Source organism: Nomascus leucogenys, chromosome 11 (genome assembly GCF_006542625.1).
Source record: "Nomascus leucogenys isolate Asia chromosome 11, Asia_NLE_v1, whole genome shotgun sequence".
In the NCBI taxonomy this organism is placed as follows: domain Eukaryota; kingdom Metazoa; phylum Chordata; class Mammalia; order Primates; family Hylobatidae; genus Nomascus; species Nomascus leucogenys.
Genome location: NC_044391.1, coordinates 54433537 through 54495546, shown reverse-complemented (window position 1 = coordinate 54495546; position 62010 = coordinate 54433537). Strand labels below are relative to the sequence as shown.

The 62010-nt window shown below is 44.6% G+C and overlaps 1 protein-coding gene across 2 annotated transcripts; it reads left to right on the top strand.

Moving 5' to 3' along the window:
* The first annotated feature begins 3801 nt into the window (after positions 1 to 3801).
* LOC100606923 (17-beta-hydroxysteroid dehydrogenase type 6) lies at positions 3802 to 30139 on the top strand. 2 transcript variants are annotated; one of them, XM_030823093.1, is made up of 5 exons: positions 3802 to 3901; positions 13875 to 14206; positions 22817 to 23075; positions 27196 to 27359; positions 29470 to 30139. In XM_030823093.1, exons 2-5 carry the CDS (start codon positions 13894 to 13896, stop codon positions 29685 to 29687), a joined length of 954 nt encoding a protein of 317 aa, XP_030678953.1. In that variant the 5' UTR covers positions 3802 to 3901; positions 13875 to 13893; the 3' UTR covers positions 29688 to 30139. The 2 variants fall into 2 exon arrangements, with proteins under 2 accessions (XP_030678953.1, XP_030678954.1); XM_030823094.1 differs by having other exon boundaries at positions 13880 to 14206; positions 29470 to 30134.
* The last annotated feature ends 31871 nt before the right edge of the window (positions 30140 to 62010 follow it).

Genomic DNA, 62010 nt, shown 5'->3' with positions numbered 1-62010 from the left:
TGACACAGGAGCATAATAAACAAAAGGAGAATGGGGCCAAAGTCACATCTCAGTTTAAATATGATAAGCTCTGTCTCTTGTTATCATAAACTATTGAAAAGTAACAGAGAGTGCCGTCATATTTGTTTAAATGCCAGAGTTTTGGATTGATCTCACAGGAATGTTCCCTCTAACAGAGCATGTGATGATCACAAAGCCAATAAAACGTGTTCTGGGACATTGCAATTGCTCTTTAATCCTATACCAAATTGCGTTTGGTATAGGAAACTGAGTTTTTAAAATCTAAACTGTAAATTAACCTACTAGACTTTAGACAAGCAATCTGCCAATATAAATATTGTGTAGGTTCTCTTGTTAGCCATAAGGCTATACATGTTTTGGCTCTAGCTTTCTCCTTGTAGACTGCTTGAAATAAAGGATTGGCAGATTCACGTTAAAGCACAACATCAAGCCTTGTTCCTTCGTAGGAATTTGGATTTGTGTGAAGACAATGGGAAGCCATGGAAGGGTTTTTTTTTTTTTTTTTCAGAGTGTCACTCTGTCACCCAGGCTGGAGTGCAGTGACGCCATCTCAGCTCAAGCGATGACCCCTGGGTTCAAGCAATTCTCATGCATCAGCCTCCCTAGTAGCTGGAATTACAGGCATGTGCCACCATTCCCAGCTAATTTTTTTGTATTGTTAGTAGAGGTGGGGTTTTGCCATGTTGGCCAGGCTGGTCTCGAACTCCCGACCTCAAATGATTCACCTGCCTTGGCCTCCCAAAGTGCTGGGATTACAGACGTGAGCCACCATTCCTGGCTCATGGAAGGGTTTTAAGCAGAGTAGAAACATAATCAGAGTTGTGTTTATTTATTTATTTATGAGACAGGGTCTCTGTCATCCAAGCTGGAGTGCAGTGGCATGATCATGGCTCACTGCAGCCTCAACCTTCCCAGGCTCAGGTGATCCTCCCACCTCGGCCTCCTGAGTAGCTAGGATTATGGGCATGTGCCACCACACCCAGCTAATTTTTGTATTTTGTGTAGAGACAGGGTTTTGCCATGTTGGCCAAGCTGGTCTCGAACTCCTGGGCTCAAGTGATCTTCCCACCTCGGCCTTCCAAAGTGCTGGGATTACGGGTGTGAGCCACCGCCTCTGGCCTCAGAGTTGTGTTTTATAAATAAACTCTGGAGCCCTGTAGAGGGCAAATAGGAGGGGAGAGAGCAACCAGAGGTGGAGCAATCCTAGCAGACTGTTGCCAGAATCCAGGTGAGAAATACTGATGGCCTGAGCTAAGGCAGTAAAGTGGAGATGGAAGGGATGGGATGGACATAATGACTTAAGTAGGTAGAATTAATATTGATTGGACATGCGGGATGAGGAAGGGGTCTAGGATGATTCCCAGGTTTCAGACTTGGGCAACTGGATGGAAGGGAGTTGCCTGGCATCTATTAAGCACTTATTAAATTTGTTGAATACATGTGCAGATAGGAAATAACATGAAAATAAGGAGGAGGACCAGATTGCAGTGAATCATCATTATTTTAGTTTTGAATGTGTTGAGTTTGAGGTACTGCTGTGATTCTCCCTAAGTACAATTTTACTATGGGGTCGTACTGTGACTCCTCACATTTAATATAAGATGAAAAATGAGCAAAAGATTTGAATAGGCATTTCACCAGAGAAGACAAACAAATAGCCAATAAGCACATGAAAGGATGCTCAACATCATTAGTCATTAGGGAGATGCAAATCAAAACCACAGTGAGATGTCAATCCATACCAACTAGGATGGCTAAAATTAAAAAGATAATATGGCCAGGTGCGGTGGCTCATGCCTATAATCCCAGCACTTTGGGAGGCCAAGGTGAGTGGATCACTTGAGGTCAGGAGTTTGAGACCAGCCTGGTCAACATGGTGAAACCTCGTCTCTACTAAAAATACAAAAATTAGCCGGGCGTGGTGGCATGCACCTGTAATCCCAGCTACTTAGGAGGCTGAGGCAGGAGAATCACTTGAACCCAGGAGGCAGAGGTTGCAGTGAGCTGAGATCGCACCACTGCCCTCCAGCCTGGGCGACAGAGTGAGGCTCCCTCTCAAAAAAAAAAAAAAAGATAATAAGTGTTGGTGAGCATGTGGAGAATTTGGAACCCTCATATGAAGCTGGTGAGATTGTAAAATGGTGCAGCCTCTTTGGAAAACAGTTTGGGACTTCCTCAAAATGTTAAAAATAGAGTTATCATTTAACCCAGCAATTTCACTCTTAGGGTACATATATCCAAGAGAATTGAAGGCCTATGTCCACACAAAAAATCTGTATGTAAATATTCGTTTCAGCATTATTCATAATAACACAAAAAAGCAGAAACAACCCAAATGTTTATCAATTGATGAATGCATGAACAAAATGTGGAATAGCCACACAATGATTCAGACATTAAAATGAAGTACTGATAAATAGATGAACCTTGAAAACATTATGCTAAACAGAAGAAGCCAGTCACAAAGGCCACATATTGTGTGATTCCATTTATATGAAATGTCCAGAATAGGCAAATCCACAAACATGGAAAGTAGATTACTGGTTGCCAGGAGTGGGGTGTGAGAGGAAAGAATGGGAGGTGACTGCTAAGGAGTATGGGGTTCTTTTGGGGTAATAAAAGTGTTCTGAAACTAGATAGTGATGATTGTTGCACAACCCTGTGAATATACTAAAACCCATTGAATTGTACACTTTAAAAGAATGAATTGTATGATATGTGAATTATGCCTTAATAAAGCTGTTATTAAAAAAAAATATATATATATATACACACACACAACCCTAGGTCCAGGGCTCAAGCTACGAAACAGCTGCAGTTCTTTCAGAAAGGTGACTGAGCCAGCCCCAGTTTGCAGCAGCTGATCTCAGGTTGGCAGTCTTAAGAAGTGGGCTTTGCTAAAACCAACCTGCCCTCTGACCCCATTCCAGCAGGAGATTTGCATTCTAATATTCCAATTTAAATTAGAGGATGGGGCCAGGAACGGTGGTACACGCCTGTAATCTTAGCACTTTAGGAAGCTGAGGCAGGCAGATCGTTTGAGCCCAGGAGTTTGAGACCAACGTGGGCAAGCTGGTGAAACCCCATCTCTACAAAAAACAAACAAACCAACCAACCCCCAAAATTAGTTGGGCATGGTGGCGTGCACCTTTAGTCCCAGCTACTCTGGAGGCTGAGTTGGGAGGATCACTTGAGCCTGGGAGTTCGAGGCTGCAGTGGGCCCAGATTGTGCTACTGCACTCCAGCCTGGGTGACAGAGGGAAACCCTGTCTCAGTAAATAAATAGAGGGCTGGGTGCGTTGGCTCATGTGTAATCCCAGCACTTTGGGAAGCCAAGGCGGGTGGATCACTTGAGGCCAGGAGCTCGAGACCAGCCTGGCCAACTTGGTAAAACCTCATCTCTACTAAAAATACAAAAACTTTTACAGGTGCCTCTAATCCCAGCTACTCCAGAGGCTGAGGCAGGAGAATTGCTTGAACCCGGGAGGTGGAGGTTGCAGTGAGCCGAGATCGTGCCACTGCACTCCAGCCTGGGTGACAGAACGAGACTCTGTCTCAAAAAAAAAAAAAAAGTTAGAGGATGGGGGCTGAGGAGCATAGAAGACTCTCTGGTCAGAGCAGCTCTTTTCTTTCTTTCTGTTTTTCATTTTGGCAATAACAGATGTGATTCTGCAGCTGATCAAGGACGACACTGGTGAGAACCCTATGAGGGAGTGGAGCAGCCTGGACTCTTACCACAAGAGGGAGGTGTTATAAGAGCAATGCAGAGGTTGGAGTGGGCAGCAGTTGGGGCAGGAGGAAGCCAACTGCTGCCTGGTCTGCAAAGAAGTCCTTTCAAGTCTCTAGGACTGGACTCTTCCTGAGCAATTCCGGTACATATGTAAGTGGGTAAGGGTGTGTGTGTGTGTGTGTGTGTGTGTGTGTGTGTGTGTAGGGGATATGGGATATGGTCTGTTTGGAGACGGGTTTTGATTATGATTTTTTATCGTCTTAAAAGGTCCTTCAACTTTGATTCGTGAAAGAAATTTTGTCATGATTGCTTGCTCTGCTTTTTTGATCTTTACTCCCATGAAGTTTGGGAGAGTACTGGTTACAAGTTGGGAGTGATTTCATACTTACAAATAGGGACTCTGGGTATGCTCTGAAAACGGGATTCTCAGCAGTGGGGGAAACAAGCTCTTTCATGGTTAATACTGACAGCTGTTGGGTAAGTTTGTGAAACTTTGGGTAAGCAGAAAGGGGCCTTTTGTGATTGGGCAAAGATCCCAGAACTCTGAGAGGTTGAGGAGTGAGGATCCCTTGAACTCAGGAGTTTGGGACCAGCGTGGGCAACATGGTGAAACCCTGTCTCTACAAAAAACACAAAAAATTAGCTAGGTGTGGTGGTGCACACCTGTGGTCCCAGCCACTTGGGAGGCTGAGGTGGGAGGATCACCTGAGCCCAGGAGGTCGAGGCTACAGTGAGCTGTGATTGCACCACTGCACTCCATCCAGCCTACATGACAGAGTGAGACCCTGTCTCAAAAAAAAAAAAAAAAAAGAAAGAAAAAAAGAAAAGAAAAAACAACTATTGACTTGAAGAATACTTAGCCTGTATGCCCAAGTGGGAAGAAAAGAATGTCATTGTGGATCAGTTCAGGGAGCCATGTGCTGTTTACAGACTTGCTCTTAGGATCAGTGACTAAACCAATTGGAGTTTATAGACAAACCCAGGTCTGAAGATTTTAACCAAAGAAGGGAATAAAGGCTACTTCTTACTTTGGCATGTATTATATTGCAGAGAGAGAGGTCCTCGCTTGAGACAAAAGAAAGTTAAGGTGCACGAGCATGGCCCAAAATAGTGATAAAGAGCTGATAGAAATGATTAAGGATGTTGCAATATGTGGAGTTATGCATACTGTAGAAAAGTGGTGGTGTAATGCACCAGATAATGCACATTCCCATGGCACAGTTTCCTTCTATGAAAGCTCGGGGAAGAGACAGGGCTCAGGGAGAAAGGTCTCATACGGCAATAATAAGACAACAACTACCCAAAATAATACTAATATCTAACAATTATGTATTGCTTTACATGCATTAACTTATTTAACCCTCTCAATAAATCACTGAGTTTTCTTTTTCCCATTTTGAACACGAGCACATGGGAACAGAAGCCAGTTTACTTACCCAAGGCTGCAGAACAAGTAAATCTCAAAGCCTGATTTTGAACCCAGGCCATCTGCCCTCAGAGTCTGTGCTCATGATTCTATTTTTTATTTTTTTCTTTTGAGACAGAGTCTCACTCTGTCTTCCAGGCTGGAGTGCAGTGGCATGATCTCAGCTCATTGCAGCCTCTGCCTCCCAGGTTCAAGCTATTTTCCTGCCTCAGCCTCCTGAGTAGCTGGGATTACAGGTGCCCACCATCACACCTGGCTAATTTTTGTATTTTTAGTAAAGATGAGGTTTCGCTATGTTGGCCAGGCTGGTCTTGAACTCCTGACCTCAAGTGATCTGCCTGCCTCAGCCTCCCAAAGTTCTGGGATTAAAAGCATGAGCCACCGTGCCTAGCCTCATGATTCTATTTAAGAAAATTTTTTTTAGGCTGGGTGTGGTGGCTCATGCCTGTAATCCCAGCACTTTGGGAGGCTGAGGCAGGCGGATCACGAGGTCAGGAGTTTGAGAACAGCCTGGACAATATGGTGAAAACTTGTCTCACTAAAAAATACAAAAATTAGCCGGGCATGGTGTTGCATGCCTGTTGTCCCAGCTACGCAGGAGGCTGAGGCCAGAGGATCACTGGAACCCGGGAGGCAGAGGTTGCAGTGAGCTGAGATCGCGCCACTGCACTCCAGCCTGGCGACAGAGCAAGAATCCATCTTAAAACAAACAACAACAACAAAAACACACACAAAAAACAACAATCCTTTTTTTCTTATTATCTATTTATTAGTTTTTCCAAACAGGGTCTTGCTCTGTTGCCCAGGATAGAGTGCAGTAGTGCAATCATGGCTCACTGCAATCTCGACCTCCCAGGCTCAAGTGATTCCCACCCCCGCCCCCCCACACCGTGTCAGCCTCCAGGGTAGCTGGGACTACAGGCACTCCCCACCATGCCTGCCTAATTTTTGTATTTTTTGTAGAGATGGGATTTTGCCATGTTGCTCAGGCTGGTCTCGAACTCCTCGAGGAATTCGCCTACCTCGGCCTTCTAAAGTATTGGGATTACAAGTGTGAGCCACTGTGCCCAGCCTCATGATTCTATACTATCCACAAAATCAGGGTTGGGGCAGGGAAGCTCATGCAGAGAGGTTCTTGGAAAGAAAGAAAAGGAAAGGTGTCAGGCCTCTGAGCCCAAGCTAAGCCATCGTATCCCCTGTGACCTGCATGTATACATCCAGATGGCCTGAAGCAACTGAAGATCCACAAAAGAAGTGAAAATAGCCTTAACTGATGACATTCCACCACTGTGATTTGTTCCTGCCCCACATTAACTGAGCGATTAACCTTGTGAAATTCCTTCTCCTGGCTCAGAAGCTCCCCCACGGAGCACCTTGTGACCCCCGCCCCTGCCTGCAAGAGAAAAACCCCCTTTAACTGTAATTTTCCACTACCCACCCAAATCCTATAAAACGACCCCACTCCATCTCCCTTTGCTGACTCTCTTTTCGGACTCAGCCTTCCTGCACCCAGGTGAAATAAACAGCCTTGTTGCTCACACAAAGCCTGTTTGGTGATCTCTTCACTGGCACGTGTGTGACAAAAGGTAGTTGGAATCATCCAGAGTAGTCTTGTTGGCATCTCTATTTATTAGTGCTCTGTACTTTCCATGTTCCAGGTCTTTGCTCTCACTATTCCCTTTGCCTGAAATGCCCTGGTTCCCAATCTCTGCATGTCAAATACCATCTGTCCTCCAAGGCTCAGCAAATCATACTTCCTTCATTTTAAAGCTCTTTGGTTTCGATGGAACATTGGCAGTGTGAGAAAAAGGAGGGGGAGAAAAGGTCAAGATCCAATCATGGAAGGCCTTGTACAACTAAGGTTTTAGATTTAGATTTTCAGTAGGTTGAATGCTATTCGGGGAGTGACATCGGCAGAGCTGCGCTTTAGGGAAATTAACCAGACAGCCCTATGTGGATGACAGGGGAAGTGAGAGTGACACTGTGGGGTTAGTGAGAAAGCTTCTGTGATAGGCCAATCAAGAGGCATTGAGGAGTCCTTGCATTTAGGGTATAGAAGGGAGAGGAGGAGCTGGGGGGTGAAGGGGAAGGGACGCTGTCTGTGACTGCTGTAGGAGAACGGGAGTAGAGCATCTCAGAAGTGAACGGAGAAGAATGTTCTTCATGACCATGAAAAGTCAGCTAATTTTTGTATTTTTAATAGAGATAGGGCTTAGTCATGTTGCCCAGGCTGGTCTTGAAAGGGAAAGGCAGTGTAGTGCAGTGGTTAGATGCAAGGCTTCTGCAGGTGAACACTCTGGATTTGATCCTGTCTCTACTATTCACTGTTTCACCTTGGAAAAGTCACTTAATTCTTGCCTTAATCTGTGCTTCAGTTTCCTCATGTGAAAAGTGGGCATAATAATTGCATATACCGCTGGGCGTGGTGGCTCACGCCTGTAATCCCAACACTTTGGGAGGCCGAGGCGGGAGGACCACGAGGTCAGGAGATCGAGACCATCCTGGCTAACACGGTGAAACTCTGTCTCCACTAAAAAATACAAAAAAAAAAAATTAGCTGGGCATGGTGGCAGGCGCCTGTAGTCCCAGCTACTCGGGAGGCTGAGGCAGGAGAATGGCGTGAACCTGGGAGGCGGAGCTTGCAGTGAGCCGAGATCGTGCCACTGCACTCCAGCCTGGGGGACAGAGCGAGCCTCCATCTCAAAAAAACAAAAACAAAAACAAAAACAAAATAATTGCATGTATCCTCTATTGTGTATATATATTATATATACACATATATATACACATATATATTATATATACAATATATACACACACATATATATACAATATATACATGCATACATATATGTGTGAAACCATATATATATGTATGTGTGTATGTGTGTATATTGTGTGTGTGTATATATATATGGTTTCACACAGTGCCTGGCAAGGAAATTTCTCTATAACTGTTCACTATTATTATCATGTGTCAAGCTGAAGAGTTCTGACTTTATCCTGTGGGTGACAGGGAGTCACAGACAGAATCCAGTGAGAGCATGGCACCATCTGAAAGCAATCTCCTTCTTCACTGAAGGCCAGGTTAGGATCTAAGAATCAGATAAAATCAGAAGAAAAAAGAAAGTGCTAAATATTGCAGTGAGGTCTGAGGAGAAGAGAGAGGAAGCCTTGGGAATTGTCTGCTAATAGGTCCTTGGTGAGCTGTGAGAGAGTTTCCAGAGAGTGATGAGAATGGAAGGTGAAGTGCAAGGAGCTCGTGGGTGGCAAGAAAATAGAGGGCCTGTGCTTGCCCTTAGAATATTTTGGCCATATGGGGAAGAGAGAGGATAGTTATTAAAGGGGTGGCAGGTTAGGATGGTCTTAGGGAGGACGAAAAGCAGAAGAAAGAGGATAGAAGACAATACAGAGAAATTTAGAGCAGAGGTACCCTCACTGGGCCCCGGAACCCCCTGAGATGACAGGCAAATGTTGTGGGTAGGAATTAGAGTGTCCAGGTTGAGCAGATCTGGATTTTGGCAGGGAAACAACGTGTATGCTCATCTGTGGAAGGAGAGCTAGGTAAACATGAGGTTGGGAAATTTTGAAGGTTAGTAAAGATTTGGAACAGGTGTTGTTGGGAAATAATAAGGGAGGAGTCAAATGGAGGCAAACAGAAGGTTTGCCTTACATGGGCGGGGTGGGGGGCGCAGCTGAGATAGGATAACATTGATTTGTTGTATAAAAGTTTGTTTTCTGGTCTTTCTCTAGCACCACTTGGCAGCTGGCAGCTAGAGAACATGGATGGTAACGGCTTCGGGGTGCTAGTGAAGCACCCCTAAAATGGCCAACTATGAGACCTATGCTGAATAAGGAGGCAAACGAAACTGTGAGAGGATTGCAGTAATAGGGAGAGGCTGAGGAAAAGGAAGGCAGAGCAGGAACAAAGAGGTAGAGGGGAGTGGGGGGAGGGGAAGAGCCCCAAAGATAGGATGGGGCTGTGCAGAGAGGGCAGTTTCAGCTTTTCAAGGTTTTTTTTTTTTTTTTTTTTTTTTTGAGGCAGAGTCTCACTCTGTCACTTAGGCTGGAGTGCAGTGGCGTGATGTTGGCTCACTGCAACCTCTGCCTCCCAGGTTTAAGCGATTCTTGTGCCTCCGCCTCCCAAGTAGCTAGGACTACAGGCACTGCCACCACACTCAGCTAATTTTTGTATTTTTAGTAGAGATGGGGCTTAGTCATGTTGCCCAGGCTGGTCTCGAACTCCTGACCTCAGGTGATCCACCTGCCTCAGCTGCCCAAAGTGCTGGGATTACAGGCGTAAGCCACCGTGCCTGGCCTAGCTTTTCAAGATCTTTGTGGGAGAGTAGCTTCAAGCAATGATGAAGCCCAAGATGAGGATCAGACCTGAAATAAACAGTGGAAGTTCTTAACCTATGCATGTGTGATTATGAAGGTGTTTTCTAGGCTCAACCTCAAAACTCATTAAATAAAATTAACCAGATAGCATAGTGTAGATGAGAAAGGAAGAGACTGACAATATGAGGTAAGAAAGCTGAATTCTCATTTACCATTGCAGGAAGTTAATTGAGAATGTCAAAAATTGGTAAATCAAGAAATAGCAGCTTAAGTACTGTGTATAAATAATTTGAGTCAAAGGCAAAAATGTAAAGTAATTGCACAGCTTTTGCAGATGAATGGTTTGTAAAATCAAGCAGGCCACGCCACTTTGGGTATTTGGACATTTGAAATATTCGAGGCACATTCAGGTTTGGCCTAGGGTTTGGGATTCCGCCAGGCGTATCTCTTCTGCAGGTCTTCTTGCTGCTAGGCATGCGACGGCTGAATAGTAATGCCTGGGGAAACTGTGAGGGCCAAGCTTTTCCCTAATGGGGGAAATACATTTTCATCTTTGACTGGCAACAGAAAATTACCTTTTAGTCAATAAACAATCAGGATGAAGCTCTGTCTGTAACTGTAGTGCAGCAGGGAATGCCAATTGGGCAGAACAGAGGCCGCTGGCTAGAGAACACAGAGCTCTCAGATTGGAGAGAGGCAAAGGGCTTCAGAGAAGGAAGGAGAGAGACAGAGGGAAGAGGGGAAAAGGAGAGAAAGAGAAGATGGTGGGGGAGGGAGGAGCAATAGATGCCTCTCTCCACTGTTTTCTCGCCTTCACTGTCTCCTTCCATTTTACTTGCCTACACCCTAAGTTGCCCTCTTGCTACTGCCTTCTCTCCTTCCCAGACCAGGCTTTTGAAAAAGAGTCTCCACTCGGCTCCACTTCCTGCCCTCAAATTCATGCAGCAGCCCACTGAAGATTGGCTTCTGTGCCCTTCATTCTCTGAGTCTTCCTGTTAAGAGCACTAGTGCCCTTCTATTACTCAGCAGACCTGGTTGCATTGCTGATCCTCATTAAGCCCCCCTTCCCTTGGCTTCCATCAGCTTGCTTTTTCCTACTTCTCTGGCTCATTCTCCCTGCTTTTTTTCTCTCAATTTTTTCTCAGGATATTTTAATTTAGTATAACTTAATTTATCTAACATTTATTAAGTATCTGCTATGTGCCATTCACTGGGCCAGGTGCAGACTAATATGTAACCTGGGCTCTCAAGGGCCTTATAGTCTAAAAATGGGGAAAAGCAGTGCAATGAAGTGCAGCAGGCATGATAAACCCAGGCCACAATGGGGACACTAAGGAGGGTATAGTCAATTCTGTTAGACCATGGGACAGGTTAAATGAGGGCAGGAAAGTCTCTTGCCTGGACCATTTTTTGTCCCCTCTGTCTAGTATTGCATGTAATCTCTCAGTGCTCACCTATGAAACAGTGTGGCAGCCATTGAGGTGCATTGCTCAGATCATGCAAGAGAATCTGCTGTGAGGAGCGAGGTTGACTTCCAGCCTCCAGTTGTTGCACCCTCCGATCTGCTGTGGTATTTATACTGAGGCACGCTCCTCTTGGGCCCTGGTCAGCCAATGACCAGCAGGATGGCAGTACTGGAGCTGGACCAGTTCAGCCCAGTGCAGGACTTCTCCAGTGGCAGTCTTTGCTCAGGCTCATGGGCCTGGCTGAGACTTTCTTGGGGCTCTACTACAGTCTAAAGCTCTTCCTATCTTCTCCTCCTTCTGTTCCCCTCTCCTTCCCGAAGTGTCAGATCTGCATTACCACCTATTCCTGTGCCTTCCCCCTCTGTCCTCTGAGGGTGTTTCCCCTATAATCTTTTGCATGTCTAATTTTGTCTTGGTATCTCAACTGACACAGAGGAATAATGATGGGACCTGTCTTGTAGGGTTCTTGTGAGAATTCAAAAAGTTAATATATGTGACATCTTAGAACAGAGCCTGATACACAGCAAGTGCTCAGCAAGGGTTGCTATTTTTTTTTTTTTTTTGAGATGGGCAGAATCTCGCTCTGTCGCCCAGGCTGGAGTGCAATGGCGTGATCTCGGCTTACTGCAACCTCCACCTCCCGGGTTCAAGCGATTCTCCTGCCTCAGCCTCCCGAGTAGCTGGGATTACAGGCACCCACCATCATGCCTGGCTAATTTTTGTATTTTTGTAGAGATGGGGTTTCGCCATGTTGACCAGGCTGGTCTCAAACTCCTGACCTCAGGTGATCTGCCCGCCTCGGCCTCCCAACATGCTGAGATTACAGGCATGTGCCAGTGTGCCTGGCCTAGCTATTATTTTTTAATTATCCTTTTGATATGGTTTGGCTTTGTGTCCCTACCCAAATCATATCTTGAATTGTAATTCCTAGGTGTTTAGGGAGGAACCTGGTGGGAGGTGATTGGATCACGGGGGTGGTTTCCCCCATGCTGAGTTCTCATGAGAGCTGATGGTTTTATAAGTGTTTGGTAGTTCCTCTCTTGCTTGCTTTTGTTTTCCTGCCATCATGTGTTTGCTTCCCCTTCTACCATGATTGTAATTTTCCTGAGACCTCCCCAGCCATGTGAAACTGTGAATCAGTTAAACCTCTTTTCTTTATAAATTACCCAGTCTCGGGTGGTATCTTTATAGCTGTGTGAAAACGGACTAATACACCTGTAGATCTCAACTTATATCTTATTCTCTCTAGGAAGCTTCTCAGACCTCTCTAGACTGCCTTAGAAGCCTCTCCCGCGTGTTCCAGCAGCCTCCTGTTTTTACTTCTGTTATAATGCATTGTTGTCAGTCTTCACAATGAGACTGTGAATTCAATGAAAAATGGACTATGTATTGTTCACTTTTGTGTATCAGTGCCTAACACTGTGTCTGACTCAAGTAGTTGTTGAATTAATGTTTGCTGAATGAAAATGATGATTAGGCTGAGACTTAAAAGACAAGTGTTATGGCTGGGTGCGGTGGCTCATGCCTGTAATCCCAGCATTTTGGGATGCCAAGGTGGGTGGATCACCTGAGGTCAGGAGTTCACGACTAGCCTGGCCAACATGGTAAAAAACTCTCTGCCTACTAAAAATACAAAATTAGCCTGGCTTGGTGGCACGCGCCTGTAATCCCAGCTACTTGGGAGGCTGAGGCAGGAGAATCACTTGAACCCAGGAGGCGGAGGTTGCAGTGAGCTGAGATGGCACCATTGCACTCCAGCCTGGGCAAAAAGAGTGAAACTCTGTCTCAAAAAAAAAAAAAAAAAAAAAAAAGAGTGTTATTTGCCAAGCAGATGAGGGCTACTTCTTTCCAGTAGAAAGAAGTGTGTGCAGAGGCATAAAAAGCCTGTGCTTTGCAGGGGACTGAAAGTTGTTTGTTATGGCTAAAGAGTAGGATGCAAGAGAGAAGCCTAAGTAGCCAGAGTGCTGGGGACATTCATGTCAAACTAAGGAGTTTGAATTGCATAGACTAGCCTCATGCAGGCGTTGTGGTATAGGCCTTATGATGCTAGTGGGCCCATACCTATCTTTGACGTCTACCTATGTTGTTATGCATTATGTTAGTTCAGCCAACATGTATAGATTACTAAAAAATGGCGGACTTTGCTCCAGAATTTCATATAGAAACATAGGCATCTGTGAACACTCATTTCAACAATGCTTCTGATTGGTCTAGGTTTACAAATTGCTTTGGCTGCAATAACTCACCCAAACTATTGGATCTCCTAATGGATCTCACTGCCTTCACCACACCTGTTTCATCTATCCTCCACTGCCACTGTGAGACAGATCTTCCTAAAACTTAATCTGGCCACCTGACTCTAGTAGCATACTCTGTCCACAGGATAACATCCAGATTCCGTAGTGTGGCTTACAAGGCCCTTCATGATTTGGCCCTTCACTACCTCACCCCCAGTCTCTTCTTCTGTATGTTCTGCTCTGCACTCGTGCAGAATTGTTTATAGGTCTCAAGAAGTTCTGTGCTGCTCACGACTCCCTTCATGTACACGTTGTTACTGCCTGGAATGTCGTCATCCTTATCCACTTTTTGAACTTACCTATCCTATTTGGTAGGAAGTAGTACCAAAATTATTCCTTCTGTGCTAGGCTATTGGTCATCTTCCTTTGTAGACTGTGTGTATACTTCTGTTATGGCACTTTTCACACCGCATTGGATTTGTTTGGTTACCTCACTGACTTCCCTCTCTAGACTGTGGCTCCTTGAGGGTAAGACCAAGTATTAATCAATAAAGAGTCCCTATCACCTAGTGCAATGCCTGGCACATGGCAAATACTGAATAGATATATTGGTTAAATAATAAGGAAGGAATAAAATGTTTTCTTTCTATTGAAAGAGAAGGAAGCACCCTCACTATGTGGCTCTACCTGGTGGCCTTCGTGGGCCTGTACTACCTTCTGCACTGGTACCGGGAGAGGCAGGTGGTGAGCCACCTCCAAGACAAGTATGTCTTTATCACGGGCTGTGACTCGGGCTTTGGGAACCTGCTGGCCAGACAGCTGGATGCACGAGGCTTGAGGGTGCTGGCTGCGTGTCTGACGGAGAAGGGGGCCGAGCAGCTGAGGGCCCAGACGTCTGACAGGCTGGAGACGGTGACCCTGGATGTTACCAAGATGGAGAGCATTGCTGCAGCTACTCAGTGGGTGAAGGAGCATGTCGGGGACAGAGGTATGAAATATTTTCTCCTTTCATTTACTTAGGCATGAAGATGCTAAGGTTATATATATAGTTGTTCCTTGGTGTCTCCTGGGGATTGGTTCAAGGACTGCTTGTGGATACTAAAATCCGAGGATGCTCAAATCCCTTATATAAAATAGTGCAGTATTTGGTTATAACTTATGCACATCCTTTAAGGTATGGATACTTTAAATCATGCCTGGGTTACATAAAATACTAAATACTTTGTAAATTATATGTAAATAGTAGTTATACTGTATTGTTTAGGGCAGCTGTCCCCAGCCTTTTTGGCACCATGGACCAGTTTTGTGGAAGACAGTTTTTCCATGGACAGGGGGTGGGGATGGTTTTGGGATGATTCAAGTGCATTGCATTTATTGTGCACTTCATTATATTATTACATTGTAATATATAATGAAATAATTATACAACTCACCATGATGTAGAATCAGTGGGAGCCCTGAGCTTGTTTTCCTGTATCTACATGGTCCCATCTGGGGGTGATAAGAGACAGTGACAGATCATCAGGCATTAGATTCTCAACAGGAGTGCACAGGCTATATCCCTGGCATGTGCAGTTCACAATAGGGTTAGTGCTCCTGTGAGAATCTACTGCTGCCACTGACCTGACAGGAGGTGGAGCTCAGGCAGTAATGCCCATGATGGGGAGTGGCTGTAAATACAGATGAAGCTTTCCTTGCTTGTCTGTTGCTCACCTCCTGCTGTGTGGCCTGGTTTCTAACAGGCCATGGGCTGGTACCAGTCTATGGCCCAGGCACTGGAGACCCCTGGTTTAGGGAATAATGACAAGGAAAAAAGTCTGTATATGGTCAGTACAGATGCAAATTAAAAATTGTGTTTTCTATCCATGGTTGATTGAATCCATGGATATGAAGGGCTGACTGTGTGTATCAAAAGCTGGGCTTAGAAGGCTGGCCTTGTCATTTGAAGGACTGTTGAGGGTTTTTGTGGCGTTTCATTTCCTTAACAATGTTTATTTTGTTGTTGAAAAACAAGCTCAATAGATTTGAAGCTATTATCTCATATCGCAAGTAGAGTATTTATAAACATAATTCTTTATATTTGAGGAGTTGGGGTACAGTGGCATGATCATAGCTCACTGCAGCCTTGATCTCCTGGGCTCAGAGATCTTCCTGCCTCACCCTTTCAATTAGCTGCGATTAGAGGCGGTTGCCACCATGCCTGGCTAATTTTTTTTATTTTTATTTTTAGTAGAAACACGGTCTTGGTATATTGCCCAGGCTAAGATGTTCTTAAGAATCTGATTATCTTGGCTGCTACTTAAAACATAGGCATTTCTTGAAGTCAACCTTTGGTCTTCTTTAAAAAATGTTTTAAAATTTCATTATATTTAAAAATCAACACACTATTTCTTAGAGAAATTTTAGGTTTATAGAAAATTGAACAGAAAGTACAGAGTTCCTATATACCCCCTCAACAATTTTCCCTTTTTTTTTTTTGAGACAGTTTTACTCTGTTGCCAAGACTGGAGTGCAGTGGCGAAATCTTGGCTCACTGCAACCTCCGCCTCCCAGGTTCAAGCAATTCTCAAGACTCAGCCTCCTGAGTAGCTGGGACTAAAGGCATGTACCATCACGCCTGGCTAGTTTTTGTATTTATTTTATTTTATTTTTTTTTGAGATGGAGTCTCACTCTTGCCCAGGCTGGAGTGCAGTGGCGTGATCTTGGCTCACTGCAAGCTCCGCCTCCCAGGTTCACGCCATTCTCCTGCCTCAGTCTCCTGAGTAGCTGGGACTACAGGCGCCCGCCACCACACCTGGCTAATTTTTTGTATTTTTAGTAGAGACAGGGAGTTTTTGTATTTTTAGTAGAGACGGGGTTTCAGCATGTTAGCCAGGCTGGTCTTGAACTCCCAACCTCAGGCGATCCTCTTGCCTCAGCCTCCCAAAGTGCTGGGATGACAGGCGTGAGCCACTGTGCCCACCCAGTTTTCCCTATTATTAACATCTTTCATTGGTGTGGTACATTTGTTACAATTGATGAGCCAATGTTGATATGTTATCGTTAACTAAAGTCCATAGTTTACATTAGGGTTCACTTTGTATTATACAGTTCTATGGGTTTGAACAAATGTGTAATGACAAGTAGCCACCATTATTGTATCACACAGAATAGTTTCAGTTCCTTAAAAGTTCCCCATGTTTTACATATTCATCACTCCCCACATTCCTGGCAACCACTGCTCTTTTTACTGTCTCCATAGTTTTTCCATTTCCAGATGTCATATAGTTGGAATCATATTTTTTTGAGATAGAATTTCACTCTTGTCACCCAGGTTGGAGTGCAATGGCGTGATCTCGGCTCACTGCAACCTCCACCTCCCGGCTTCAAGCGATTCTCTTTCCTCAGCCTCCCAAGTAGCTGGCACTACAGGCACGCGCCACCATACTGGGCTAATTTTTATTTTTAGTAGAGATGGGGTTTCACCATGTTGGCCAGGCTTGTCTCGAACTCCTGACCTCAGGTGATCTGCCCGCCTTGGCCTCCCAAAGTGTTAGGATTACAAGCATGAGCCATCGTGCCCGGCTGGAATAATATTATATGTAGTCTTTTAGACTGGCTTCTTTCACTTAGCAATATGCATTTAAGATTCCTTCATGTCTTGCCTTTTTTTTTTTTTTTTTTTTTTTTTGAGACAGCATCTTGCTCTATTGCCCAGGCCTGAGTGCAGTGGAATGATCATGGCCCACTGCAGCCTCACTCTCCTTGGTTCAAGTGATCCTCCCACCTCAGCCTCCCAAGTAGCTGGAGTACAGGTACACACCACCATGCCTGGCTAATTAAAAATTTTTTTTCTTTTAGAGATGTTGTCTCACCATGTCACCCAGGCTGGTCTTGAACTCCTGGGCTCAACTGATCCTCCTACCTTGGCTTCCCAGTGTTGGGATCACAGGCATGAGCCACCACACCTGTTCTCCATGTCTTTTCATGGCTTCATAGCTCATTTCTGTTTTGTTTGTTTGTTTTGTTTTGTTGAGATGGAGGTCTTACTCTGTTGCCCAGGTTGAAGTGCAGTGGTGCAATCATAGCTCACTGCAGCACTGAACTTCTAGGCTCAAGTGATCCTCTTGCCTCAGCCTCCCAAATTGCTGGAATTACAGATATGAGCCACTGCTCCAAGCCTGACAGCTCATTTCTTTTTCTCGCTGCATAATATTCCATTGTATGTATGTACCACAGTTTATCATTCACCTATTGAAGGACATCTTGGTTGTTTTCAGTTTTTGGCAATTATGAAGAAATTCTCTTTTTAAGTTCTATTTTGTCTAGATATTATTCAACTCCTCTTTGATTCCCTTCTTCTCCTTCTCCCTTGGTTTTATAATTCAGTAGATTCTGGTAATTGGATCTCCTAAATAACTCCTCACTCTAGGAGTTGCAAAGTAGCAATGAAATTGCTTCTTTTGGCTGGGCGTAGTAGTGGCTACACATCTGTAGTTCCAGCTACTTGAGAGGCCGAGGTGGGAACATTGCTTGAGAAGGAGTTTGAGGCTACAGTGGGCTATGATAGCACTTGTGAATACCCACTGCACTCCAGCCTGGACAATACAGTGAGACCCCATCTCTAAAAAGTAAAATCTTGTTTTGCTTGGGTTGCAGGATGTTATTTATTTATTTATTTTTGAGATGCAGTCTCACTCTGTCGCCCAGGCTGGAGTGCAGTGGTGCCATCTCGGCTCACTGCAAGCCCCGCCTCCTGGTTTCACGCCATTCTCCCACCTCAGCCTCCAGAGTAGCTGGGACTACAGGCGCCCAACACTACGCTGGCTAATTTTGTTTTTGTATTTTTAGTAGAGACAGGGTTTCACTGTGTTAGCCAGGATGGTCTCGATCTCCTGACCTCATGATCTGCCCGCCTCGGCCTCCCAAAGTGCTGGGATTACAGGCGTGAGGCACTGCACCTGGCCCAAAGTGTAAATTTTTAAAAAAACAATTTACTTTAAACTTGAAAATTTACTGATTTGGCTAAAAAAATTTTGAAAATCTAAAATGTATTTTAAAATATTACTTCCTTCCAGCACTTTGGGAGGCTGGGGTGGGAGGATTGCTTGAGCCCAGGAGTTCAAGACCAGCCTGGACAACACAGTGAGATACCATCTCAATTTAAAAAATAATAAAATATTGCTTCTTGTCTGAGGATGTTCTTAACTCCCCCAGGCAGTCAGAAGTTATGGGTAGTTATAGCCTCTTTGCTGTGCATACCCGTTTATTTCTATTGTATTGTTATTGTTTTCCCATCTGTTAGACTGTGAGCTCCTTGAAGATATGGGCCTCTCTTACTCATTTTTATATTTCCAACTTCTGGCACCTTGCCTAGTACATGTTAAGGGCTCAAGAATGCTGAATGAATCCTCTATACTCATAACTTTTTTCTATTACCCTTTTTATCTGTGCCCTTGGTTTCTTACTCCTCACATTTGAATTTCCAACTACTTGCCGCATTTCTCCATCTGGAAATTCTACTAGTGCCTGAAACTCACAAAATCTAAAGGAGTCTTTGTTTTACTCTCACCTCTTCACCAATTCTTTTTTTTTTTCTTTCTTGGAGATAGAGTCTTGCTCTGTCACCCAGGCTGGAGTGCAGTGGCGCAATCTCGGCTCACTGCAGCTTCTGCTTCCCGAGTTCCAGCGATTCTCCTGCCTCAGCCTCCTAGGTAGCTGGGATTACAGGCACACACCACCATTCCCGTCTAATTTTTGTATTTTTAGTAGGGACGGGGTTTCACCATGTTGGCCAGGCTGGTGACCTCAGGTGATCCGCCCGCCTCGGCCTCCCAAAGTGCTGGGATTACAGGCGTGAGCCACTGCGCCCGGCCTCTCTTCACCAATTCCACTTTTCTTTCTAGTCCTTCTCTCAGTTTATAATGTTACCATTCCTTCAGTTACAAAGACTTTTTACCTTGGAGTTTTTTTTTTTTTTTTTTTTTTTTTTTTTGAGACGGAGTCTCGCTCGGTCGCCCAGGCTGGAGTGCAGTGGCGCGATCTCGGCTCACGGCAAGCTCCGCCTCCTGGGTTCACGCCATTCTCCTGCCTCAGCCTCCCAAGTAGCTGGGACTACAGGCGCCCGCCATCAGGCCCGGCTAATTTTTTTGTATTTTTAGTAGACACGGGGTTTCACCGTGTTTGCCAGGATGGTCTCGATCTCCTGACCTCATGATCCGCCCGTCTTGGCCTGCCAAAGTGCTGGGATTACAAGCATGAGCCACCGTGCCCGGCCACCTTGGAGTCTTTTTTAGTCCTTATACTTTCAACCTTTCTGTGTCTCTGTATTTTATGTGAGCCTCTTATAAGTAGCATATAGCTGATATAAAAACTAATCCAATCTGACAATTTTTATTTTTTTAGTAGAACATTTCTTTCATCTATACTACTTTATTATTATTATTATTATTATTTTTTTAGAGGCAAAGTCTCACTTTGTCATCCAGGTTGGAGTGTAGTGCCACGATCAGCTCACTTGTAATGTCCAATTCCTGGACTCAAGCCATCCTCCCACCTCAGCCTCCTGAGTAGCTAGGATTGCAGGTGTGCACCACCACACTTAGCTAACTTAAAATAAAAAAGTTTTGTAGAGTGGGTCTCACTACATTGCCCAGGCTGGTCTCAAACTCCTGGTCTCAAGTGATCTTAATGCCTCAGCTTCCCAAAGTGTTGGGATTACAGGCATGAGCCACTGAGCCTGGCCTTAATTATTATGTTTGGATTTATTTCTTTCATCTTATTTTGTGCTTTTTATTTGTCCCATTTTTTCCTGTTTCCTTTATGCTCTTTTGAATTGATTGAATTTTTATTCCACTTTTTCCCCTACTAAATTGAAAGTACTATAATATTCTCTATTTCTATTTCCGTAGTAGTTCCTGTAGAAATTTTAAGTGCATACGTGGTTTATCAAATGTAAAATTAACATCTTTACCTTTCTCCTCAGTAATCCAAGGCCCTCAGAACACTCACATTTCAGTCATCCTTCCTGACATACATGCTCTTGCTGCTGTGTATTGCAGTTCTGATTTTTGGCTCTCCAATATGTAATGTTTGTTTAGATTTATCCTCTTTTTACCTTTTTTTTTTTTTGCTCATTATTCCTTCTTGAATTTTCCATCTAAAATTGCTTTCTTCGTTACCGAATATATGCCTAAGAATTATAGAAGATGCTGGGGCAAAATCTTTTTTTTAAAAAAATATTTATTAAAATGTCTAATTACCCTCATTCTTGAAAGATAATTTTGCAGATAGGCTAGTCTATGTTTATAATTACTTTCTCTTGGCACACTGAAGACACCATTCCAGTCTTCTGTCTCCTGTTGTTCATGTCTTGGTAAGTCAGTTGTTAGCCTAATTGTTTTTCCTTTGAAAATAATCTGTCTTTTCTTTCTGGCTATTTAAGGATATTCTCTTTCTTTGATTTTCTTTTTTCTTTTTTTTTTTTTTTTTTTTGAGACAGAGTCTGGCTCTGTCCCCCAGGCTGGAGTGCGGTGGCACCATCTCGGCTCACTGCAAGCTCCGCCTCCCAGGTTCACGCCATTCTCCTGCCTCAGCCTCCCGAGTAGCTGGGACTACAGGCGCCCGCCACCACGCCCTGCTAATTTTTTTGTATTTTTAGTAGAGACAGGGTTTCACTATGTTGGCCAGGATGGTCTTGAACTCCTGACCTCGTGATCCGCCCACCTCGGCCTCCCAAGGTGCTAGGATTACAGGCTTGAGCCACCGAGCCCGGCCGATTTTATTTTTTCTTTGATCTTTATTTTGGTGTGTTTAGGTATGGATTTCTCTGTTTATACTGCTTGGGATTTATTTTTTGGGGGGTGTAAGAAGTAAAGTAGAGGTTCCTCCTCAAAGACTTCCTCCCCATCTAATTAGGAATAAATAGTGACTTCTCTTAAAAACAAAATTTATTCAAAGACCTGTACTAACATTCTTAAATATCTGCTAGCTGTAATAAAGAAATCCATGTACTTTATGTTCTTAGCTCCCACAATTTAACCTAAATATTTGCCCTGGCATGTTTATACTGGTCCAAACAAGCATTAGGTCATAGCCTGTTCCTCTTCCTTATTTGAAGGTGTTTTTATCTTTTTCAACATTCCACAAGTTACTTCCTCCTTCCTTTGTTCTCCTCTGCCTTTGCCTCTTTTAAAAAGTTCTAAGCGAGGCCGGTGCGGTGGGTCACACCTGTAATCCCAGCACTTGGGGAGGCTGAGGCGGGCGGATCACGAGGTCAGGAAATGAAGACCATCCTGGCGAACACGGTGAAACCCCCGTCTCTACTAAAAATACAAAAAAAATTAGCCGGGCGTGTTGGCGGCGTCTGTAGTCCCAGCTACTCAGGAGGCTAAGGCAGGAGAATGGGGTGAACCCGGGGGGCGGAGCTTGCAGTGAGTGGAGATCCTGCCACTGCACTCCAGCCTGGGCGAGACTCCGTCTCAAAAAAAAAAAAAAAAAAAAAAAGTTCTAAGTTGCTAGCCAATCGAGACAAATATAAAATGTGAGGTCCCGTTGCAGTCAATAAAAACCAGACACAGCAATAAAATAGACATGTCAGGTTATAAATGACCCTGTCTCCTTTGTTCAGTATACTCTCATGGCAAATCTGCTGGCAAGTATACCCTTTCTGCAAAAAGTGAAAAAAATGGCCTTACTAAAAAAATTAAATTTGTGTTCAAGTGCTATTTCTTTATGACACCAAAAAACAAACATTTCAAATAGGGGGGCTTCTTTAATTTGTTCATTATCAGTTCTGGAAAATTCTTAGCCATCATTACTTCAAATACTGCCTTTATTCCATTTCCCTCCCTTATTTCTGGATCTTATTAGGCGTATGTTACATGTTTTTACTTTGGTCTTGCTTCCCTTTTCTTTCATGTTTTTCATCTCTTTATATTTGTGCCATAGTCTGTATATTTTTCTTTACTGTCTTCCAGTTTGCTAATTTCTTTCTTCCACTATGTCTATCTACTATTAAACCTGTCTACCAAATTTTAAAATTTCAATAGTTGTATCTTTTATTTCTGAAGTTTTATTTGGTTCTTTCTCAAATCTGCTTGATCAATTTTATAGTATTTTTATGAATATTTTCAATCCTTTTATTTAAAAATTATATTTGGCAGGCTGGGTGCGGTGGCTCACGCCTGTAATCCCAGCACTTTGGGAGGCTGAGGCGGGTGGATCACAAGGTCAAGAGATCGAGACCATCCTGGCCAACATGGTGAAACCCTATCTCTACTAAAAATACAAACATTGGCTGGGTGTGGTAGTGTGTGCCTGTAGTCCCAGCTACTTGGGAGGCTGAGGGCAGGAGAATCGCTTGAACCCAGGAGGCAGAGGTTGCAGTGAGCTGAGATCATGCCACTGCACTCCAGCCTGGCGACAGGGCAAGACTCTGTCTCAAAAAAAAAAAAATTATATTTAGCAAACTTATATGTTATATAATTTGGGCTGCAAACTCTCATGGGGGTGGTTAATGGTTATGATTCCTCAAGAGTGATTCTTTCCCCACCAAAGTTCAAAATAGAGTATTTTTGCCTGAAACCAAACTCCTGATATGACTTTTAATTGTTTTAGGACTCTGGGGACTGGTGAACAATGCAGGCATTATGACACCAGTTACCTTATGTGAGTGGCTGAACACTGAGGACTCTATGAATATGCTCAAAGTGAACCTCGTTGGTGTGATCCAGGTGACCTTGAGCATGCTTCCCTTGGTGAGGAGAGCACGGGGAAGAATTGTCAATGTCTCCAGCATTCTGGGAAGAGTTGCTTTCTTTGCAGGAGGCTACTGTATCTCCAAGTATGGAGTGGAAGGCTTTTCAGATATTCTGAGGTAACTCTTAAGTTAAAACAAAAACAACTATTGAGCACTGAAATATGTCTTAGGCATTGTGCTAGTTGCTTTCACCTATCTTATTTCATCACTCCTCAAATCTTGATACATGGATGTTATTACTAGTCTATTTTATATAGATAACAGGCTCAAATTTTCGTATCTGTCCCAAAGTTCACCTACCGTAGCCAGAATTTGGCAGAACTGTGTTTTGACCCAGGTCTTTGTCTTCTACCACTATGTCACACTTCAATTCTCAATATTTATTTTTTATTTTTGAGACAGGTTCTCACTCTGTTGCCCAAGCTGGAGTGCAGTTGTGTGATCATCATGGTTCATTGCAGCCTCAACCTCCTGAGCTCAAACGATCCTTCTACCTCAGCTTCCCTGGTAGCTGGGACTATGGGTGCACGCCGCCATGCCCAGCTAATTTTTTGTAGTTTGTAGAGATGGAGTCTCATTATGTTGCCCAGGCTAGTCTCAAACGCCTGGGCTAAAGTGATCTTCCAGCCTCAGCCTCCGAACGTGCTGGGATTACAGGCATGAGACACTGTGCCTGGCCTGGCTTTTATTAATGCATTGTTTTAGTTTCATGTCCTTCCACCGGCTGCTTCATTCTTTTTATAGATCCCCCTCCCCCATATATATATGTGTGTATCATATATATGTATGTGTGTGTATTTATTTATTTTCTGAGATGGAGTCTCACTCTGTCGCCCAGGCTGGAGTGCAGTGATGTGATTTTGGCTCACTGCAACCTCTGACTCCCGGGTTCAAGTGATTCTTCTGCCTCAGCCTCCCAAGTAGCTGGGACCACAGGTACGTGCCACTACACCCGGCTAATTGGTGTATTTTTAGCAGAGACAGGGTTTCACCATGCTGGCTAGGATGGTCTCGAACTCCTGACCTCATGTGATCCACCCACCTTGGCCTCCCAAAGTGCTGAAATTACAGGCATGAGCCACTGTGCCTGGCCTATTTATTTATTTTTAAGAGACAGAGTTTCACTATATTGCCTGGGCTGGAGTGCAGTGGCTATTCACAGGCATGATCATAGCTTACTACAGCCTTGAACTCCTGGGCTCGAGCTGTCCTGCTGCCTTAGCCTCCTGAGTAGCTAGGACTACAGTCCTGCACTACTGCGCTCAGCCTATTTTCCTTATAATTCTTGAGAGAGCATCCTATTGGCTGAGTTCATTTTTTGTGTGTGCCAGGCGACACCACACTGTGTAACATTTTTGTGCGTGGTTGTGGATAAGGCACTGCTGGAAGAATCTTCCATCCATTAAATCATTTAACTTTCATAGCAACCCAATGAAGAAGGCATTATTTTTATTCTTATTGTACATCTGAGGAAACTGAGGCACAGAGGTTTAGTAATTTGCCAATGGTCATATTGGTAATCACAGGCAGAGCTACTGTTCAGCCTTGCAAGGGACTCTCCTCCTGTCAAGTCCCCTTCCTGGTCCGATCAGCTGTGGACAAGAGGCTGTAGTCACATGGCCCAAAATATTGCTGTGCACACTCCTCTTTAGCAGGGGCTGACTTCTGGGCAGTTTCACTTGGAAATGGGCTGTGAATATTAAAGGCAGCGTGTATTGACTTTCTATGGCCACTGTAATAAATTATCATAGGTAATTTATGGTATATTGTGTTTTAAAACAACACTTTTTCTTTTTTGTAATCAGTTCGTAATCAGTATCACTGGGCCAAAACTGAGGTGTTGACAGGGCCACATTCCTTCTGAAGTCACTACGGGAGAATCCATTCCTTGCCTCTTCCAGCTTCTGGTGGCTGCCACCATTCTTTGGCCGTGGCTACATCACTCCAATCTCTGCCTCCGTGGTCACATCGCCTTTTCCTCTTTTGTCAGTCATCAAATCCACTTCTGCTTCTCTTATAAGGATCTTTGTGATTGCATTTAGGGGCCACGCAGATAATCTAGGATAACCCCCTATCTCAACCGCCTTAACTTAATCACACCTGCAAAGTCGTTGCCACCTAAGGCAACATTTACAGGGATTAGGACCTGATCTCTTTGGGGGCCGTTATTTCGCCTACCACTTACCATAACTGGTATATAAGCATTGCAATATGAGTGTTGTATGCCTAGGGAGAAAACAGAGAAATAGCCAAGAAATTACATGAGTTGTTACCATGTGGTAGGCACCTCGCTTGGTTTCCTGCCTATCTAATGTTCTGTGCCACAGGGCTGCTGTGTGATTTACCACCACCTAGGGCTGTTCTCTCAGACTCCTTGACTCATTCCCAGACGAAGAGCAAAGATGTATCCTTCCAACATTCAAATGACTATGTAATTCCTTTAGAAAATTCAGGTTCACCCTAGTTGTGCTCAGGATAAACAGGGAAAGGAAGTTTTGTTCTATATTTGCATTGGAATGTTAAAGGGGAATGGAGACAAGGGGTGGTAGGAATCAGAGTGAGAAAACTCCAAGGAGAAGTGAAATTTAGAGGAGGAGAGTCACCTCTGGCTGCAAAGCCCTTTCCTCTTCTCCGTTACATATGGGCACCTAGAGACTCTTTTGAAGCTCTAACATGGAAGTTTTTAGGTTTTGGTTTGGTAAGCGAGGCTTTTCCCTTAGAACAGTAGTTCTTAAACTCTAGCATGCCTCAGAGTCACCTGGAAGGCTTGTTAAAACAGATTATTGAGTCTCACCCCCAGAGTTTCTAATTTAGTAAGTCTAGACTGGGGCCCAATACTTTGCATTTCTAAAAAGTTACTAGATGCTGATGATGCCATTGATCCAGCATCCACACTTTAAGAACCACTGCTTAGAGGTCATAATGCTTTGTGGTCTGCCTCCTTGTGGACTATGACTTCAAACATTTCTCCTTGCTGACAGCTTGAGCTTCGTCTTCTCCAGCAAGGCTGCCTGGACCCATAGTTTAGGGAACACTCCTCGTCACTGTCCCTAGAGCTCCTAGAGTACACCTCTGCCGTGGTGCACAACGCCATCTTACCTCTCTCGGTGTAGGCAGCACTTAGTGCAGTACTTAGCCCATAGTCGGCCTTTGATAAGTGTATTTGGAACTGTTTGTTGAACTAACTTGAATATTCTGGAATTGGCCATTTTAATGCTCACATCCTGTTTCATTAGTGATCTCTTAGTCCACACACTGTCATTTTCCACAAGCCCATGCTTTTACATGTGGAATTCCCATTGCCTGGTTTGTTATTCTTCCCTTTTCTTTACTTGGAAATTTCCTTTTGTCTTTTAAGATAAGGGTCCCCAACCTTTTTGGCACCAGGGACCTGTTTCGTGGAAGACAGTTTTTTCATGCCCCAGGTGGGGGTGGCAGGAAGAAAGAGATGGTTTCGGGATGAAACTGTTCAACCTCAGGATTCTTATAGGGAGCGTGCAACTTGGATCCCTCTCATGCACGGTTCAAAATAGGATTCATGCCCCTATGAGACTCTAATATCTGGCTGATCTGAGAGGAGGCAGAGCTCAGGCGGTAATGCTGGCTCGCCCACTGCTCACCTCCTGCTGTGCGGCCCAGTCCCTAACAGGCCACGGACTTATGGGTCTGCACCCCAGGTTTGGGGATCCCTGCTTTAAGACTCAACTGAAATATTTTTCTCCTCACTGAAGCCTTCCCTGACTCCCTCAGAAAATCTATCTGTACCTTCCTCTCTACTTTCACAGCCCCTTGAATGCCTCTCCTTTATAATTCTTTTGAGTTGTGTTGTAGTTATTTGCCTACTTGTGGACTCACCCGCTCTGAGCTTTCTGAGGTGAGGAACTGAGTCTTAATCTTCTGAGTTGAGACACTTAGCGCAGTGCCAGTCATAATGAATGCTAATTTTATTTATTGTCATTTGTATCCTTCATGTCTCCAGAGTCTAGCACACAGTAGGTACTTAATAACTCTTTATTAAATGAGTGATTCTAGAATTGAATGGTTATGGTAGTTGGTATAATAATTTCCTAATTGTTGGATCCAGGGATGTTTATATTTAAATTTTTTTCCCTCCATTTCTTTCTTCTTTAAAATATCCAGTAAAGGTATTTTATAATCTTTTTTGTTTTGCTTTTCCTTCCTGAAAGCATTGAAATGGTGGTGGTCTTTAATCATAACTTGTGGGGTTTTATTTCAGGCGTGAGCTTCAACATTTTGGGGTGAAAATCAGCATAGTTGAACCTGGCTACTTCAGAACGGGAATGACAAACCTGACACAGTCCTTAGAGCAAATGAAGCAAAGTTGGAAAGAAGCCCCCAAGCATATTAAGGAGACCTATGGACAGCAGTATTTTGATGCCTGTAAGCTTTTTTTCTTTTGATAGGGATAATGGGTACCCTGTATTAGTCCATTCTCATGCTGCTATGAAGAAATAACTGAGACTGGGTAATTTATAAAGAAAAGAGGTTTAATTGACTCACAGTTCTGCATGGCTGGGGAGTCCTCAGGAAACTTACAATCATGACAGAAGGCACCTCTTCACAGGATGGCAGGAGAGGGAATGAGTGCAAGCAGAGGAAAGCCCCTTATAAAACCATCAGATCTTGTGAGAACTCACTACTAAAAGAACAGCATATGGGAACCACCCCCATGATTCAGTACCTCCCACAACATGTGGAGATTATGGGACTATAATTCAAGATGAGATTTGGGTGGGGACACAAAGCCAAACCATATCAGTACCCTTGCATGAGAAGGGGAAAAGAGGGTTGGTGGACAATGATTGGCAGATCCTCTCAGAACAAAGCTCCTTAAATAAAGCCTTCCCAGAACAGAAGGAAGTCAGGAAGCTCCCAGTGCTCTCATGGTTGGCTTGGTCTGATGACTATCATGGTTGAGGAGGGGGACATATAGGTGGCCTGGGGCCAGGCTCTTCCCTGCCTTGTCCTCTGTGGGCCAGGGCACCTGAGCACTAGGAGGTATTACATACTTAGAGGCATGGACCCTTGAGAGAGTGTGCCCCTTGGTAGCATGGCAGGGCTGGTGTGAGATGTCTGCTCAACTAAAGTGCAGTCTTCATCATTGTTTACCCTTTTGATAACAAAGGGCTTGTCCACAAACTATGTGTCTTAATATGGCAGGAGAAAGCATGTAGGTGGGAAGAGGTAAGTCAGTGAGGACAAGTCTTCGCAGAGCCCTATGGGCCATTCCCTGAGGCTATATTTCTCTTGTTTGGGTGATAGGAGCCTTGTGGGAGTGGGACTTGTCAATTTCTTATAAGAATATTATTCTGAAGACCTGGAGGAGGAGGTGGCAGCAGCGGTGAAAAATGGAAATGACTTCTAATAGGTACAGGGTTTCTTTTTGGGATGATGAAAATGTTCTAAATGTAGAGTGTGATGATGATTGCACAACTCTGAATATACTAAAAATTATTGATTTGTACACTTTAAATGGCTGAATTTTATGATATATGAATATCTCAATAATGTTAAAAAAATTTCCAGTTGAAAAAGTATATTCCCATATCTGTGTTGTTCTAAACCTATTTAAAAATCCTCTAGTAACAGAATTGAGTTGTTTTTTTTTTTTTTTTTTTTTTTTTTTTTTTTGAGACAGAGTCTCGCTCTGTCACCCAGGCTGGAGTGCAGTGACGTGATCTTGGCTCACTGCAACCTCTGCCTCCCGGGTTCAAGCAAGTCTCCTGTCTCAGCCTCCTGAGTAACTGGGACTACAGGCATGCACCACCAAGTGTGGCTAATTTTTGTATTTTTAGTAGACATGGGGTTTCACCATATTGGCCATGCCGGTCTCGAACTCCTGACCCCAAATTATCCACCCACCTTGGTCTCCCAAAGTGCTGGGATTACAGGCATGAGCCACTGCACCCAGCCATCAGAATTGAGTTTTGAGGCCAGGCATGGTGCCTCACATCTATAATTCCAGCACTTTGGGAGGCTGATGTGGGAGGATCGCTTGAGCCCAGGAATTCAAGACCAGCCTGGGCAACATAGTGAGACCTTGTGTCTACAAAAAATAAACAAAATTAGCTGGGCATGGGGATGCATACCTGTAGTCCCAGCTATGTGGGAAGCTGAGGAGGGAGAATCACTTGAGCCTGGGAGGCAGAGGTTGCAGTGAGCTGAGATTGCACCACTACACTCCAACCTGGGTGACAGAGCAAGACCCTGTCTCAAAAAAACCCCCAAAACACAACCAAACGAAAAAAGAAAAATGATTGAGTTTTAAAATTAAAATTAAATAAAATCCAAAATTTAGTTTTCATTCTAATGCATTAGCTATTGTTTAAGTGCTCAATAGCTACATGTGGCTAGTGGCTATCATATTGGGAAGCACATTCTAGATCATTCTATCTTGTAGAAATTAGATGTGGTGAGACTTCTGTGACTGCATGATCTTAAAAATATAAGGAATAAGATTGTTGACCACCATTTCTTTTTTTGCATACAGTTTACAATATCATCAAGGAAGGGCTGTTGAACTGTAGCACAAACCTGAACCTGGTCACTGACTGCATGGAACATGCTCTGACATCGGTGCATCCACGAACTCGATATTCAGCTGGCTGGGATGCTAAATTCTTCTACATCCCTCTATCTTATTTACCTACATCACTGGCAGACTACATTTTGACTAGATCTTGGCCCAAACCAGCCCAGGCAGTCTAAAGAAAACTGGGTTGGTGCTTCTTGGAATGAAGGCAAAAATCTGAAATTAATTGTTAGTGTCTCAGTAATCCTGATTTAGAACCCAGGCTTTTTGTAACAATGCGTTTTCTTGCCTAAATTCATTTATCTGGCATCATCAGAGTACTAACATGTTTATATTTCAGATATCCAAAGCTTACCACTTTAGGTGATGAATCTTTACTATTTTAGCCCTTTTTTGATGAGACTAATTTTCTAAAGTCAATCATTTGTTCTTGCCTCATTAAACAGAGTAGATGGAAAACAATTTAACCTATTTTGAAGTCATTTCTTTATGAATATGAATAATTGTTCTATGTTTTAATAATCTATTGTGAAGAAACTACCAAGAAGTATGTTGGTGTGTTTGTCCTTACTTGAAATGGGTCTGTATTATGGTACTTTTAATAAATATTTGATTCTTCTTTCTTTTCTCTTTTTGTCAGCAGTCTTTTTTCCCCAATATATTTCTTCCTTTTTTTAAAAAGAAATTACTTTTTAAATTTTAAATCAAAATAATTTTATACATATATAGCTAAAAATTCAATTAATATTCAAAAGCTTAAAATGAAAAATGGCAATTCATTGCCCTTATCCTCATCCTTCATTGCTGCTCATCAGAGGCAAATGGTCTCAACTTTTAGCTATTTCTTCTGGTATTTATCTCTGAACTTCTAAATGATACACTGTTATTTTTTATTAATTTTAGCGATTCTCAATTGACTTTCTGTAATGGTGCAAATCTGGCTTTTTTTAGATCACTTTCCTGCTCATTTCCTTTATCCTTATAGTTTGAATATAATTTTATCACATTTCTGGTTAAATGAATAGTGTTTATATAATTAAGTATGTGAATATTATTAACTATTTAATCAAGTATTTTTCTTTTATAGTAACATTTTTTGCTTTTCTTGGAGTTAATTATTGCCTTGCTTTTTTGCTTGCAAAGGTTTTTATTTACCTTAACCCTTTTTTGGTTGTTCTCTCAGATCTGTCACTACCAGTAGTGTTCTCTAAATAATTAAATAGATTATAGACTTATTCAGTCTATTTCAACCCACCCCCCCACCCCGTCCCTGGAGATTTCCCTCTCACGGCTTTCTCCTCCTGTTTCTGTGTGGGCTGGTTGTTCTCTGGTTCTGCTACTCAATTATTTTTCTAGGACTTCCCTACATCTCTTTCCGGCTGTCTGAAATCTTGTTTCCTGGAGCATATGGCCTCTTGGTTTTCTCCCTTATTTTGACAGAACTCATTCTTACTAGCTAAGTCTTTGCATGTTTAAAAAGGTCTCTGCTGGCCGGGTGCGGTGGCTCATGCCTGTAATCCCAGCACTTTGGGAGGCCGAGGAGGGCGGATCATGAGGTCAGGAGATCGAGACCATCCTGGCTAACACGGTGAAACCCCCGTCTCTACTAAAAATACAAAAGATTAGCCGGGCATGGTGGCAGGCGCCTGTAGTCCCAGCTGCTCGGGAGGCTGAGGCAGGAGAATGGCGTGAACCCGGGAGGTGGAGCTTGCAGTGAGCCAAGATCGCGCCATGGCACTCTAGCCTGGGACACAGAGTGAGACTCCGTCTCAAAAAAAAAAAAAAAAGATCTCTGTTGGCCAGTCATGGTGGCTCACGCCTGTAATCCCAGCACTTTGGGAGGCCAAGCTGGGTGGATCACCTGTGGTTAGGAGTTCGAGACCAGCCTGACCAACATGGTGAAACCTCATCTTACTAAAAATACAAAAATTAGCTGGGTGTATTGGTGGGCACCTGAAATCCAGCTACTCGGGAGGCTGAGGCAGGAGAATCGCTTGAGCCTGGGAGGTGGAGGTTGCAGTGAGCCGAGATTGTACCACTGCACTCCAGCCTGGGTGACAGGGTGAGGCTCTGTCTCAAAAAAAAAAAAAAAAAAAAGGTCTCTGTTCTTATAATAGATTGGCTGAGCATGGACTTCTAGGGTTGAAAATAATTTTCTTTCAGGATTTTAAAGACATTGCTTCACTTTCTTGTATCCATTAAGAACCTTAATGCCATTCGCATTCTTGTTCCTTTGTTCCTTTTTGTCCCTATTCTATGGAAGGTTTTAGGCTCTATTTAGAAGATAAGTACATAAATATTTATTTTATTTGGAATCTTTATCTTTTATTGCAGGTGTTCTAAAACTTCACAATGATGGACATAGGTGTAGCTCTTCTATTCAGTTATTGTACTGGGTACTTAGTACAAGTCACGATGTAGGAGAGAGATTGGAGAATTGCTGAAATGATGGCAAGAAGGTTGAGAGAGGATTCAGTTTGGTGCATAAGTGGGAGAACTGGCTTCAAATAGCATGACTTAAGTAAGAGTTGGTTTTCTTAGGCCAGGCACGGTGGCTCACACCTGTGATCTAGCAGTTTGGGAGGCTGAGGCGGGGGTGGATTACCTGTGGTCAGGAGTTTGAGACCAGCTTGGCCAACATGGCAAACCCTGTCTCTACTAAAAATACAAAAATTGGCCAGGTGCAGTGGCTCACTCCTGTAATCCCAGCACTTTGGGAGGCTGAGGTGGGTGGATCACTAGGTCAGGAGTTTGAGAACAGTATGGCCAACAAGGTGAAACCCCGTCTCTACTAAAACTACAAAAATTAGCCAGGCACGGTGACGGGTGCCTGTAATCCCAGCTGCTTGGGAGGCTGAGGCAGGAGAATCACTTGAACCTGGGAGGCAGAGGTTGCAGTGAGCTGAGATCGTGCCACAGCACTCCAGCCTGGGTGACAGAGTGAGACTTTGTCTCAACAACAACAACAACGACAACAAAATACAAAAATTAGCCAGGCGTGGTGGTACACACCTGTAATCCCAGCTACTCAGGAGGCTGAGGCATGAGAATCACTTGAACCTGGGAGATGGAGTTTGCAGTGAGCTGAGATCACAACACTGCACTCCAGCCTGGGTGACAGAGTGAGACCTTGTCTCAAAAAAAAAAAAAAAAAGAAAAAAGTTTGTTAAGTAATAGTAAATTAGTGGATAGGAGGTCACTGGCATTGCTTCAGTAACTCATCTCTGTCAGGATTAAACTCTATGTGCATCTTCTGGCCTTTTCTTCCAGCTTGTCACCTCAAGGTTGTAAGATGGTTGCTGCAGATCCAGACATCACTTAAGATTTCAAGTGACACCGTATAAGTCAACCTAAATAACAAACAAAGGGAGGCTCTCTAAAAGAAAAAGACATTTATTTGGGAATAGAGTATTGCAATGAGAATATACCTGTCATAGTAAACTATGTGCATATTCAGGGAGGTAAAGGAAGACAAAGGTTTTTAAAGAAAAGAGGCAGATTGCACAATTGTTTTAAAATAATTATATTTGGCTACAAAGATCAATAACAAGGATGATGTCAGTCCAGGTTGGACAGGCAGTTCTGGGGCAGATGTTCTTGCAGTGTTTTTTATGGAAGTTTCTGGTGGCTTCTGTGCAAGGATATGATTTTTCCAGAGTCTTTTTTGTGAGGCATACAAGCATAAAGAACCTTCTCTTCATGGCCTTCCCCGGCTCGATTTGTCAGGGCTCTTCTTTCTTTAAACATTAGTGACTCCATTTTGATTCTGGCAACTTTCACACAAAAGAGAATGATGGTATAAGGGAGAATGGTGGTGATGTCTGCATCTATCATCTTCTGTGAGGAGAACAAAATATTTCTCAGAAATCCCCACAGCAGACTTTCCCCTATATGGGTGACCTCTATATGGGTTACTTTTGAGAGTGAAAGGAGGCACTTTTATTTATTTTTTTTTTGAGTCAGAGTCTTGCTCCGTTACCCAGGCTGGAGTGCAGTGGCGCAATCTCGGCTCGCTGCAACCTCCATCTCTTGGGTTCAAGTGATTCCTGTGCCTCAGCCTCCTGAGTATCTGGGATCACAGATGTGTGCCACCATGCCTGGCTAATTTTTGTATTTTTCATAGAGACAAGTTTTCACCATGTTGGCCAGGTTGGTCTCAAACTCCTGACCTCGAGTGATCCATCCTCCTCAGCCTCCCAAAGTGCTAGGATTACAGGTGTGGGCCACCGTGCCTGGCCAGGAGGCCCTATTAATCATTTACACGGAACCCTGATTTTATCTTTACACATTATATAAATGTATCAAATTATCACATGTATCCCCAAAATAAGTACATCTATTATGTCTCAATACAAAAAATTAAAAAAAATTTACACAGGGATAACAAATATAAATGAGTACTGTCCCAGGTAAATTGAGACATCTGGTCACCCCGCTTTGATGTAATACCATTACCTAATCTTTAGTTCTTATATAAATTCTGCCAGTTGTTCGAAAAATGTTCTATATAGCAATTAAATATTTTCCCCAGGATCTAATGCAGCATCTTACTTTGCATTCAGTTGTCATGTTCCTGTTCTCACTTAATTTTGAATAGTTTAATTTCTTTTTCACAATTCTGTCTTTCACATTTCTGACATTTTTAAAGAGTATGGGCCAGTTATTTTGTAAAGCGACCCCAAGTTGGATTGTATGCTGTGTCCTCATGATTAGATCCAGGCTGTGCATTTTGGCAGAAATGCCACAGAAGTGATATTGTGTCCCTCTCACTGCATCACGTCAGTAGGCATTAGATGTGTTTATCTCATTATTGGTGTTAATTGTGAATCCTTGCTTAGAGTCTGCCATGCTTCTCCACTGTAAAGTTAACATTTTTTCCTTTGTAATTAATGAGTAATTTGTGAGGCTATTTTGAGATTGTATAAATGTCCTGTTCCTCATCAAACTTTAACAAGTAATTTTTAGAATTACTAATGATTCTTATCTAAATCAGTTATTACTATGATGGTTGCAAATAGTGATTTCTAACTTCATCATTCCATCTATGTTTAAAAGGTGACATGTCTATTTCCTTTATTTTATATTTAAGAATGGACTAATTGGCTGGGTGCGGTGGCTCACCCCTGTAATCCCAGTACTTTGAGAGGCCGGGGTGGGGATGGATCACCTTAGGTCAGGAGTTCAAGACCAGCCTCGCCAACATGGCAAAACCCCATCTCTACTAAAAATATAAAAATTAGCCAGGCATCATGGTGTGCACCTGTGATCTCAGCTACTTGGTAGGCTGAGGCACAAGAATCGCTTGAACCTGGGAGGCAGATATTGCAGTGAGCTGAGATTGTGCCACTGCACTCCAGCAGAAAAGAATGGGCTAATTAATTCTTGTTTTATTCAATTAGTTATAAGCCATTTCTATCACTATGTCTTGAAGCAAATCTCAGACATAATATAGAAACTGTAATTTTTAAAATGTTATAATTTGCAATAGCAACAACAAAAATGTAAGGTACCTAGGAATAAATCTGACAGAATTTGTATAATACCTTCATGTAGAAAAGTATAAAACTGGCTGGGCGTGGTGGCTCATGCCTGTAATCCCAGCACTTTTGGAGGCTGAGGCGGGCAGATCATTTGAGGTCAGGAGTTCGAGACCAGCCTGGCCAACATGGTGAAACCCCGTCTCTACTAAAAATACAAAAGTTAGCCAGGCATGGTGGTGCATGCCTGTAATCCCAGCTACTAGGGAGGTGGAGACAGGAAAATTGCTTGAACCCGGGAGGTGGAGGTTGCAGTGAGCTGAGATTGCGCCATTGCATTCCAGCCTGGGCGACAGAGCAAGACTTGGTCTCAAACAAAACAGAAAAGTATAAAATTTTATTGAAGACATTAAGGCCTAAATAAATGTAAACATATACAATACTCGTGAATAAGGAGTCTCAATATCGTAAAAAGATATGTCAAATAATTTATAAATTTAGTATGGTTCCAATTCAATCAATCAAAATCCCAATAGCTTTTTTTTTTTTTTGCAATTTGAGAAGCTGATTTTCAAATTTAATTGGGAGAGCATAAGGGCAAACAGAACCAAGACAATTTTGAAGAACAAGGTGAGGGAAACTTGCCTCTCCAAACATTAAGACTTGCAGTAAAACTGTAGTAACATAAACAAATAGGTGCAAGGCAAAGATAGACAAATAGATGTAAGCAATAGAGTGGAAAGGCTGGGTGCAGTGACTCATGCCTGTAATCCCAACACTTTGGGAGGCCAAGGTGGCCGGATCACCTGAGGTCGGGAGTTTGAGACCAGCCTGGCCAACATGGTGAAACCCTGTCTCTATGAAAAATACAAAAATTAGCTGGGTGTGGTGGCACACACCTGTAATCCCAGCTACTCAGGTGGCTGAGGCACGAGAATAGCTTGAACCTGGGAGGTGGAGGTTATAGTGAACCAAGATTGTGCTATTGCACTCCAGCCTGGGCGACAGAGTGAGATTCTGTCTCAAAAAAAAAAAGAATAGAATGGACATACATGAAAACTTGATATGACAGTGGGAGGAAAATGTGGTGGGGAAACGACCCAATAAATGGTGAAAGGACAACTTTTAAAAAACAGAGAATAATAAAATTAGATACTTATCCCATACCAGGTACAAAAACAAATCCCAATGCAATAAATACCTAAATGTGAAAACCAAAACTTTAAAAGATTTAAAATAAAACATTGAGAATATATTTATGTCTTTAGGACAGGGAAGCCTCTTGAAACAAGGTACAAAAAACTTAATCATAAAGGAAGATTGTTAAATTTGACCAAAATTAAGAACTTCTCTACATCAAAATACCCCTTAACTTAGAGCAAAAAGATAAGCCACCAACTGGGCAATATATTTGCACCATAGAAAACCACAAGGTTTTATTGTTAAGAAAAAGAATTTGGGCCAGGTGCAGTGACTCACGCCTGTAATCCTAGCATGTTGGGGAGGCTGAGGCGGGCGGATCATGAGGTCAGGAGATAGAGACCATCCTGGCTAACATGGTGAAACCCTGTCTCTACTAAAAAGACAAAAAATTAGCCAGGTGTGGTGGCAGGCGCCTGTAGTCCCAGCTACTAGGGAGGTTGAGGCAGGAGAATGGCATGAACCCAGGAGGTGGAGCTTGCAGTGAGCCAAGATTGCACCACTGCACTCCAGCCTGGGAGACAGAGCAAGGCTTCGTCTAAAGAAAACCCAAAAAACAACGACAACAAAAAAATAGAAATTGTAGGCCTGGTGTGGTGGTGTACACCTGTAATCCCAGCACTTTGAGAGGCTGAGGGAGTTAGATCACCTGAGGTCAGGAGTTCAAGACCAGCCTGGCCAACATGGTGAAACCCCATCCCTACTAAATACAAAAAATTAGCCGGATGTGGTGGCTCATGCCTGTAATGCCAGCTACTTGGGAGGGTGAGGCAGGAGAATCACTTGAACCTGGGAGGAGGTTGCAGTGAGCTGAGATCGCCCCATTGCACTCCAGCCTTTGCAACAAGAGAGAAACTCTGTCTCAAAAAGAAAAAAGCTGGAGGCATAATGCTACCTTCATTATATATATATACTTCAAATTATACTACAAGGCTACAGTAAGCAAAACAGCGTGGTATTGGCACCAAAACAGATATGTAGACCAATGGAACAGAACATAGGCCTCAGAAATAACACCACACATCTACAACCATCTGATCTTTGACAAAGTGACAAAAACAAGCAATGGGGAAACGATTCCCTATTTAACAAATGGTGCTGGGAAAACTGGCCATATGCATTTCTAGCCATACACAGAAAACTGAAACTGGACCCCTACCTTACACCTTATACAAAAATTAACTCAAGATAAATAAAGACTTAAATGTAAAACCTAAAACCATAAAAACCCTAGAAGAAAACCTAGGCAACACCATTCAGGACATAGGCATGGGTAAAGACTTCATGACTAAAACACCAAAAACAATTGCAACAAATGCCAAAATTGACAAATGGGATCTAATTAAACTAAAGAGCTCCTGCTCAGCAAAAGAAACTATCATCAGAGTGAACAGGCAGCCTACAGAATGGGAGACAATTTTTGCAAACTATCCATTTGACAATGGTCTAATATCCAGAGTCTACAAGGAACTTAAACAAATTTACTTAAACAAAAGAAAAAAAACTCAATCGAAAAGTGGGCAAAAGATATGAACAGACACTTCTCAAAAGAAGACATTTATGCGGCCAATAAACATATGAACAAAACCTCATCATCACTGGTCATTAGAGAAATGCAAATCAAAACCACAATGAGATACCATCCCACACCATTTAGAATGGCGATAATTGAAAAGTCTGGAAACAGATGCTGGAGAGGATGCAGAGAAATAGGAACGCTTTTACACTGTTGGTGTCAGTGTAAATTAGTTCAACCATTGTGGAAGTCAGTGTGGTGATTCCTCAAGGATCTAGAACCAGAAATACCATTTGACCCTGCAATCCCATTACTGGGTCCCAAAGGATTATAAATCATTCTACTATAAAGACGTGCACACATATGTTTATTGCAGCACTATTTACAATAGCAAAGACTTGGAACAAACCCAAATGCCCACCAATGATAGACTAGATAAAGAAAATGTGGCACATATATACCACAGAATACTATGCAGCCATAAAAAAGAATTTCACGTCCTTCGCAGGGACATGGATGAAGCTGGAAACCATCATCCTCAGCAAATGAACACAGGAACAGAAAACCAAACACCATATGTTCTCATTCATAAGTGGGAGTTGAACGACGAGAGCTCATGGACACACGGAAGGGAACATCATACACTGGGGCCTGTTGTGTGGGGGGGCAAGGGAAGGGAGAGCATTAGGACAAATACCTAATTCATGTGGGGCTTAAAACCTAGGTGATGTGTTGATAGATGCAGCGAACCACCATGGCACATGTATACCTATGTAACAAACCTGCACTTTCAGCACATGTATCCCAGAACTTAAAGTAAAAAACAAAACAACACAAAACAAAAAAACCACAAAAAACTACAGTAACAACATATAACTAAAAAAAAAAAAATAGAATTTGTATACATTTATTAGCAAAACAAATCTTCATAGAAAAGTGGACAGACGAACAGAAAGTCAGAATGGCCAATAAACATAAAAATATGCTAATTTTCACTAGTAGTCAGGTAAATGCAAAGTAAAACCACAGTGAGATACAATTTTACATTATTCATAGTGGCAAAAAAAAATAGTCAGCCAATACCATGAATAAAGCTCTAAACTAATGTGCAGCTTAAACACTTCTGGGGCAAGTGTGAATTTGTACAACCACTTCCGTAAGCAATTTGGAAAATATCTGTTAAACTTGAAACATGTTTGCCCTATGACCAAACAATTCCAATCTCAGATACAGGTGGTAGATATCATACACGTACACAAGAAGACTTGTACATGAATCTTCATTGCTCTATTAGAATCATAATAAACTGAAAACGATGTATATGCCCATTCACAGGAGAATGGGTAACTTGTAGTATGTTCATGCAACCGTTGGTCCTTTGGTCTGTTTACATCTAACTATTATCTATCCATCCTATTCATCCATGTATCCTTTTTAAATGATGGTTAACATGAATGAGGTTGATTTGTATGTATCAATGTGGGTAAAGTTAATAACATAATGAATGAAGAAGTAAGTTGCAGAACATGTGAATAGTGGTATGACATTTTGCTTAAAATGTTAAAATTTGGCTGGGTGTGGTGGCTCACCCCTGTAATCCTAGCACTTTTGGAGGCCTGGGCAGGTGGATCACTTGTGGTCAGGAATTTGAGACCAACCTGACCAACATGGTGAAACCTTGTCTCTACTAAAAATACAAAAATTAGCTAGTCATGCTGGTGCGCCTGTAATCCCAGCTATTTGGGAGGCTGAGGCAGGAGGATCCTTTGAGCCTGGGATGGGGAGGTTGCAGTGAGCTGAGATCATGCCACTGCATTCTAGCCTGGGCGACAGAGCGACTCCATCTCAAAAAAAAAAAGTTAAAACTTGCAGAAAGTGCTACATGTTGTTTATGGATATATAAGTATATAGTAAAAGTACTAAAATATTTTTGAGAATGAGAGACTGATAAACATCAAATTGGTGACAGTAGTTACCTATGGGGATTGAGGAGGGATATGGAGATGTCAACTGAAGTAATGTATTTTTTTGAGACGGAGTCTTGCTCTGTCACCCAGGCTGGAGTGCAGTGGTGTGATCTCGGCTCACTGCAACCTCCGCCTTCTGGGTTCAAGCGATCTTCCTGCCTCAGGCTCCTGAGGATCTGGGACTACAGGCGTGCGCCACCACATCTGGCTAATTTTTGTATTTTTAGTAGGGAGGAAGTCTCGAACTCCTGACCTCAAGTGATCCTCCTGCCTTGGCCTCCCAAAGTGCTGGGATTACAGGCGTGAGCCACTACGCTGGCCTTTTTTTTTTTTTTTAACTTTTAGGTTCAGGGGTACATGTGCAGGTTTGTTATATAGGTAAACTCATGTCGGGGGTTTTGTTGTACAGATTATTTCATCACCTTATGGGTTAGATACATCAATATAGGTGATAATCAATATTGTCTATAATATTCTGTATTCTTCAAATATTTAATAATGAAAATAAAATGTCATGGTCTGTGTAATCTCTATAGGAACTACTTTACACACATATTACTATGCCTTATATAAAACAGTCAAAAAGCACTTGTTGAATTAAAAAATAAACTATATATTTTCAATAGGGACTAGTAATTTAAATCTGCTTTTCTATGTTCTCATTGTTACCTAGCAAGCAATGGCTTGCTGCCTGATATGCATAAAAGCCAATACTATTGCACCAGCTTTTGAGAAAACAAGGCTTTATTGCAAATTGACTGGCCACAAGACAGGAGGCAATGTTCAAATTTGTCTTTCAAGCTGGAGTCTGAAGATGGTAATGAGGCATGATCTGATTGGATCTTGCAATGCAGTAATGCCAGGAGGCATGATCTGATTGGATCATGCCTTGGGGTGATGCCAGGGTTCAATCTGATTGGATCATGGATCATGCCATGAGGTGTTCTCTTCCTTTTTTTTTCTTTTTTTTGTTGAGATAGGGTCTTGCTATGTTGCCTAGGTTGGTCTCAAATTCGTGGCCTAAAGAAATCTTCACACCTTGGCCTCCCAAAGCACTGGCATTACAGGTGTGAGTTACTCTGCCTGGCCTGGTGTCTACTTCTTAATTCCATCCCCCTTCCTTGGTTCAGGCACTTAGGTTCTGCCCATGGTTGCATTCTTGGTTCACCTGGGCACACTCAGTTTATGTAACTTGCAACCTGGGGTCAATGGCAATTGAAAAACAACATATTATTTTATTATACAAAGTGGAACCAGATTGCGCTAATTTTGTGGGTCATGGATATTGCTGGGAATTTTCTTGTGGCCAAACACTGTTTTAAAGAATTTTTTTCAAGTTGATTATTAACAGGAAGACCTTTTAATCCTGCCAACTGATCTAAGTAAAGTGTAGAATGTTTGGAGGGCATCGTCATTACAAAAGACCTTAGTCCTTGGGAAGAAAATGAATAAATGTGTCAATAAAATTTTAACATAGATACAAGATCTTGTACCTAGTAGTTATTCAATAAATATTTGCTGAATGAAGCAAACACAGAAAATATAAAATTATGTGAAGTGTAAAGTCTGTTTTTCTGATGCTTTGTGAGGGAGAGATTATTTTTTAAATGTATGTATTTATTTTTAACTTTTCAAAAATTAAACTTTTTTTCTTTTCTTTTTCTTGAGACAGGGTCTCATCTTGTCACCCAGACTAGAGTGCAGTGGTGTGGTCTCAGCTCACTGCTCACTGTAGCCTTGACCTCCCAGGTTCAAGCAATCCCCCTGCCTTAGCCCCCAAAGTTGTTTGAACTACAGGCACACACCACCACACCCGGCAACTTTTTGTATTTTTTGTAGAGATGGGGTTTTGCCATGTTACCTAGGCTGGCCCCAAATTCCTAGGCTCAAGCAATTAACTTGCCTTGGCCTCCGAAAATGCTAGGATTACAGGCATGAGCCACCATGCCCAGCTTATTTTTAACTTTTATTTTAGTTCAGGCTGGGGTACATGTGCAGGTTTGTTAACACAAGCAAACACATGTCATGGGTGTTTGGTGTACAGACCATTTTGTTACCCAGGAACTAAGCATAGTACCTGATAGCCATTTTTCCTGATTCTCTTTCTTCCTCCCTCCTGCGTCCCTCAAGCAGGCCCCAGTGTCTGTTGTTCCCCTCTTTGTGCCCATGTGTTCTCATTACTTAGCTTCTACTTATATGTGAGAACATGCAGTATTTGGTTTTCTGTTCCTGTGTTAGTTTGCTAAGGATAATGACCTCCAGCTCCATTCATGTTCCTGCAAAGGACACCATATTGTTCCTTTTTACAGCTGCATAGAATTTCATGGTGTATATATACCACATTTTCTTTATCCAGTCCACCATTGATGGGTATTTAGGTCGAATCCATGTCTTTGATATTGTGAGTAGTACTGCAGCGAACATTAGTGTGCATGTGTCTTTATGGTGGAATGATTTATATTCCTCTGGGTATATACCCAGTAATGAGATTGCTGGGTTGAATGGTAGTTCTGTATTCAGTTCTTTGACGAATTTCCTTACTGTTTTCCACAATGGTTGAGCTAATTTACACTCCAACCAGCAGCGTATAAGCATTCCTTTTTCTTGGCAACCTCGCCAGCATCTGGTATTTTCTGACTTTTTAATAATAGTCATTCTGACCGGTGTGAGATGGTATCTCATTGTATTATGGGATCTTTGGGGTGTTGTTTTTCTAGCCAGGAACCTCTGCAGCTGGTGGCCCCCGTGCCCGAGTTTTGCTTGGGCCCACTGGGCTTGTTTCACCTACTCGGCCTGGCAGGCTGTGTTTGGCTAACCCTACTGGCCTGGGTCCCATGCCTGCCAAGGGTGAGTCAGACATGGAACAGTAAGGAGTGTGTGAGTGAGTGTGGCATCCGGCCACTGTGCACAGTCAGACGTACCAGCTGCTGCAGTGGGCTGGGCAGCTCCAGGTGCTGGCATGGGCTCTGGCTCTCTGTGAGGCTGCAGCTAGACCAGACACACTGCAAGCAGCTTCCACGGCTGGCATTGGAGGACACATTGGCCCCCAGAAGCTTGGAGATGCCAGGAACCACAGGGCCCCAAAATGGGAGTCACAGCCCTGGTCTGGGGAACTCCCAGGTCTGGGTTCCCCAAAGGGCTGCAGCTCTTCTTTTCTTCTCTTTGCCCACAATGAGGCAAGCAAGGGGCGTGTCTCAGCCCTGTTTGTGTTACAGCTCTTTTATCCTTGCCATTCAGTGGGTCCTGAGTTCTTGTCCTGTGACCAGGAAGAATGAGGTAGGCAGAAAAGAGGAGAGTGAGTAAAATGAAGGGGAGCTTTATTGAGTGATAGAACAGCTCAGAGGAAACCTGCAGGGGGCAGCTACTTTCTGCAGCCAGGGTGTCTTGATGAGTGTTCAGCTCCTAGCAGAGAGGGTAGCTCCTCTCTGCTAGGAAATTCATCCTGACAAGTGTTCAGGTATCAGCAGAGAGGGTAGCTTCTGTCTGCAGGCAGGTCATCCCAACATCTGCTCAGCTCTGGCTGGAGCCAGGGCTTTTATGGGCCTCAGAGGGGAGGAGGTGAGCATGGATTGTTCCATGGGCAGCCATGGATGGGCCTGGAAAAGAAACCACAAGTTTCCACTGCAGTCTATGGGACTAGCAGCCCGGCCCCCAGCCTTCAGGCCCTCCCTGGCCTGAAGGTGGGGCCTCACGTGGGACCCACTCCCTTCCACCCAGGAACCTGTCTGCCTCCTGTTGCCATTCATGGCACCCAGGCTGTAGGTGCCAAGGGGTGCCTGCAGGCCAGTGCCAAACTGCCCTTAGCACCCCCTCAGCTTCCCTCCTGTGCTCTTTGGCACCCAAGGTCCAGAGGCAGGCTGAGGTGGCAGGGGGCTGGTGTGTCAACACTTCCCTGAGCATGTGCACGCCTGGCTGGGCTGTGACAGAGCTCAGGCTTGACCATGACTTTGTTCTTGGATCAGAGTGGGTACCAACAACAGGGAGAAGCCAGGCAGCAGGAGCAGGCACTTCCAAGCCTGTGAGGGCAGGGGGAGAGGACCTTCCTGGGCCTCCAAGAGTGCAGGGATGCCTGGGTTCACAGCCACAGTTTGGGTGTCTGCAGCTGCATCTAGGGGGTGGGGGTCCTGCCTGCTCTGTGGAGTGGGAGGTCATGCTCTGCAGTCATGACTTGGGTGGCTGCAGCCACACCTAGGAGGACAGGGCTCCTGCCTGCTCCCAGCATCCCCAAGAGCACAGGGAGGCCCGGGTCTGCAGCCATGACTTGGGCAGCTCAACCTGTGCCCCAGGGGGTGGGATTTCTTCTTGCTCTGTGCTTTGGGAGGCCCAGTCTGCAGCCACAACTTGGGCAGACTTGTGTCTGCACCTGGGAAGCTCCCACCCTAACAACTCGGAAGGGCCAGGGTTCCCACTTGTCTGAGGCTCCCACCAGCTCCATGGAGTATACAGCCCTGGCTGCACCTCCATGCTGCAGCCTGTGTGATGGCAGTGGCCACTCTAGATGGCCCACCACTGCCATCAATCACCCCTCTGTAGAGGTACATCTAACTGCCATTAGGATAGGGACAGTGACCATTCTTAACTGCTTCATGCTGACAGGGGGCATTGTTTTTGGGAAAATGGCAATCAGATTTTCTCTCAGGGGCCTATATAAGGGTCCCCAGTAAAAGGGAGCCATTGTCCAAGGCTCCATTTGCATGACCATTGGAGTTTGACGGCCCATCCTTTTTGTTTCTTCTGAGCTGCAGTCAGAGATCACTGGTTGGTTCACCCTCACAATTGTCAACAGCTACAAATATCTCAAAAGGAAAGCTTTCTTGATTCTGAAAAACAAAACAAAGGATCATCAATGGTTTAAGCAAAATGTCAGAAAAGATTACTTCAGTCTTCCATTAGTTCCGTTCACCCAAAGAAACTCCTGTTCACAATCTCCAAAATTATCAGAAACCTTGGGACAAAAAGGTGCCTCAAGAGGGTGTATGGGCCCATTAAATTAGTCCCAGGTGACCCTCACCAAATTGCAGCTAGCAACTGGCTGGGGTTTCTCCTTTGTTGCCTTCCTATCATAAGCAGGTGAAGCTGTGGGACAAGTTCCTCCTCGAACAAGGGAGAGAAAGGGAGTCCCAGGAATTGGGGACCTGGCCTAATAAGGTGCCTCCTGAAAGGAAAAAAAGTTAACCTGTTGCAAGAAAAAGCTTCCTGTATTCACAGGACTATGACAGTGGCAGAAGGAGACCTAAGATGCCCCTCACGGTTGTGCCAAGGGAGGAGGAGGGCCTAGATTGAAGAGGAGAACTGAAAGACCTGCTCCAGAGTCCAGGAGGAGGTCAACCCTCCTTCCCTTGATGCCCGGAATCATCTGGGGCTCCTGGGTGGCAATGGTAGTCTGAACAACCGGAGCTGGGGAGAGGAGCCCCAGAGCCTGTCAGTCCTGCTACACTATAAGAGAGGCCGGCCCTGGACCGGGTGACCCATGTCTCCAGGGATAGTCCGCCCTCTAATTGTCCTCATCACAAACTGGACAGGGTCGAGATGGCCTCCCCGCACTGTCCAGACAGTCCCTCCTAAAGTGCCCTGGCCTGCCACATTTGCAGCAGTCAACAGGTGCATCTCAGGGACGGGACTCCGGGGTCCATGAGCCCATAGAGCAGCTATTAAAGCCTCTGCGTTTTTCCTGTATCTCCCCTCTTTTCTGGACTTCCTCCCAGTTCCCACTGCAAAAGACAAAGGTGGCCCCTACCAGGAAGGCCTCCAAAGTACCATCTGGTCCCACAGCCTGTTTCTGCTGCCCCCTCCTGACATCAGGGGCCACCTGTGTGATAAACTCATTGCCTGGGACCAGCTATTCTGCTACTGAATCAGGAGATGGAGAGGTGTGTTTTACCAAGGCCCCTCCCTCTTAGCCTTTCCAGGAAGCCAGTGGGATTCTCATCAAATCCCTATTCTACCATGAATAGGTTGGTGTAATTCAGGGCCTTAGTCCTTGTCCTTCATAAGCCCTCTGTCCTTCATAAGCCCTTGTCCTTCATAAGTCCTTCATAAGCCACACCTGAAAGTGTTTCCTCTTCCATTCTCCTATTTCATCATTGGGGTCCAATTTTCAACCTCCAATGGTACTGATATTTTTCCAACCAGATAAGTCTCATCCCCTTTCCTGGTCCTATATAAGATATAAAGCTCACTGGCCAGGCGCAGTGGCTCACACCTGTAATCCCAGCACTTTGGGAAGCTGAGGCAGGCGGATCATGTGGTCAGGAGATCGAGACCATCCTGGCTAACATGGTGAAACCCAGTCTCTACTAAAAATACAAAATATTAGCTGGGCATGGTGGTGGGCAACTGTAGTCCCAGCTACTCAGGAGGCTGAGGCAGGAGAATGGTGTGAACCTGGGAGGCGGAGCTTGCAGTGAGCTGAGATTGCACCACTGCACTCCAGCCTGGGTGACAGAGCGAGACTCCGTCTTAAAAAAAAAAAAAGGACATAAAGCTCATCCCCCAAATTCTCTGCCACTTGCAGGTGGCCTGCTTTTCAGCAGTGGTCAGGGTTTGTTTCAAAAGTAACATGAGGCCGGATGCAGTGGCTCACACTTGTAATCCCAGCACTTTTGGAGGCTGAGGCGGGCAGATCACCTGAGGTCAGGAGGTTGAGACCAGCCTGGCCAACATGGTGAAACCCTGTCTCTACTAAAAATACAAAAATTAGCTGGTTATGGTGGTGGACACCCGTAATCCCAGCTACTCAGGAGGCTGAGGCATTGCCTGAATCTGGGAGGCAGAGGTTGCAGTGAGCTGAGATCATGCTGCTGCACTCCAGCCTGGGTGACAGAGTGAGACTCTGTCTCTAAAAAAAAAAAAAAAAAGTAATATGACATCCTTCCAGGAGAGCTCAAATACTTTGGTTAAGCTCTGGAAAGCCCCTATATTCCTGTCAGAGCTGTCAAAAAACTTGCCAAGATCCCCCTTAATTTGCCTTAAGTCCTGTAGAGAAAAGGGAACCTGGACCTTAATGGGGCCATATTCACCAGGCATCTGTTGTTGGGGCAGTTGTGACTGGGACCTGACTAAAATGAGGATTTCTAGGCTGGGCCAAGCTTGAGAGAGAACAGTGGAGGGGGTTGATTTCCCCACTGGAGGTACCTCTGGGGTTTGCTTCCCTATTTCCCTGGGATTACCCTTTGCAGGCTCTCCTGAGATGGCCATGAGGTGAGCCGATTCAATCCTACAACATCAGCAAAGATTTGGATTACTCTGCAAGGCAAAGGTGGCCTGCATGTATGGGACCTTGGACCATTTGCCCTTGCATTTACAGAAAAGCTTCCTTCCTGGGGCCATGCTTCTTTTCTGTGCCTCAAGGTTCTTCCACTAAATTGGCAACCGAGGAAATGACAAGAACATTTTCACCACAAATTTATGTACAGATACCAAGGCCCACTTTGCTTCATCTGTGCTACTCTTAACCATCCATTTTATACTTTTGAAGACTAAGCCAAATGCTTATTCTACCCAGTAATATTTCTGGTTTGCAACAACATCCTTAACATTCAACATTGTATATAAAGTAGAGATAGGAACTTCGACAGCTGTGAAAGAAAGAAAGAATGATAGGAAAGATGGGAGGTCCTAGTGGCAACACCCTAATGGGCAGTCGGGGACTGGAGTTATCCAGGGGCCTTTGGATAAAAACGAGGCGTAGCCTCAGCCAGATACTCTGAGTTGCCCCACAACCTCCTTTGTCTTCCACCCAGTGGCTAGACCTCCATGAAAGGAAACCGGGTTGGAATAAAGCCAACATTCCCAAAACCTGAGGGTGATGGAGGATTGACAGTGTCCTCCCCAGCAAGCCTGTCCTCTGTGTCTTAAGTCCAGCAGCCACACTAGTTGCTTTTAACTGGCTGACAGAGGCTAGTATTTTTCTTTCATTTTAGCTATTGTGGAATTTAGGGACTCCAAAAAAAGGACAGAAAGAGCAGATCTGCTTTTACTTACCCTTCCACAGATCCTGGATGAGCCCCCAAAATATTACAGGATCTTTGGGGTGTTTTTTTTCTCACTGGAAACCTCTGTGGCTGGCGGTGCCTTTGCCTGAGTTTTGCTTGGGCCTGCTGGGCTCATTTTGTCTACTTGGCCTGGCAGGCTGTTTTCAGCTTATGTTACTGGCCTGGTTCCCATGCCTGCTAAGGGTGAGTCAGGTGCAGAATGGCATAGGGTGTACGAGCAAGCATGGGGTCTGACCAATGTGCACAGTCAGACATGCCAGCTGCTTCAGTGGGCCAGGCAGCTTCAGGTGCTGGCATAGGGCACTGGCTCTCTGCTAGGCTAAGGCTGGACCAGGTGAACCACATGCAGCTTCCATGGCTGGCACCAGGGAATATGGTGGTGGCTGGAAGCTTGGAGATGCCAGGAACTGCAGGGCCGCAAAGAAGGAATCATGGGCCAGGCTTGGGGAGCTCCCAGGTCTGGGCTCCCTAAAGGGCTGCAGCTCTTCTTTCCTTCTCTTTGCCTGCAACATGGAGAGCAAGGGGGAAGCATGTCTCAGCCCCATTTGTGTTACAGCTCTTTTAGCCTCACCATTCAGTGGGTCCCAAGTTCCTGTACTGAGACCAGGAAGAATGAGGTACGTAGACAAGTGGAGGGTGAACAAGGCAAAGAGGAGCTTTATTGAGCAATATAACATCTCAGAGGAAACCCACAGGGGGCAGCTCCTTTCTGCAGCCAGGTTGTCCTGATGGGTGTTCAGATCCTAGCAGAGAGGGTAGCTCCTCTCTGCAGGTGGTTGTCTCGTCATCTATACAGCTCTTAGGAGAGAGGATACCCTAGAGTGGGTGGCTCCCCTCTGCAGGCAGGTCATCCTGTCATCTCCCTGTCATCTCTCCATCAACTCTGCAGCTCTCAGCAGAGAAGAGGCCCTAGAGTGGGTTGCTCCTCTCTGCAGCTGTTTGTCCCAACATCTGCTCAGCTCTGGCTGAGCCCAGGGCTTTAATGCGCCTCAGAGGGGAGGAAATGAGCACCAGGTGGTCCATGGGCAGCCACGGGCAGGCGTACAAAAGACACCACAAGTTCCCACTGTGGTCCATGGGACTGGCATGCTTGGCCCCCAGTCTTCAGGGTCTCCCTGGCCTCAAGGTGGGGCCTCACCAGGGACCCACCCGCTTCCTCCCAGGAACACTGTGTGCCTCCTGCTGCCATTCATGGCACCCAGGCTGTAGGTGCCAAGGTGCACCTGCAGGCCAGTACTGAGCTGCCCTCAGCCCTTTGTCAACTTCCCTCCTAGGCACATCAGTGCCCAGTGTCTGGAGGGGGCTGAGCTGGCAGGGGGCTGGCATGTCAGCACTGCACTGAGCATGTGTACATCTGACTGGGCTGTGACAGCACCCAAGTTTGGCCCCAACTTTGTTCTGCGATCAAAGCAGGTGCCAACAGCAGGCAGAAAGCCAGGCAGCAGGAGAAGGCACTTCTGAGCCTGTGAGGGCAGGTGGGACCTTCCGGGGCCCCCAAGAGTGCAGGGTAGTCTGGGTCTGCAGCTGTAGTGTGGGTGGTTGCAGCTGTGCCTAGGCAGGCAGGGCCTCCTGCTTAGTTCTGGCCTCCCTAAGAGCACAGGGAGGCCCAGGTCCACAGCATTTGGGGTGCCAGGGTTTTTGCCTCCTCCATGCAGCAGGAGGCCCAGGTTTGCAGCCATGATTTGGGTGGCTATGGCTGCATCCAGGGAGCTCCTGCCCCACCAACTGAGAAGTGGCGGAGCTCCTGCTTGTCCCCAGATCCCGCTGGCTCCATGAAGCATAGAGCCCCAGTCGCGCCTCCTTACTGCGGCCAGCATGATGGGGTTTTGTTCTGGGAGTAGGAGAAAGACATTTGGGATAGATGATAGGGTGCGTGCCAGGGAGAGAACAACACAGAGCCTCTGTAATCATTTGAAGGCCAGGCTGATACTCTTAGTCTAATGGGAAAAGTTATCTTTTCCCCCTCGCAGGGCGTGTGATGGGGGAGCTGCTCGCTTCTTCAATGCCCCACTGCTCAAACCTCTAGGGGAGCATACAGATGGGCAGAATGTGATGCTCCGACCCTATAGCAGCATCTAGGGGTGGATGCTTACAGCTCCTGAGCCCCAGTGGGTGTGTGCTAAGGGGTGCTCTTTTAGTTTTGCTGTCTATAGGTGGTTGTGTTAACCAGCTCAATTAGACCCTCTGCCTTGTTGCAAGGACAGAGGGCTTTCTGTATCCTGGGTTCTTGCCCTAGTGTATTGGAAGAATCAGATCACACCTGGGCTTGGAGAATGAGTGCAAGGTTTTATTGAGTGGAGGTAGCTCTCAGCAGATGGGGGAAGCCAGAAAGGGGATGGAGTGGGAAGATTTTCCCCTGGAGTCAGGCTGCTCAGCGGCCTGGGCTCTCTCCTTCAACTGCCCTGGCCAAATTCCGTGTCGTTCTGCTTCTGCTGGTCAGTGGCCTGCTGGCATACCAGTGCCTGTTGGTGCATTCTTCTTGACGTCCAGCTGCCCGTGTGTTCCTCTGCTGATATGCTCCACTTGACGTCCAGCTGCCTGTGTCTTCTTCCACCGATCTGCTCCTCTCAACATCCAGCAGCTTGTGTGTCTGCATGCTAGGGTCTTGGGGATTTTTATAGGCACAGAATAGGGGTGTAGCAGGCCAGGGGAGGTCTTGGGAAATGCAACATTTGGGCAGGAAATTCCTGTCCTCACCTAGGTCCATGGGGGTGGAGCCCTAGCCAGGGACCATGCCCTCCTCTACTCAGCACTTCCCTTCCCCCCTTCTGTATCGTTTAAAGAGACCACCCTCTTCCCTTCCCAGCACTTCCATATTATTGCTACTTGCAGAGCTTCTTATTGCAACCAAAGCCTCTGTAACCATTTGAGGGCCAGGTTGATACTCATCACCTGCAGAGCTTCTTATTGCAGGAGTACCAAGTAAGTAGCTCTTGATGTCAGGCCTTTACTTCTTGTTAAAGGAAGTAAAGCCCCAGAATGGTTTTCAGGGATTTTCTTGACTCGGACATTTTACCTCTGTGACAGCAGCAACTATCACTTTCCAAATGGGGGGCAGCAAGTCCATAAAGAAGTCTGAAGTCCTGGCCCAGGGCACTTTCACCCACTGACTGTGGGACTATAAATTGATTCAACTCTGTTTGATTCAGTTTGTATACATCATTTGAAGTTGTAACATTAGAATATTTTTACATCCAGAAACTTAATTTTAAGACTTTATTCTATGGAAATAAAGTACAGATCCAACAAAGACCTAATTACAAGGAATGTTCCTGGCTACATTAAAAAAATATAATAAGGAACAGGCCAGGGATGGTGACTCATGCCTGTAATCCCAGTACTTTTGGAGGTTGACGTGGGAGGATTGCTCGAGCCTAGGTGTTGGAGACCAGGCTGGGCAACATGGTGAAACCTCATCTCTACTAAAAAAACAAACAAAAAAAATAGCTGGGTGTGTGGGTGTATGCCTATAGTCCCAGCTACTCAGGAAGCTGAGGTGGGAGGATTGGTTGAGCCCAGGAGGCGGAGGTTATGGTGAGCTATAATCGCGTAATTGCACTCCAGCCTGGGTGACAGAACAAGATCCTGTCTCAAAAAAACCCCCCTATCTATCTATCTATCATCTATCTATCTATCTATCTATCTACCTATCTATCCACACACACACGCACAAACACACGTATAATAAAGAACAAATGAGAAATAGCCTGAATTGTCAAAAATAGGGGAAACGGTTTATGAAAAATGAAGCAGCCATATCATAGGAGAATATTTAATAAATATATTCATAATATACTTCAAAAATGAAAAGGGACTACAAATCAGTCTGAATTGTATGATCCTACTTTGATTTTAAAATAGGATACATAATACACACATCCACCTAAAGAAAAGCATGGAAGGATACACAATGATTATTCACAAGGTTTATCTCCCGTGGGATTATTGTAGTTCTTCCATCCTTTGTTTGCTTTCCTTCCTTCCTTTGTCCCTTCATTTCTTCTTTTTTTTTTGAGATGGAGTCTTGCTCTGTTGCCCAGGCTGGCGGGCAATGGTGCCATCTCTGCTCACTGCAATCTCCGCCTCCTGGGTTCAAGCAATTCTCCTACCTCAGCATCCCGAGTAGCTGGGATTACAGGTGCCCACCGCAACGCCTGGCTAATTTTTTGTATTTTTAATAGAGACAGGGTTTCACCATGTTGGCCAGGCTGGTCTTGAACTCTTAGCCTTGTGATCCTCCCGCCTTGGACTCCCAAAGCTGGGATTACAGGTGTGAGCCACTGCACCTGACCCTTGTTCTTCATTTCTTCTTTCCTTTCTTCCTGTATATCATATTTCCTAAATTTTATTTATTTATTTTTTTTGAGATGGAGTCTCGTGCTGTCGCCCAGGCTGGAGTGCAGTGGCACGATCTCGGCTCACTGCCACCTCTGCCTCCCAGGTTCAAGCGATTCTCCTGCCTCAGTCTCCCAAGTAGCTGAGATTACAGGCACCGCTATCATGCCCAGCTAATTTCTGTATTTTTTTAGAGATGGGGTTTCACCATGTTGGCTGGGCTAGTCTTGAACTCCTGACCTCAGGTGATCCACCTGCCTTGACCTCTCAAAATGCTGGGATTACAAGCGTGAGCCACCGCACCTGGCCCTAAATTTTCTACAATGAGGATTGTAATAAGAAAAAAAAAGGAATAATAATAATTTTTTAAAGTCTCAGGGCAGATTGCATGATAATGTGAATGTAATTAATGCCACTGAACTGTACACTTAAAGTGCTTAAAATGGTAAATTTTATGTTATGTATATTTTATTACTACAATAAAAAAGTCTCAGTTCAGGGATCACTTCTGAGAACACCTCCTCAACTGCCCTTCTATTCCTCTTAATCTGATGAATTGCTTCTCTTCTGGTCATAGCACAACATCAGGGTGTATAGGGGCCCTAACACTTACCACATTATAACCAAAGCGTTGAGTAACTTAGCTATTTCTTCCACTAGCCTGTAAAATTTTGAAGACTTCAGTTTCCCCTGGAGCCTGCCAGTACTTGGTACATGGAGGTTTGTAGAGTGAATGAATAAAAAATACAAAGAACATCTATGGTTCAGTTGTCTCCCTACATGTATGTTAAATAAAGGTTTGGAGTTGGAGTATGGTTTTAAACAATAATCCAGATCTTGTACCTTAGTATTAGTTCGTATCTTAGTATAATACATGCTATCCCTACCCCCTGGAATGACCCGCCCGGGTGTCCTTTCCTTCCTAGGGATTCTTGTGCCACTTCATCAACAGTATTCTGGAGCTGCTTTCTGTTTTCTATCCACAGACTTCTCTGCCACTGTAGATTATAACATTCTGGAGAACAGTATGCCCCTCTGAGTATCTAGGCTAGGTAGTACCTAGGGCTAGCCAGATACAAATGCAGTAAATATTCTGTGGAACGAATGGATGTCAACAACTTTCCAGCACCAATATGTCAGATTGAAAAGAGCAAATCATAACATGGCAAAAAATGTTAAATTCCTATCTTTGACTTTCAAGACAGGTTGTTTATTTTAAAGGAGGGATAGGGACAAGTGCAGAGAGACAGACATGCATATCCGAAGTAGAAAACTCAATGGGATGTTCTGAAGATATTTGAACATGGGAGAATGTTGAAAATGTAATGTTAATTGCAAAAAACAACCAGGCCAGGTGTAGTGGCTCACACTTGTAATGCCAGCACTTTGGGAGGCTGAGGCAGGAGGAATTCTTGAAGCCAGGAGTTTGAGATCAGCCTGGGCAACATAGTGAGACCCCATCTCTATAAAAAAAAATAGAAACTTAGCCAGATATGGTGGCATGTACCTGTAGTCCCAGCTACTTGGGAGGCTGAGGATCCTTTGAACCCAGGAGTTCGAGTCTGCAGTGAGCTATGATTGTGCCACTGCACTCCAGCCTGGACAATAGAGTGAGACCCTGACTCAAAAAAAAAAAAAAAAAAGAAGAAAGAAAAAAAACCCAGATGTAAAATAGTATATGGTCCCAAATATAGGGTGACTAAATAATTTATCGTCAAAACCAGGACAATTTTGGGAATGAAACTGGTGATAAAATAATAATTTTTGAAATAACTATTAACTGACAAATTTGTTTTTGGATTTTTTGAGACAGGGTTTGGCTTTGTTTCCCAGGCTGGAGTGCAGTGGTGCAGTCATGGCTCACTGCAGCCTCTACCTCCCAGGCTCATGTGATCCTCCCACCTCAGCCTCCTGAGTAGCTGGGACTGCATGTGCACACAACCATGCCCAGCTAATTTTTGTATTTTCTGTAGAGATGGGGTTTCGCCATGTTTGCTAGGCTGGTTTCGAACTCCTGAGCTCAAGTAATCCACATACCTCAGCCTCCCAAAGTTCTGGGATTACAGGTGTGGGCTACCATGCCTGGCTGACAAATTAGCTTTTATTTTTATTAGAATACATGTAATAATTCTACTAAAATCTATTTTAAAACTTTTTTCTACAATAACATATTTGTGAATATTAAAACATAAAATCTTTTTTTTTTCACATTAAAAACAATTCTCTTGTAGGCTGGGTGTGGTGGGTCACGCCTATAATCCCAGCACTTTGGGAGGCTGAGGCAGGCAGATCACCTGAGGTCAGGAGTTCCAGACCATCCTGGCCAACATGGTGAAACCCCGTCTCTACTAAAAATACAAAAATTAGCTGGCGTGGTGGCCTGCACCTGTGGTCCCACCTACTCAGGAGGCTGAGGCACGAGAATCACCTGAACCCAGGAGGCAGAGGTTGCAGTGAGCCGAGATCACGCCACTGCACTCCAGCCTAGGCCACGGAGCAAGACTCTGTCTCAAAAAGAAAAAAAAAAAGAAAGAAAATTTAGGAATATGATATACAGGAAGAAAGGGAAGAAGAAATGAAGAACAAGGGCCAGGTGTGGTGGCTCACACTTGTAATCCCAGCTTTGGGAGAGACAGAGAGGATAGAGAGGTGTTGTGCCCATACCGTGGATAGGGGAGGACAAGGTTGGGATTTACATACCCACCTAGCCTGCAGACCACAGAGAGAGGTAATTCTCCAAAAGGAAATCAGGGTGCTACATTAGAAGAGGAAGAAATGGAAGCTGGCCATCAAAAACCAAATGTCCACCATACCCATTATGTTTTCACCTGGCTTAGGACCTTCCTCTCCGTTACAGTCCTGCCATCATTTTGAGTGTCTTTGGTGCTCATGAAGACGATACAGTATCTTAGTTTCACCCTTGATCTCTCCAACTTTAGTGATCTTCATTTGTTTCAGGCAACCACACAGATCATAACCTCAATCTGGACTTTAAGCACTCAGAGCCACTCCTTCTCTGAAGTCTTAACTTTCAGTACCTAATACCTGATTTCGTAGTCCTATCTTTCCAGGTCTCTCCCTTCTGTCCTCCCAAATCCTGTTGTTTGACCTCATGGAAACTGAAATGGGCTGGGCGGAGACCAAACTACACCGGTCGCGGTCAAGAGATCTTTATTGGAGGTATCGAGCGGAGAAGGAAGAGAAGAGAGAGAGGGCTGCAGGTGTGCTGGGTTTTATATCCCTTGGGCCTACGTGGATTGGGCTAGGGGTGGGCCCAAGGGAAGGCGGGAGATGCTTCTTTCTGATTGGCCCTCCTTTGGCGGATTCAGACAGTGCCCGGTCAAGGAGGGGAGAAGAACCCGGAACCGGCCCCATCTTAAGGTACGGTGCCATTTTAAGGTACCCCATGTTACCTGACATTCCTCCCTTTTTGTTTTCTTAAATGGGGGAAAATGGGCGTCGTGGTTCATCTGGCTGCTTCCTGCTGAGTGGGGGCACTGTGGGGAGGGCGCACAGGGAGAACTGTCAGGGTTGTGCATGGGGTCCTTGTAGGTATAGATCTTCCAGTGCCGTGAGCCAGTTGAGGGTCAGGGATGGGTTGGCGATGAGCCAGCTGTCTGAGCGAAGGGTGTTTAGAAATTGGTAGAATCGGCTTGCTGTAGCCATCTGGGGTACTAGGGGTAGAGTTTGGTCTGCCTGAAGAGAAAAGAAGATGGTAGTTAATTTAGGGTGCGAGGGCAGGCCTACCCCCTCCCTCCCCAATCCTGGGTATCTGTTGCCGGTCGTTGGCCGTTTAAGAGGTCAGCAGGGTGTGAGACTGTCTCTGGAGTCTGCCGTGTCTTCACAAGTCGCTAGGAGCTGGTGGTTTCTGAGGAGAAGCTGGTTAAAGGTTTGGTTAGAGATGGATACTCAGTTTTGAGGGAATGGGAAATAGTTATGGTTTGAGTTGGATATGCCCAGGCATTGCTGGGATATATGCCTCCTGTAACTGACTGGCCCCAGACCTGGTCGGCGGGGTTGTCGATGTGTATGGCTCGGGAGGAGGCATTGTTTTTAGTGGTATAATATAGGAAGGGGGTGTATTTGTTGATGTGGGAGCCAGACGGCCAAGTGGAAGAGAGGGTCCCAGCTGTTTTCTATCATAGTGAGAATAGGGCTGGGAAGAGGGCCCACCGGCGGAGGAAAGTGTAACATGTGAGAGGCGGAAAGCCAGAGAAGAGGACTTAGGAGATGCATGAGAGCGGGGCGTAAGCAGTTTGGTTCTTCGTGTGGTCCGGGTTGGTAGCCGGTTTCAACCGGTTAAGCGGCAACCAGGAGATGAGGTGGAGGGTGGTGGTATGTGGGGGGTTCGTCGGCCGGATCAAAGTCAGGAGCGGAAGGAGAGGTTGGTAGCTTGAGAGCAGCGATAAGGTGTTGCGGCTTGCAAGGGAGGCAGAGGTTGGGTTTGTCCCGTAGAAGAAAGAAGCCATGAACGTAGGGGATCTCTGCCCATTTTCCTGTTCACTCACAATAGTTGTAGAGATCCCGGAGAAGGTTGGGATCAAAGGACCCATAAGTGGGCCATCTGTTTTGGTTGTCTAGGGGGTAGGTGGGCCAGTTTTGAGGAGTGTAGGTTTGAGATCAGCAGCCAAACCAAGGGCCGATAAGTTATTTAAAAGGCATTGTAAGGGAGAGTTGGCCGGCAGGGATGCAGAGGCTCCCATTATGAGAAGAGGGGGTTTACGGAAATATATGGCAAAGGGCTGGGCAGGGCATCCCCTACCAGCCGATGACCATGCTGTGAGTCAGACCCTTCGAGTCGGTCGTCACTGAAACGAAAGGACTGAGGGCCTCTAGGAGGCTGAGGGCCGTGGACCACCTGGTACCAGGATTTTCGGAGCGAGAAAGGGGAAGGGGCCCAGGCCTGGCGAGTGAGGAGGAAAAGGAGGGAACCCTGCTCCTTGGAGGCCGAGTCTAAAATAGGATTTACGGCAGCCGTGTGGGCGGCTGAGGCAGGAGCTGGTCGACTGGTGTCGGACACCGGAAGGGGAGACTTACCGAGATCAGGCCAGTGTTGGGCGTAGAGGTCGGCGAACAGGAAAATGAGCGAAGACGGGCCGGGGTCTGGACTGATCCCGAAAAGGATCGGGGTCCCACCGAGGGGGGGTGGGGAGTCCCGATCCAAGTCACGGCACCAATGAAAGGGGCCGGGCGGAGACCAAACTACACCGGTCATGGTCAAGAGATCTTTATTAGAGGTATCGAGTGGAGAAGGAAGGGAAGAGAGAGAGGTCTGCTGGTGTGCTGGATTTTATATCCCTTGGGCCTACGTGGATTGGGCTAGGGGAGGGCCCAAGGGAAGGTGGGAGATGCTTCTTTCTGATTGGCCCTCCTTTGGCGGGTTCAGACAATGCCCGGTCAAGGAGGGGTGAAGAACCCAGAACCAGCCCCATCTTAAGGTATGGCGCCATTTTAAGGTACCCCATGTTGCCTAATAGAAACTGCAAGTCCCTTGACCATTGCCTCCATTTTCTTCAAGCTATCAACTTGTTCCTGCCTTCCTTTTCTTCCTAGGAGGCGGAAGAAGGGAGAGCGGCTTCTTCCTCTGTGTGTCCTCACGCTCACCATCCTTTGTTTCAGTTACTCACTTGCTAATACAGTACTAAGCTTGCAGTCTAGCACTGAGCTTGTTGCAGCAGCTATGTCCCTAACCAGCTGTCTCCAATTTCCCCAAGTGTTATTTTAAACACTCACTATTGTTTTCAATGCCCTGACACCACTGACTACTTGTCACACTGAGAGAAAATTGTGTCACATGAGAAATCCCTTCATTTCCTGTTTTCCCCACTGCCCAATATAATTTATTCCCCTGCAGTTTTGTGGAAGAAGTGTCCCTCTCCTATGGAGGGCTAATTCCTTCCCCTCTGTTCTGAATCCAATCTCCAGCCCCCCACCCCCGCCCTCATCCTCAGCTTCTCCTGTCCACTGGCTCATCTGCCAAGCCTAGATACACATTTGCATCTCTCCACTGTCTTTAAAAGGCCCCTCTTTGTACCCTGGGACCTCTTTTAGATACTATCCTGTCTTGGTCTTCTTTTGAAATCAGATTCCTATAAGAGTAGTTTACACTCTCCCTTCCACTTTGTCACCCTCATGCCTTCCTCAATCCAATGCAATTCAGTCCTTTTCATTGCCAGCACTGAAACTGTGCTTATAACTGGTGAATTGCAAAATTAGTGGATGCTAGTCAGCCTTTACTTCAGTTGAGGTTGCTATAGTGTCTGCCCCTTGATTACCATTCTTTTTTATATTTATTCCCCATAACACCACGTTTTCCTAAGTCTCCTCTGAGGAGGTCCCCTTCCTTTGTGTGTCTCAGGCTTTCTCTACCTCACTCCAGCCCTGTTCTCAACACAGAATGAACTTTGTTAACTTCTTTTTTTTTTTTTTTGAGACAGAGTCTCGCTCTGTCGCCCAGGCTGGAGTGCAGTGGCGCGATCTTGGCTCACTGCAAGCTCCGCCTCCCGGGTTAACGCCATTCTCCTGCCTCAACCTCCCGAGTAGCTGGGACTATAGGCACCAGCCACCACGCCCAGCTAAATTTTTTTTGTATTTTTAGTAGAGACGGGGTTTCACCGTGTTAGCCAGGATGGTCTCGATCTCCTGACTTCGTGATCCACCCACCTCGGCCTCCCAAAGTGCTGGGATTATAGGCGTTAACTTCTTAATCGCATGAGAAACTGAATTTCTATTTCTGTGCAATTCAGTGTTATGAGGAAGAGTGATGCATTTTGTTACAGGAGATAAGACCTTCAGTTCTGCCAGTGCGAGGACGCACTTTACTTTTCTAGTATTGTTACTTCTCATTAGGCATAGGAGTGATCATGAACAACAAAGTTTTTCTAAACTTAAATAGCCTTATTTTAAAAGCTGTTTCTAGATGCTTGTATCATGTGGGCAGCCTAAGTTATAAAGTTGAAAAGGCACAGGGAAAGCTAGGACAGGATGTACTGATTTTGAAAGCACAAGTTGCAGAGGTAAAGCTGGACGCATCCTCATCCATCATTATTCAGTGTCTGGGTGTACATTTATAATAATGCCCCTATTTACTTCTTGCGGTGGGTCTCAAGAGGGCTGCCCAAAGAGATTGTTCCTTGCACATAATAGTTGCTTACTAAATATTCATTGAATGAGAAAGCAGGGACAGGCACTTTAGATCTTTGCAGATATAAAGAATTGCTCATTGAGATGTACTGCAGGTTTTTGGCGTGGGTGGAAGTGGTAATAAAATGGCAGTTTTATGTGGAACATGCTAGGGCACCGAGGCAACACGATGGCAAATAGTACTGTGAAAAACTTCTGATGCGATTGTATAACAAAGTTACTCAGAGCTGAGTTCTTTTCAGCCTAGACCCAAGGAAATCTGATGTCTCCTAAACCTTTCTTATATTCCTTTTTCTTTTATTTTTCAAATTGGCATCCATTTAACACAACTGAGCTCCCATGAGCCAGGCACTGTGACCGCTGAGGTCAGGAGGCAAGCATCCCTGTCTTGGGAGGGCACATAGCTTCAACTGCAGCAAAAAACTACCTCCCATGTGGGACAACAGCAGCTGGTGCTGGGACAGTGGGGCTCAGAGAAAGAAGTCATTGCTCAGAGAGGGGAGGGAAAGGAAATAATTTGGGGAAGGTTTCTCAGAGAATGTACTACGTGAGTAGGCCATGAAAGTAAAGCAGAAATTTGCTTCCAAATAAATCATGTGTGTGGTGGTGGTGTGTGTGTGTTGAAGAGAAAGGACTTATCAGTAGCTGGCAAGGCATGAAGTGATTGGTGAAACAAATATGAACTTGCTGAAAATCACTTTCAAGGATTTGAAGTCAGGTAACAATTATGCTGAGTCACCCTTGCTGGTGCTGGTGGGCCTTCAGGTTGGATCTTTCCTGAGGGAATTGGGAGAAGACAAGTGGGAACTGAGTCCCCTCATGGAAAGGGGAGCAGGGAAGAGAAGTATCTCCTTTGAAAGAACAGTAAATGGTGAATAACAGGTGATTGCGAGTCTGTTACAGGTGACCTCACTGGCCTTTGAATGGGCCTTTCACCTTTAGCTTCTGCCCATCCTGCTTTTCAGAATGGCTTTTCATGACAACCTCAGTTCTCTTGTTCAAAAAACTTCAGGATCCATCATCTATGTTACAGTAAAAAAATAGCCATTAAAGGTCAAATTGTAGAAGGATGATGCTTAATGAATGAGGAAATGTTCATGTTATCTGGTTAAGTAAAATGTAGATTATGTTGGGTATGACCCAAATTCTGTTAAAAATACAGGTCAAAATGATATATAAATCAAGACGCTAACAGTGGTGAGATTTCAAATGATCTTTATTATTATTTTTCTGTATTTTCCAATTACCTACAATAAATGTATCTTACTTTTGTCTTCTTATTTATGGTGGCCAGGCACAGTGGCTCATGCCTGTAATCCCAGCACTTTGGGAGGCCAGGGTGGGTGGATCGCTTGAGGTCAGGAGTTTGAGACCAGCCTGACCAACACGGTGAAACACCGTCTCTACTAAAAATACAAAATTAGCTGGGCATGGTGGTGGGTGCCTGTAATCCCAGCTACTTGGGAGGCTGAGGCAGGAGAATTGCTTGAACCCAGGAGGCGGAGGTTGTAGTGAGCCAACATCATGCCATTGCACTACAGCCTGGGTGACAGAGCAAGACTCTGTCTCAAAAAACAAACAAACAAACAAACAAAACTCACCATAATTTTTTTTTTTTTTTTAAAGAGCAAGTCTCGCTCTTGTTGCCTAGGCTGGAGAGCAGTGGTGCGATCTCGGCTCACTGCCACCTCCACCTCCTGGGTTCAAGCCATTCTCTTGCCTCAGCCTCCCACGTAGCTGGGATTACAGGAGCCCGCCACCACAGCCAGCTAATTTTTGTATTTTTAGTAGAGATGGGGTTTCACCATGTTGGCCAGGCTGGTCTCAAACTCCTGACCTCAGGTGACCTGCCCTCCTCGGCCTCCCAAAGTGCTGGGATTACAGGCATGAGCCACTGCACCTGGCCACCATAAACTTTTTTAAAAGACAAAAATTATGATATAGTCGTATGGTGGAAAATTATTCAGCAGTGAGAATGAATGAACTACACTATACAATATTGACATGGATTAATCTTAGTAATGTAAGGGTGAGTGACAAAAGGAGGTTTAGAAGACTGTAATGTGAAAAGATTTTTGTAAAATTCAAAAGCAAGGAAAACTAACCTAACGTTGTTTAGGGAGAGAGATATATATCTAGATATCTATATCTATATTAACATATAGTAAATCTATAAAGCAAAACAGGAAAAAAATAGGTAGCAGGATGGTCGTTACTTTTGGGGGAAGTAAGAGCTTTTGGTGGAGAAGAACTCACCAGGAGCATCAATTATTTTGGTAACTTTCCAATTGTCAGGTACATACATAGTTCTGTGCTCTTTAATCTAAGGGGGTCTTGATGTTTTTGTCTACCAACATGTATGGACATTTTATATGACACAGCTATTAAGTACTTGCTTATCATGTTTGCTACACCTTCTATGTCCCAGAGAGAAGACACAATTGTGACCAAGATAGTTATGATCTTTAATGTCAAATTAGTGGGAATAAGGAGTAAGACTGGAGAAGGGAGAATCAGAAGGGTACAGAGACCTAACTAAGAGGAGGTGATGACAGTGATGACCTGGAGTAAGGAGAACATAGTGGAAATAATATCTCATATTTGTATAGTACTTTCTAGTTTACAGAAAACATTAAAAAACTGTTATCTTACTTTGAAATGGAGAGAAAGAATGGATCCTAGACACACTGCAAAGAAAGAATGAGTGGGACTTGGTGACTGATTATATAAAGTGATGGTGAGGAGAAATGCCAGTGATCCAAAAGGACCAAGAGCAATTATCTTCTTCACTTTTGTAAATTGCCTAGTGTACATACATGAAAAACCCATTTTTTTGCTTCTATTTTTTTTTTTTTTTGATATGGGGT

What these genes read in the sequence shown, in the direction of transcription:
- LOC100606923 (XM_030823093.1), top strand. Translation starts at nt 13,894, where the DNA reads ATGTGGCTCTACCTGGTGGCCTTCGTGGGCCTGTACTACCTTCTGCAC. An exon ending in GGCTTTTCAGATATTCTGAG is followed by an intron (nt 23,076 to 27,195) that starts GTAACTCTTAAG and finishes GTTTTATTTCAG; the next exon opens with GCGTGAGCTTCAACATTTTG. An exon ending in ACAGCAGTATTTTGATGCCT is followed by an intron (nt 27,360 to 29,469) that starts GTAAGCTTTTTT and finishes TTTTGCATACAG; the next exon opens with TTTACAATATCATCAAGGAA.